The 72,089-nt window shown below is 40.3% G+C and overlaps 1 protein-coding gene across 1 annotated transcript; it reads left to right on the top strand.

The window, feature by feature from the left end:
* Positions 1-20,002: 20,002 nt before the first annotated feature.
* On the top strand, positions 20,003-59,084 carry LOC104359841. Its single transcript, XM_009965672.3, has 10 exons — positions 20,003-20,329; positions 29,322-29,389; positions 31,422-32,067; positions 35,380-35,650; positions 38,549-38,696; positions 39,869-40,049; positions 55,425-56,087; positions 56,991-57,261; positions 57,879-58,026; positions 58,853-59,084. The coding sequence occupies exons 3-10, from the start codon at positions 31,434-31,436 to the stop codon at positions 59,045-59,047; spliced, it is 2,511 nt and encodes an 836-aa protein (XP_009963974.3). The 5' UTR covers positions 20,003-20,329; positions 29,322-29,389; positions 31,422-31,433; the 3' UTR covers positions 59,048-59,084.
* Positions 59,085-72,089: the final 13,005 nt, after the last annotated feature.

Here is a 72,089-nt window from a genome sequence, read left to right as displayed (position 1 = left end):
TGTGTCACTGAGAAACACTGTCCTGGAGGAGCTTAGGTGCCAAAGGAGAGGTGCTCAAGAGCTGTGTTCATCCCCCAGTGACTCAAAAATCCCCAGAACAGACAGGAGAGAGGTGAGGACACTAGTAACCACAACAGTCTGCAGCTAATGAGTTGATGCTTTACAGCTCCTGGAGGGTGACTCTGATTTGGCTCAGGTGTGGAGGACTGGACCTTGAATTTAAAAAGAGATTCAAAATAAAGGAGGGAGGCAGATGTGTTTGATGAGCTGCAAAACAAGGAGGCAAAAAGAAAAAAAAAAAAAGCTTGCCTTTGCTGAGGTGGGTGTCTTGGGTGGCTGCTAGATGGCACTAGCACACACTCATGTTGCAGAGGTGATGCACATCTGTGCAGGCAGATTTCTCCTGGCAGCCTCTGAAAGCGCAATGAGAGGGTGGCTGCACGTATCCTGGGACAGCCTTCCCCCCCCACTGCTACTTTTGTGACTGGATTTTACAGGTGACAAAATGACTTTCCATTCACGTAAACAGGAGCCTATATTCCAGTGCTTTTAAACTTTAACTTTTTTTTTAAAAAACTTTAACTTTTGTGATTCTTTGAAGGATTTTGTGCAAATTTAATTGACGCTGTGATGCTGCATAGAGTCTGCACAGCATAAAATCCTGCATGGGCAAGACTGAGCTTAAACACGAGAACAGCCCTTCTGTGCTCAGCTTTGAGTATTGATGCAACTATTTTTTAAATGCTCATAGGGAGGAGACAATCTTTTGAGACTTACTGTGTAAATGGAGAGAGAAAACACATAAAAACTGTCCTGGATGAGCATCAAAGCTCGATAATTACTTTTATTAGTTGTGTTGCACCATTTCTGACTGCATTGACAAACTCAGTAAAAGGCAGCGTGCATTTTAGAGGGGATTAGAATGAAAAGAGCGTGTCTGCTTTTCCCTGTTCATGAGATAGAAGGAGTTCTGTGTACGAGGAGCAGGTGGGAAGCGGAGGCAGAGGGAGGAACCAAAGAAGCGGTAGCGCCAGCGGCACTGGCATAATAATGGAAATGAAGAATAGGAGGAATTAAGAGCGGGGGTGTAGGCAGGGATGGACTTGGGCACGGTCTGGAAGATTCCCTCTTGCCTCTTGCGTTTCCCAGGCGAATGTTCATTCATCTAATCTTCAGTATGGAGTGTGAACATCACTCTTGAAATTTCTGACTGTATCTAAAAGTACCTCCTTCATTCTCGTTCCACATGACTGAAATTTCAGACTGTGCTAATGCACAATAGATACTAACTTCCTTTTAAATCTGCTTCTGAGCACTCGCATCATCTTTACACACTACTTGTGCATATGCACAGTTTACAGATGAAAGGGGAACTCATGATACGCATGGTACCCTTTGGCTCTAATGTTATGTTTACAGAACCATTTGTGCAGTGTTATGTTCGTGGGGTTAACCCAGATATTAGCAGTCTAGTTATTGCAAGGATATATATTTAAAGGAGTGTATGGAGTTACAGTGATAATGAACTTTGGTCTTTTGCAGCTACTGATATGGCAACCACTTTGGAGAGTTATGAGATGGATACCAAGATACCCTTTGAGGAGGTTTTGCCTTTGACATTTCAATCAAAAGCAAGGATTAAAAATGCAACCTCCTGAGACTCCAAATACCATTTAGAAAACTCTTAGGATTAACCAAAGAGTTTGCTTCTCGAGGTAATGCTGTCTCAGCTGTACTTTAATGCCTCTGAATACTTGCTGTCCAGGCGTTTGCCACAGGGCAAATCTGGAGAAGCAGGATACCTTATAGCACTGCCAGACTTGTAGCTCAAGGCTGTCTGCATGTTTTTGGGTCAGGTTTATGGTAGTTGTAAATGACAACCTTGGTAAAGATACTTTAGGGATCAAGGTACTGGTTATCTGATCGTGATAGTACGGATTTCTGTCCTGTTACAGGCTGGGTGCTTTTAACACATAACTGCTTGGGGATTCTTCAGTGAAGTTATTTTGTTGCTCTAATTGTTTGAATATACATCAAAAAGCAATATCAATTCCTTCATCCAAGATGGAATATCTGGTCTGAAATTCTCCAAACCTGAGCAACCAGACAGTGAATACCAACCAAACTCCACCAGAGCTCTTCCTAGGAACAGAAGGAGAGAAATTTAACTTGCTAAATGACTTTCCATGACCTCCTGGTAGCAGCTACTCTACACCTTTTTGTTCATGGTCATTTATTTCAAACTGAGGTTGTACCAGGGCCTGTTACACTCAAGTACTGTTTTCTGCACATTTTCTCTCTTTCATATGCCATCAAAATCAGAGGTTTATATGGAACCAGCACTTAGCAAAGAGTTATCTCCATTCACCTTGTAAGAAGAGACAGGGAACACAGGACAGAGAATTTGGAGACACTGGCAGGAGGTATTTATTTATAAATGTGATCAAAATGTTGGAGGGGGGAAATAAATACAAATTAGAACATGTTTCTCTTTTAAAATGATAGTTAATGAAAGCTTGTAAGTTTGGGTTTTTTTTTTTGCAAAATATTTTTCCAAATATTTTGAGTTTTCTGCATTTTGATATCTTGTTTCCTTCATATTTTCCTTTTTGTCACTTAGTGTAGTAAGGTATTGTCAAAAGTATGTGAGCTTATTTTCCATCCTTTCCCTTTTTCTCTTCTTTTTCCTTTGTTCCTCTCTTAATTTTAATTTTCTTCGGGAAGTTTCTAAAATGTTTAAGAATTCTTTAAAAGCTTTTATGATTTAAGAAAAAGTAGTAAGAGGTAGTAGTAATTTTATAACACTCATTCTGCAACTTTTTGTAGTTCTTATACCTTTTAAAATTAGTTTCTATTTTCCCTAAGGGTTTTTTTGTTTTTTAATGCTTCCAAACTGAGAAAATCCTCAGAATCTATTGGCCTAAAAAGAGAAAAAATAAGAATGAGTCCCCAAAATTAATTTGTCGTATTCACTAAGCAAAAAGAAAAAAAGAGGGATAGACAAAAAATGAAAATTCAACAGCCTTTCTGAAAGAAATCTGAAGACTTTTGTGAAAGTAAATAGGTTTCACAGATGCAGTATTTTCTTTAATTTTTTGTTTTGAATATTTAGTTTGTTTATTTGTATGATCTCTACCACCCTAAGGTTTAATCTATATAAAATATTTTTAGGACTATACTAGTTATAGGTATAATTTAAAATAAATAAGTAATGGTAAAATTTATAATGTTAGATTCCAAGTCAGAAGTTGCTTATAACAGCACAAAATTATACTTCATCTGTACGGCCTCTTACACAATTGTGCCCAATCTAGGTGCACTGAAAGGCTCTGCTGGTATGTTTTAAACTACACAAGTTTATGTTGTGAAATAAATCTTGTCTTAGACATGCTCTGAATGTTCCCATGGTGTGAGCACACAAAATGCTTCTGCATAGCTTAGCTGTTAGGTACATGCCTGGTCTGTTACTGATGTCTGATCTCCATAAACAATTTTGCCTAGCTATGATCTAATCTTAATCTATCTAATTTTACATTGTATTTGATTTTTTTTGCCCATTTTTCTCTTTATCATTTTAACACTCTGTTTCTTATATCATAGTCTTTCTTTGGAATACCTATGGATTAATTGGGGTAGAAACCTGCCATGCATATTGTAGTGACTGTGGCTTTAAATACTATGGGTTTATGCTTAAATGTCACTTTACTTAACCAAATGAGATTACCAATATAATTCTTTCATTGTGCAATACTTTTAAATTAATTCAGGTACTCTGTACATTCATACAGATATTTTATACATAGCAAAAGTAGTATATGATGCTTTTTAAGACAGTCTGTTAGTCCAAAAATATGTGCTAAGACTAAGCAATTGATATACTCTGCCTGGTACTAACAGCAGCACTGCTGACATGTTGTTTTACTGCTTCTTTATTTGTCTTCTTCACATGTCATCTCCCATAGTTTTGCTTCTAAGCTTTTTGGTACAGGCTATTGTTTTTAGATTGCCTGTATTTGGCATAAGGACCCTCCTAGGTGCTCTTGCAGTGGTAGTACAGTAGTAACTAGAGCGTACAGTTATTTGGAAATAATATCTATATTACCTCCCAACACTCATTAGAAATCAGTCAAATGCCTCTCATTCTAGTTACCATTTGTGGAAGTGGACACCTGTAATGCACAACTCAGTGTTCTGGAGAGGGCATTGGTAAAGACACAGTATGTGCTCATACTGGACTCTGTATCTTTGATAAAAAAATCAGTTGTGTTTGTTAAAGTGGTTAGACTGCATCATCATTGTTACCTATTTGTTTGCTTGGTAAAGACAAGAACTTCAAACATTGGAAAAGGGGAAGAAGTTGTTCATGTGAAAAAGTCTGTTGGGAGTATGATTTTGTTCCGTATTTTTACTAACAGTTGTGATGGAGGGTCATCGTAACGCTGTGTTAACTTTTTATCGCTTAGCATCATGAAAAATTGGTTGCTTGAAGTCAGAGCACTTGTTGCACATGAAATTCTTGTGTCTGATGGGTGACATGGTTGGTGAAGAATTTACTGTCCTTCAAAAAGCATGGTGTTTTTTTGACAACATACTAGTTCTACAAACGTCTTTAAGAAGGATTTAAATAGACACAAAGATAATGGGAGAAAGATGGATCATACAGGAGGGAGCATGTGGAACAAGGAAGGAGAGAGAGAGAAAGAGCAGGTCAAGGGAGGTGATCCTTCCTCTCTACTCAGCACTGGTGAGGCCAAACCTGGAGAACTGTGTCCAGTTCTGGGTCCCCCAGCACAAGAGAAACATGGAGCTACTGAACAGTGACCAGCGAAAGGCCACGAAGATGATTAAGGTTCTGGGATCTCCCTCATATGAGGAAAGGCTGAGAGAGCTGGGTCTGTTCAGTCCAGAGGAGAGATGGCTCGAGGGGGTATCTCATCAATGTATATAAATACCTTAAGTATAGCTGCAAAGAAGATACTGGAGATATTCAAAAGCCACCTGGACATAGTCCTGGGAAACCTGCTCTAGGTGACGCTGCTTGAGCGGGGGGGTTGGACATCATGACCTCCAGAGGTCCCTTCTAACCTCAACCATTCTGTGATTCAGGGTAAAGGAGAAGTGCATGAGGGTGGAAGGAGGGTTTGTTGAGGAAGCCTGAGATATGGAGAACACTAGGCAGGGTGCAAGCGAACGGGCGGTCCTGGAGAGAAAGAACATGCAAAGTCAGAAGTGCAGAAAGCATTCTCGGGATTTTCTGATCACCTCAGACCCCCAGTACCAGCAGCAAGCATGCCTGTCCGTGTGCCTATCAGATGGACAGTTCCTGTATCGCAGATGCTGGCCCCTCCTCAGCCCCTCCTTCCCCCAACGTGTATCTCCAAGGAGCAAGGGAGCAATATGTTGGTTCCTAGTGCCCCTAAAGTGGTGAAGTAAGGTCAAACAGTGCTTGACTTTCTGGTTGGAGGGGTTGTGCAGCAGGACACTGAGGAGCCAGCAGTGGCATGTATGTAAGTCATCTGCAGATGAGCAATGCCAGAGTTTAGGAATAGCACTGATAAAGCCTTGTAGATAATCAGAGATGGGACTACGCCTAAAGGAGGAGAGAAAACAGGAGGTACTGCTGCCAGCTGTGTGGCTCCACCCAAGAGTTCCAGCTAAACAGGATATCCGCAAGTCCTTTCTGTGCTGTATGCAAGAAAAGTGTTTGCAGAAGGGATAAGAAAGGAATTGTCACAAAAATACTCAGCAGAACTCATAGGAAGGGCTGTAGGAAGTATGTGTATGTGTGTGTGTATATATATATGTATACAGGTACACACACATACCTACATACGGTATGGCAGATATCAAGAGATCTTAAGCAAAACTGAGCAACAGTGGGCAATGTGGGTGTGCCTGTGTACCGGCATTTTTTGCAAGATGAAGGAGAGCAGAGCATCCAGAACATAATTTTCACTGTGAGAACCATGAGGCAAGATACTGCAGTGATAAGAGCTGCATAGACGTTCTGTAGTGCCCTGTGTATCCTGTCTCTCCTGGACTTCAAAAACAGTAGAGGTGCAGCTACCTGACGGTGGTACCCCATGTTATTCCCTTCCAGTAGGCTGTTAAGAGCAAACTGTTGGTGACAAGCAACACGTACAACCCAGCTCTGATTAGTTCATTCATACTGTGATGGTGTGGTTATCCAAATGGCAAGCAAACTACATGTGTGTGATCAGCATCTTCATTATGGTCTCTGCTTTTGTGTTATGGTCTCTACCCTCATGCCAGGTCAGGTACCTGTTTCACAAAAAACTGTATCACACATGAAATGAGTGGTGAGAGAGGAGTGTACTTCCTGTTCTTCAGCATCTCTTTAAAAGCCTACTTTTTGGTGGGATTGCTCGCTGAACATCTGTTTGTTAAAGCCAGATTATTGACTAGGCCACTGCTGTACTTTTTTACCACCAATAATTTGAAGTTCAGGCATCAAATGATTATAGAAAACCTCTTTTTCACTAATGAAGACTGACATATGATAAGAACAGAGGTTCTTATCATAGCAACCTCTAGCTGCCAATGCTGGAGACAAGTACCATCTTTTCACCTAATAGTGGCTGGGTATAGCTGCATCTCCTTTCATCCTCTGGGAAGTGAAAGCAACTTTCAGAACATGGTAAAGTGTTGGGAAAGTGGCCAAATACCTTTTCTTACTGAAGGAAAGAACTGAGAGCAAGGAAAAAGGCAAATGTTTCCACTGAAACTGCCTTACAGATCATCTTTCTTCCTGCTGTCTTCCAGTACAGCTCTCTCATAGACTGTTGCCAAGATATGTTGAATTTCTACTATCCCTACAGCTAGAGAAGTGGTGAAGCAGCGTGATAAATAGAGAAAACTAGTATGGAGAGAGGAGAATACATGCACAAATGAACCTTTGGTGCACAGTGTTTATATTCAGTCAGTTAATTTTCTTTGATAGACAGGGTCTACTTGGTAGATTTTTTTTTTTTTTTTTTTTTTCCAGTAGATGCATGAAAAATATGTAACTTTATTTTGTGCACGATGATTATCCCAGATGGTCTGGTTGCTTAAGTAGTTTTGGTGTTCCCAGGATAAACATCAGTTGGTGATGGCTGAGATTTGGCGTTTTGATAACTGTATGATGCTTCACTAGTGACGGGCATAACTCTTATCACCAGACTTGACTTGTTTCATGGCTTTTGATGATAATATCAACAATGGGATTGCTGAGAATTGCAAACCTTCCCAGGTGGTATTGCCTGATGCATTTGATGCAAGATTTCTACCTACATGAAAACAGACTCCTTTTCTCTAAGTGTTTATTGGCTTTTTTCCCATATCATGACATACTCTACAGCGAATTGGTAAAGTGCTAAACGTAATAGGTTAAATTTTTGGAAGCCAGTGACAGCAAGGCTTTGCCTTTTTCTTAAATATCTGAATGTTTTTGCTATTTGAAAGACCAGAAGGAAAGATCAAATTACAGAATTATGGATCATATATAAGGATGCTGAAAAAGTGTACCCCTGAGGATATTTAATATTAGGAGTAGTCTGGAGAAGGCACACATTGCTTGCTTACAGCTTCCAGCTCACTGTTCTCTGGGAGACGAGAAAAGCAGATATCAGAAAAAAAATCAAAGGCAGGTGGACTGTGAGACATTTGGTTGACAACTTTTCTGAGGCTATGATAGATGAGAAAAGCCTCGGGACTCCTCGTCATCCTAGAGGATCACTCTAGCTGCAAGAATTATTCAGAAGCTGTCGTAATGGCTTTAGGTAAGGTTTTCCTTAAACTCCAACAGTCTAAAGTATAGCACAGAATTTAGCCCTCTGCTCATAGCCATGATGATATCTCCTGGGATTCAACAGGCTTGCATATGTATGCCTATGATGGAAGAGTTAGGACACAGGGCACGTCAGTCACTTGTGCACACAATTACCCTCACTGGGCAGACAGACAGCTCATTGTGCCTGCCACATCGAGGTTTCTGAGCAAAGCTGGTGTAACTGGGAAGTTTGCATATACCTGACAGTGCATGGGCAGTCCGGAGTTAGTTTGTCTGTGACACTGAAAAAAATCTCTGGAGAGGAAACCTCTTTTTGCAGTAGCATAGCAGCATGACCTTCCTTTGGCACCTGTGTAATCATGCATCTACTGAACATAAGGAGGGTGTATAAAGTGGTGACAACACAACTGACAGTGCTGTTCCCTCAGCAGACTGCATCATTTGTATTGGTGAAAAATCAGGAACTGAATCATTCCTGTTCTCTCTGAACTTTTGCAGTATTCCTTATTTGTAGTTGTTATGTCCCCCATATGATTGGCATAGACTCAATTCAGCATAGTGTCAGTAGACAATACACATTCTTGCCATGGAGTGTATTGCTTCTGGAGAGTGCGGTGCTCTAAGTAGATGATTAATTTCATTTCTATTTGATATAGTCCAATCCAGCTACATATAGCTGATTTGATCCTATCGGTTTTGTAACTAAAGAGCCTGGTTTCTTAAAAGTGATTAGACTTAACAGCTTGTTGTTTGTTTAACCTCTAACTGCCTAAGAGAAAAGGTACATGGAGAAGAAAGGACTTCCCTGGCATAGGTGGTTATCGGTAGTCTGTGGTTAAGACGGTGGAAAAAACTCACTTTTTTTTGTAGGTATCCAAGCACACGGTAGGGTGAGTGTATATCCTGAATGTTGCATGGTTCCTTAATGACTGTAGCTCTGTATCCATACAATGTGTACTACATACAGTAGTCGGTCTGTAAATCCCTGTGTGTTGTCTCGACGTTTATGGAAAGCTAAAGCAACTGAACCTTCCAGTGTTGTTCAGACGCTTTCTATAGATCACCTGTAGTGGTTGTCAGGTGCTGAGTGAAGATGCAAGGTCCTTCTGTTCATTTCCCATGCTCCTTACAATTCTGTATGGACTCGGTGCTGTCATCAGACCAATCATTTTGTGCACAAACAATATTTTAATTCCATCCAGTGAAATGACAATGGGTACTTTCTTGGAATCGTGAATACCTTCATTACGTTGATAGTCCCATCACTGTTATGAGTAGCCTTGGCTTGGTTAATTATGGCATTGTCATTCAGCCTCAATTAACTAACTAATTTGCAGTCTGGGGTCTGGGGGGGAAAGTCCTACATAAATTCTGACTGCTACTATTCTGAAGGAATAGCTCCCGTAGCAATATTTAATTTGCATTTATTAATATTATGAAGATGATTGATGTTTACCATTTGCATAGAAATTGCACAGAATTTGCACAAAGAGCTGGGCAAAAGAGGTGCAAAATACCTGACCCAGTGAATTTGTAATCTAATTTTAGGCAGATCCCACAGTGAATTAGGAGAACAAAGAGGTGAAAGGAATTCAAAGATGCAGCTCAATGTAATAAGACCACATATTAAACAGCTTTGCCATATGCATTTCTTGTTTGTTCCTTCAGTTTACTTTAATAGCATGGAAAATGTGGGGCCATAGGAAAGATCTAACTGAGCAAATAGGACTGTGTTGAACAAGGATATGACAACATCCCATCTACATCCACAAAGTGGAAAGCAGTAAAAATGTAATACAGGAAACAACAAAGTATTTAGGAAACCACAGAGGAGGAGAATGTGCACAGGAGTCAGGGCCTTTTGGTGGTCCACAGCAGCAGTGTAAGATCTTGTCATGTTCATATTTCCTTTGGTGACCTTCACTCATTGTCAAGCCTTGGTGAGGATGGAATTCTTACTGATGTTTTGTGGAGAAGGTGATAATCACAATAGCTGCCTGTAATATTCTTTATCAACAGGCAGGTAGGAATGAATCACAAAGATGCTTGCTCATCTGGATGTTGTTACTGCTTTCGAGTGTTTAAGGATGCCATCTTGCAATATTGGTATCAGTAATTTCCCTTTCTATCTTCAGTGAAATCAGACATGGTTCTTGTGCCATATGTATTTAGCATACTTGCTCAAATTAGTTGCTCCTCGGGCCTTGAATCTTGTACTCTGTAGTGGTATCTCATCACTGTTGTGGTTTTGACTTTGCTAATCACAGACACACACACACACAAAAGACTGTGCCTAGGAACTCTCAGTTTAATTAGACAAGAAAGGAAAAGTGAACGTAGGCAGGCTGATGAGCAGCAGTGTCAGCAATGTGACCCTACTGACTAGTATGATTTGCAGTGTTCTCGCTAAATGAACGTTGCAACCGTTTGAACAGCGTAATCACTCTTCTTTACCATAGAAGCACCATAACAAAGGAAAGTATAAGGAAGATTTTAAAAAGAACAATTAAATCATTGACTCATTTAGATTGGAAAAGACCTTTAAGGTCATTGAGTCCAACCGTTAACATCCCACTGCCAAGTCCACCACTAAACCATGTCCTTAAGAGCCACATCTGCACGTCTTTTAAATACCTCCAGGGATGGTGACACAAGCACTTCCCTGGGCAGCCAGTTCCAATGCATGACAACGCTTTTGGTGAAGAAATTTATCCTCATATCCAATCTAAACATCCCTGGTGCAACTAGAGGCCATTTCCCCTTTTCCTATCACTTGTTCCTTGGGAAAAGAGACCGACACCACCTTTGCTACAACCTCCTTTCAGATAATTGTAGAGAGCAATAAGGTGCCTCCTCAGGCTCCTTGTCTCCAGGATAAACACCCCCAGTTCCGTCAGCTGCTCCTCATAAGACTTGTGATCTAGACCCTTCACAAAGTTTGTTGCCCTCTGTGGACGTGCTCCAGCACCTCAATGTCGTTCTTCTAGAGAGGGGCCCAAAACTGAGCACAGTGTTGGAGCTGTGGCCTCACCAGTGCCGAGCACAGGGGGACAGTCACTTAGTCCTGCTGGCCACGCTATTCCTGACACAAGCCAGGATGCCGTTGGCCTTGGCCACCTGGGCACACTGCTGGCTCACACTCAGCCAGCTGCTGACCAACACCCCCAGGTCCTTTTCCACTGGGCAGCTTTCCAGCCACTCTGCCCCAAGCCTGTAGTGCTGCGTGGGGCTGTTGTGACCCAAGGGCTGGACCCAGCACTCAGCCTTGCTGAACCTCTCACAGTTGCCCCTGGACCACTGATCCAGCCTGTCCAGATCCCTCTGTAGAACCTTCCTACCCTCAAGCAGATCAACACTCCCACCCAACTCAGTGTTATCCAAAAATTTGCTGCAAACTTGCACTGGATCCCTTTGTCTGGATCACTGATAAAGATATTAAAGAGAACTGGCCCCAGTTCTGAGCTCTGGGGAGGACCACTTGTGACCAGCCACTAACAAGACTTAACACCCTTCACCACCACTCTTTGGGCCTGGCCATCCAGCCGTTTTTTTACCCAGCGGAGAGTACACCCATCCAAGCCATGAGCAGCCAATTTCTCCAGGAGGATGCTGTGGGAAAAGGTGGCAAAGGCTTTACTAAAGTCTAGGTAGACCACGTCCACATACTTTCCCACATCCACTAAGCGGGTCACCTTGTCATAGAAGGAGATCAGGTTAGTCAAGCAGGACCTGCCCTTCCTAAACCCATGCTGACTGGGCCTGATCACCTGGTTGTCCTGGACGTGCCGCGTGATGGCACCCAAGATGATCTGCTCCATAACCTTCCCTGGCACGGAGGTCAGGCTGACAGGCCTGTGGTTCCCCGGATCCTCTTTCCAGCCCTTCTTGCAGATGGGTGACATCACATTTGCAAACCTCCAGTCAACTGGGACCTGCCTGGTTAGCCAGGGCTGCTGATAAATGATGGCAAGTGGCTCAGTGAGCACTTCCACCAGCTCCCTCAGTACCCTTCGGTAGATCCCTTCCACCCCATAGACTTGTTTTCATCTAAGCAGTGTATCAGGTCACTCTCCATTTCCCCTTGGATTCTGGTGGCTTCATTCTGCTCCTCATCCCTGTCTTCCAGTTCAGGGGGCTGTATGCCTGAAGAACAACTGTTCTTACTATTAAAGACTGAGTCAAAAAAGACAATTAAGTATATCAGCCATTTTCTCATCCTTTGACATTGTTTTGTCTGCATCAAATAAAGGATGGAGATTCTCCTTAGCCATCCTTTTTTTGCTAATGTATTTATAGAAACATTTCCAAATATCTTTATGGCTAAATGGCTGTGCCAATAATTATAGGGACCTCCCTCAAAACATTAGTGTCAAGATGGAAGAATATATGAAAGTAATTTTTTGAAAATGTAATATGGGAATGATGGACATGGATATAAGGGGGAAGAGATGTCCTTTGACACTGAATAAGAAATGTAGGGAGTAGAAAAGGCTCTGAAAAGAGGATAAGGAGAATGAAGAGATGCATGGAGAAGGACAGTATGACATTTTTGAAAAATTCTTGTGGGTGTACATTTGTCAGGAACAGGAAAGGACTTGGAGGTATACTTGGGTAAAATTTTTGCTGTGTGCATGGACAACAATGGCAATATATAGACACGTTACATAAAAAGAAATCTGCAGGACTTAAACTAGACTGCTTGTGAAAACCATAATGAGGTCTGAGAAAAAGAAGCAGGTTATGAGTCTTTCAAGCAAACAAGATTGTAATGGTGTCCAGGCACATAATTCCCGTGAGGAAAAGACTAGGGCGGTTATAATTTCCACGTTAGTTTTAGCTGGTGTGGTATGTACTTCCATGTCTCCCAGTAGAGTCACAACTGCCCCTGCTCTGATACGTGCATAGTAGACAGCAGTAAAAATTCCTTTTGAGAAAATCTTTAAGAGTTTTTATTTCACTGCACCAAGCTCAACGTGAAATCTAGCGGCAGACCTGAGATTCAGTAATAGTGTAGCTGCCTTTGTTTGTGGATAAAATATCCCAGGATGAGTCACAGAGAAGGAAGACCAAAGCTGGTATTCTGTAAAATCTCCAGCAGAAATTGGAAGAGTGATCATGTAGGGTCACAGACAAATTCTTCAAGAAAAGTTATCTTCTTTACATCATGAACTCTCTATATCTGAGATTACAAGCTTTATTTTTAGCTTGGTGGTTGTCATGATCTTCATGTGATTTCCCTGGATTCCCTATGGGGCTGAAGGTCTTAAGGGTGATGGCACAAACACAGTAACAGAGGATGGTTAGACAGAGTTAATATCAACACATGTTCTGTACAATGAAACAGATCCTCTGAAGGAGAATTGGTTTCTCAAGAGAGTAATCTTCCCGAAAACAAATTTACTTAAGTATGCTGTAGGAAAAGATTTTACAACACTGAGTCATCTGGAAGATGTAGAACAAATAGGGAAAATAAATGGGAACATCACCACACCTTCATCCAAATGTGATCCTAGTCTTCTTTAAAGGGTTTTGGGTAGGGAGGATCCATGGAAGTGTGCACCACCAAGTACAAATTTTATACCAAGCAAGTTATTAAAAACTATAATAAAGGATAAAATTAATAGACATAGAAATAATTGTGATGTATGGAGGAAGAATGGGCATAGTTTATTTATAAGTGAACCATATTTCACAGATTAATAGATCTGGTTGACATACTCTATTTGAACTTCTAAAAATTATGTGACAGAATCTTTCAATAAAGACATTAAATTTCTTTAAGCTGTTATGAGTAAAGTGGTATGGACAACATCTTTCATGCTTCAGGTCTTTCATGTAATATCTCTTACAGGAGGAAGTAGAAAATTTGAGTAGGTGGGAGGGCAGGCAGGAGTGTAATTTGAAAGTTATCCCATTCCCTCCACTCGACCCATATTTCTCAGAATTTCCTTTTGTATTTTCTCTACTGCAAGAACTGAGGGGAGCCCAAGTAAATTACTAGGAGTTAGGTTTACAACAAGCAGATGGACACAGTTCCTCATGCAGCACAGATTTAAATAGTGAAACTCCTTGTGACAGGATGCCAAAAATATAAATGGGTTTGGAAACTGTTTGAAACCATATGCTTTTCTTCTCTTTAGGGCTAGTCAACTCTGTAGGCAACCTCTGGCTCAGGAAATCCGTAAAACACTGATTGCCACAAGGTGGGAGGGAAGTGTCAGCCCTTAGTTGACCTCATTCTTATGTTGTATCCCTTAAGAACCAGTGCTAATCATAGGTAGAGACAGAACAGTGAGTTGCCTTTGACCTTACAAAATGTCAGTTGCATATTCTTAAGGGAAAGCAAATTCAAGGATAATATGAAGATAAAAGAATTGAAGAAAAAAACATAAGTTCTTTGCTTTCTTTCTTTTTTTTCACAAGTTCTGACTTGGGGAGGAACTGTTCAGGTGCTCACTGCAGAAGGATGAAACAGCTTTGCTGAGCACAGATGGACTCTCTGGGTTTCCCAAAGAAAGTGAGATTTAGCAGAGGAAGTTTTTCTTAGGATTTGTAACCTCTGGGCTTTGCCTGTTGAGCAAAACAATAACATGCAAGAGCTCAGTAAAACACTTCTATCTTGTTTATCTTACGCCTTTGGTGTTTGCCTGGAAACACAAATGCTTGTACAACCCCTTAGAGTCTGGGAAATGGTATCCTTAAGTCACAGTAGAATTTTAAGGACATGTACATTTGGGACAGGCTAGTGAACTGCAGGGGGATGACCTACGTTGAACAAGTTTGCCTGAAGACCCAGAACTGAAGGGTGATGCATTGACTAGATTCCTCAAGGATTTGTTTAGCCAAAGACCAAGTGTTTATGACTTCAGCTATCTGTTCAATAAGGGGCCCAAAAGCAGATGTTCAGTTGCACTTTGTTGCAGTTGTCTTTGAGGGACTTATTGAAGGAATAATTAAGGAGGGTCATAAAAGAACCAGAGGAAATCCAAAGAGAACAAGACTGTTTTTTGCCCTCAAGCCTTTGGATGCCCTGTCCCCCAGAATTTGCTTGGTTTGTATTAATTTAGGGCTAAGTTCCTGCAGCTATGTAGAGCCCATCACTCCAGCCCAAGTTTCCTGTTCATTACTAAAGTTACTCTATCCAGCCTTTGAATCTGATTTCCTTCCTTGAAGGCCTGGTTTCCTTTATTCTCCTCTGCATTTCACACAGAGTAGTTATTCAGCTGGTTTCTTTAGGCTCCATACAACTAATTGTGCCAGAGCTATTTGAATAGGTTATTATTAAAGTTATAACAACCCATTATTGTGCTTTGTCTGGGAGGGATGTGAGGCAGCCTTTGTAAACAAATGGTGTATTCCCCATATAATGAGGCCTTCCATGATTCAAGAGTTTCATAACAAGTGTATAACATCAGTGAGAACGTATAAGTTGTACAAAGATTCCCCCTCTCCTTTCTCATAAATCACAGGTTACCGATGTACCTCTTGGCTACGCAAGATTTATTAAATATTCTGGTAAAAAACATCTTCAATTGCAAAGGGAAAGAACCACACAAGGAGAGAAGTCCCAGGTAGAATCTATAAAGGTTGTGTTCAAAGAGGTTCAGAATGAAAAGAAGATGGGGTGATACTGATGAAACAAGTTGGCTCACGGTGGGATGTTTTTACAATGGGAGTGGTCAAAGCAAACTCATGTGAGGGAATAATCTGAGAGAGGGAGAAGTTACACGTGGTAAAAAGGAAGTGATGAGGAAGTATATGATGGAGATCAGGAAAGACCATGCTATAAAAGCAAGTGAAGATTAGAGCTTACAGGAAGAGGGAGCACTGCTTCTCCAGCTGTTTGCTTGTTATGAACTGACCCGAACAGTCTTGCTTTCTGTGCTTTTGGATAATCATCCCTTTCTCTCCAGATACACATCGGACTCCACCAGAGTCCTACTGGTCTGGAGTTATCACTCGTGAGAACCGTGCAGTCCTGTGTTCCTTTGCGTGTTAGGAAGCATGTAGCATAGTTCCGCTGTTACGATAATGCCAACAGAGAAGTTACGGGCATTTGCTGCATCAGATATCTTCAGGGCTGATGATGTTTGTGCCTTATGCTGCTTTATCTTCTTTGAAGTTGGTATTGGCATGTATTTTTTTCCATTTGTTTCTGTTGCAGGCTTTATCTTGCGGCTTGACCTCTTTTCATGCTCCTTGGGCTGTGCCTTCCCCCATGACAAGGGTGTGGGCCGGCCTGTTAACTTGTGCCATAAACACATTCCTTCCTTCAGGGTGGTACTAAGGATGAAGCAAGAGGTTAATAGGAACATCTTCAAATAGCTATGGAGTTTTGTCTGGCGGGATGCTGTGCTGTTGTATCCTATCCTGCTGTACTGGCCCTGCATGCCTCACTTAAGTAAATCTCTCTCCAGTCATTGATGTGGGTGTGCCTGTCACTCCTGCATCAGGAGGGAGTTATAGCTGAGCCCTTCATCTATACGTAAGGATTGCCTGTCTAACTGTAGAGCTTGAACTTGGCCATGTGCTCGTTGCTTTATGCCCTTGTATTGACACAAAGCAGATGATTGTAGCTTTCTTGAGGTCATGGCAGGTTGTTTTCTCTTTGGCTTTCCGTACTATGCATCTCCATGTAGTTCAAAGTCCTTATTGTGTTGAGTGTTGTTGTATCATGAAGTTTCCTGAATGACCAGACATTTGTTTGCTTTTCAAGCCACAAAATTCCATCTCAAAAAAAGAGAGTTCTTGGAACATACAAGACTAATCCACATGGAAAAGAAGTCAAGTTAGCAAGTGAAGGCAATGATGTAGTTAGTCAGCCAGTTTAAGACTGTGTGGGCTGGAAGATTCAGGCATTCAAATAAACACTCTTTTACTTTTCTACTAATCCCTCTCCTCTCCCTCTTTTTTTTTTTTTTTTTTTTTTCTTGACTTCCTTCTCCTGTTAGCTACTAATTGGTGTAATACAATACAGGGTATGTCTCTGATCTGAGATATATACTGAGTAAGAAGAGTGGATAAAACATAGTAACACATAATCTCAAAACTATTTGGTTTTCAACTTGGTGATTCTACTCTCTTTTCTACCTAAAAATATCTTTTAAAATTCAAGATGATTCCTGTAACATTTACTTAGCTGAGGTACTTGCTGTCTCAAAGGTAAAAACGATCTAAAGAGGAACTGCACACTGTCAAAAGGCTGGCCACAGGGTTTTGATCTTTAATGGGAAAAAGTGTGATGCTTTTAGAGCTAAATATCAACTGAATTAAACTTGTGTAAGCAAAATGTCTGCAGGTAAGTTCAACTGCAAAGTGAGTTTAGTACATGTATAAATGAACATATATACTGATAACCATACTCATTTTTTGTGCATGACGGTGCTGATTTTGTAATGTTTCATTTAAAAATACAACTATGTTTGAAAAATAGAGGCCTTTTCAGATTCATAAAGTTTAGTAAAAAAGAAAAACAAAACCCCAAATCCCAAGCAAATAAAAAATACCCACTCCATGTTTTGTCTTTGGCTCCTTTATGTGATAAAATATCTATAGGAATCATAAGAAAAATGAAAAAGTATTGATTTGCCTAGTTAACAGAGTTGCAGAATCATAAACTGAATTTACTACAGAGGGTAGTGCTAAGTCATTCATCATATAACTTTGTTTCATTTTTGAGGGCATTAGTACCATGGTCCTTGTACATCTCAGCTCTTTTTCATGCTGGGGATTCTGAATTCACAAAATTCAAAATCAAACATTTAGTTTGGAAAATCAGACTGTGGATTTCTATTTAATTTAAAAGTTGTTTTCAGTTTTACCAGAACAGAAGAGAATATATTGTTTCAAATATCTTGCTGCTTAGAGCTAAATTTTCACATACGTCTTCTAACTCTTCAGTTACTTGCAACACTAGAGTATCTTGCACTTTCTATAAACATTTAATTTTGTCTTTCATCAGGTACAGTTTCCTTGTTTTCTTTGAAGAGGGAAAGAATATCCATCTCCAGGCAACCGGAGGGATACCTGCATGGACAAATTACCATGAGGCAAGTTGGGGTGTGGATTTACAGCGTGTTACCTACTCCACCCAATGGTTTCTCTTTATGGCACATGTGAGGCCTTTGCCACCCATCCGTTGAGGTGCGAGCTACGTTACACGCAATGGGGGTGAGATTACACGGGCATCCGAGCAGTTGCTGCTCATGTGCTGTAATTTCACAATCTGTGGTATCTCTTAGCAACTCGTTTGTGTGGTATACAGGTACCATAGCAAAAAGTTGTACACAACCAGAAAGGGAGCATAGAAGGGCATTACTTGCAACCCAATAGTCTCGTCTTAGTAAGAGGCAAAGTGTATTTGTATTTGTGTACAGTATAGTGTATTTGTTATTGTGAAACTGCTTTGTGGGGTGAAATGTCCACCAGAAGTATTTTGGGAAGAGACTGTTAGCCAAACAGTATTTTACATTGACTTTGTACTGAAATGTTTTTGGACACATATGTTAGAGACATTGATTTATTCAGTTATTGTAGGAATGTAGTAATTACATGTAAACAAAGTAGTTTAATATTATACTTCATGAATTAATGAGAGATTTAGAGGGACTTCTGCCTCTAAAACAGAGAGTGGTCTTTTATTTTCTTTTCATCTCCTTTTACAAAGTTCTGCATTGGATTTTTTAAAACAAAATAACAGGACTATGAATAGTTTGATGTTATTTTGTATAGATATAAAACTGACCGTATGAAGTGTGGCTAACATATTTAACCTCATTTTAAGAAGCCCCTTGTTTCCTTTTTGTCTCCCCCTCTTCTATCTTTTTTCTTATTTTTCTGTTATTCACTCTTGCTGTCACTCACCTTTTCAGGGGTTCAATTTAATTTTCACTTAAAGTATGTTTAGACCACTTGCCCAATGTTATTTGGTTCATCAAGTAGGAAAGCTGAAATTATATAACATAGTAAAAGAAATCCATTTAAATCTGTACCTATAGTTGTTAGTGGTGAAATATCAGTACCTATGGCTTAATTATTAAACCCTATGCTCTGTGGGTATCTAATTACTGGAACTGTATTTGTAATTTCAGATTTTCTTTCCCTTTTTATTTCTTTGTTCTCATTCTGAAAGATACAGCAAAATCTCAATAAAAATATTTTAATATTTGAGAATACAATTCTTTAAAACATTGGAACTGTAGCTTTCAAGGAGTGGATTTTTAAAAATGTTTATGCACATAAAAATAACTGCCGTTTGCTTCTAAAGTGCTCAAATTGGTTACAAGCCTGCATATATGCTCATGAAAATTCACATTTATTTGCGTGCCGGATTCCTTTGAAAATCTAACTCCTTAGAGCTTCATTCACTTTTGAAAATGGATGTAGGCTCTGAAAACATTATGGCATTTATGAAAATATTAACTTATGCCTTCCCATCAACTTTTATCATGTTGAGCCAAATTGCAGAGACTGCTGACAATGGTTTCTCTATCTGGAGAATGTATTCTTTGGCAAGCGCAGGTTTTCTTTTAGAGAAGTGGAAATATTGGAATGGTATTTTTAGAAGAGCTATGAAGGGAATCCCATTAAGCTTCCAAACTCATCGGATAAGTGCCTTAGAACTGGCAGGAGTGAGTGAAGAACAAAATGTGTCTTTTAATACTCAGAGTTATTTAGAAATGTAAATTAATCACGACAGTGTGAAAAATAGCACTGCCATACCTTTTTATGTGTAATATACAGCCCATTTTCTCAAGGCTCTGGTAGAAGCTAAAGCAGTAATCCTGGGACTGATCTCACAACAAAAGCAGGAGCTGCTGTCTGCTTTTTTATTGTGTTGTGTTGTTTGCACCAGAACGCAAGAGCTGCCTTGCTGGACATGTTTGCTTGAGTGACCACTGTTACCCTGCAGTAAATGAAAGGTAACCTGCTCCTACATGAAAGAAAAGTAGATTAGTGCATTTTTACTGCAGGATTTGAGCATACACACAGGGATTCATCAGAGAGTACCTGGCGCCTACAAACTTACAACCTTTCTTGTCTTTCAGTAACCTGTTCTAATTCCCATAGATTCAGGAAACTATTGCAACTGGCCAAATTGTAAACAAAGCTGGTGACATGTGAAGGAAACTCGGAGAAATCGAAATTTGATTCCCACAAAAAGCCTTGAAAAATCAGCGACAGTCGGCGTTTTCTCCGCTGACTTCAGATGGATTCGGATCAGGCCCCACCTTTCGTCCTTCAGCAACAAAAGCAGACTGCTGCAATCCCGCAGGAGCTCAGAGGTAACGTCTTGAGATGGCACCGGGGCTGCGAACAGCTGAGGCAAAGCATGAAGTCTCAACATCATTTTGCCCTTGCGTGAGCCATGTGTGAGCCGGCGGCTTGCCCCGCGGACGGTGGGGAAGCCCGGCGGCGTGCAGCAGGCTCGGCAGCAGGGACCTCATCCAGACCCAGAGGGGGGCTCCTGTTGTCATTAGCTTGCTCGGATGAGGCTCGCGCCAGGAAGCAGCAGCCACCACCAGACGAATCCAAACTGTGAGTTCCTTTATATTTTTTTCTGTCCTGCAGTTGCCAGAGCTCCTCCCGCTTTAGTAGCTGTTGCAGTGTCTCTTCACTTAACAGCTCTTGAGCAACTGTTGCTTTTTTCTTTCCTTTCATGCCACAACCCATTATTAAGCAACTTTTAAAATACATGCATACATAGGTCCATAATATAAGCATTCTTCAGTTGCTGGCTTGTACATTGAAGAGGTAGAAAGGACACGTGTCTGGAGGTTTCAGACTTGCTATGACCTGAGGAAAATGAAGTTACTTGATTTTCTTTTTTTTCTCTTTCTGTAGAAGATATGTCTCCCCCCTTGTGAGGCTCTGGAATTTTTCCTAGCAAATTCACATTTCTGTTATCCACATGTGTCAGTCTTTTCTGTGGAGAGGGGGTGTGTCCCAAGTGTCACTCCATCAGAGAGATTGCTTGCTGGGCTGCTCAAGCACATGCTTGTCAGGTAAAGGATGTGGCAGAGAAAGGTGCCCAGCACGACGAGGTGGTGCCTATGTGTGCGGGATCCGAACAGGGGCATGGTGTTTGTGGAGCAATGGATATGTCCAGAGTAGGGATACTGAATCCTCCTTCCAGCAGTGAAGTGGGAAGGAAGGAAGCAACAGCAGCTACGCTGTGCTGCTGAGCTGCCATCACATCTCTACAGAATGGCTTAAATCAACCAGCTTTCCCATTCCCAGTGTTGATGCAGCTATAATCTCTCTGCTTCCAAACAGGTTTAAAGGCATATTTAGCTTTTGAAGATTTTCATAGATTGCTGCCAAAAAAAAAAAAAAAAAAAAAAAAAAAAAAGCATTTATGGAACAATTGAGCTGAATCATTTGAGGCATACATCATCTAGTGTGTGTTACATGGAAATTATGTTGGAGGCAATTCCCTTCTCATCTAGTACCACAGTTGTAACTCTTATTCAGTGATACACCCCACATTTTCTGTGTCCACAGTTCCAGTCACACAGAACGAGTTTACTGGTTGCCCTCACTAACCCAGTTCAGCACGTCTCAGAGGTCCTTTGCCTTCTGGACATGTAGCTCCCTCTCCCAATATCATTACTATTGGTTTCCATTGTTTATTATTCTAGAGCTCATTTTCTTTGTGCAATTGTCAACATTGCCTAACAGAAGCCTTTTCAGGAAGAGAATCAAATCCTATGTTTTTTGTCTGTCTGTCTGTCTGTCTGTCTGTCAGAATTTGGAGGTGGTGTTTAATCCTCAGCATGTAAGTCTGTCCTTGGATGATGATCTCTATAGACCACTGAACATGCGCTCATTATGATCATTAATTTCTTTTATAAGTGTGATTTTCATCACGATCATGAAGTGATGGATGCACCCAGCATCCCAAATAAACAATTTCATTTCTTTAGAGTTGTGCAGGCCTACAGTTCCCTTGGCTGCAGCTTAAAGACATTAAAGGCATTCAGATTGTTTGTTTTCTGTTAAATTGAATATCTGCACATGACAAATCCCATTTTGCTCATTTATTTGCTTGTTGCTAAACAGTTCAAAGTCCAGATCAGAATTTAACTTTTTAGCCTGTCAGAGTTGAGATAATGGAGTTCAGCCTTCTGAATACAACTGCAAATATGTGCAACAGCATAGCTGGAAACAGCGTATCTCCTGAACAGTGGGTTGGTGCAATGGCCCAGTAGAACAATCACATGTGCAGCTGTAATATTTCATCCTAAGGCTATTTCACAGGAGTGAAAATAATAATTTGAAAAAACAAAACAAAACAAAACCAAACAAAACCACAATATTTTTCTGACCAGTGTGAATAAATTTTCACCTGCTACTTTCCAGAACGGAAGATGCTTCTTGCTGAAGTATGAAGTGTGCCCTGTTAAGAAGTATGTTCATTTAAGCCCAAAATATGTCCCACTGAGAGGTCACCTCTCAGATCTAATCTGCATTCCAGGAGTGCTTTGCTGAAGGACACATGCTCAAGTTTTTCCTCAGTTGTTTTGTCTCATTTCCCTTTTCCAGTGCATACATTGCCCTGAGACCAGAGAGCAAGGGTATAATATACTTTTACAGACCCTGCTTTCAGGAGGGAGTACACTTTTTTCTGCTTCATTTATTTATCCATACCCCTAGTTCATATATTTCCTCAGTTCTCAGTAGCTTCTTGCTGCAAACTTTGAATTTCATTTGTGTGATTTCCACTACCCAAAGCTTTCCTTTAGTTGCAATTTCAGAGTTTTAATCATCACATGGGTCTGTGCACCAGGATCTAATATACAATGAGCAATGACCCCTCTGTTTTCTATTGGTAATTCATCTCCTGGTGCAATGCTGTCTAGTGCTTCCATGAAAAATCCCTTTGAATTAGTAGTCAGAAGGGACAACGACTTCACTGTGCTATACAACTTCCCTGGCTTGTAAATTCTTCCAAAGTTGTATAATCAATTACATTTTTGCTTCTTTTTTTTTTTTTTTTCATATTGTAACATCTGTATTGCCTTGGTCTGGTTGTCACAGGAGGCATCATGAGCTAGTCTTGCCAGATTGGCTTCCTTCCCAGAGTATATCTACTCTGTGCAAAGCAGCTGTTTGCAGAGATATCCAAGGGAGCCCTGTATGAGCTAGGTCAATATCAGAAGCAGTGGAGTCATGGGGTGGCACTCTGACACAGGATGTGTCTTTCTGATCCGAGTTCCAATTTTGGTAGTACTCTGGATTCTCAGGCATGTCTGAGACAGAACGTGCAAGGTACCATCTACAAGATTAATTCTGGACCACACAACTTCCCTTAGGGCAGTGTTGGAACTGCTACCTAGGTCTAATTCTCAGTTCATTCAGAAGTCTCCCTCTGAGCTTTTCTATCTGTTGAACTTCACTTAGAAGGACTTTTTGGATGAGAGAGTTGGTGTTTGTGTTCAATTTATACAATGTGATGTCATTCTAGGCACCTAAGTTTGTTCTGAATAAGCTGGTGTGAGTATATGGCAAGCAACATTCTGTGCAGAGCTCATCTGTCACATTTGAACAGTAGCACAGCCTGATGTCTAGAGGACTGCACAGTTTCTGCATCATGCCACTGCCTCAGTTGTCTTGCTTTCAGTTCTGGGGTCACCAAGTGGCCTGTTGCACAGCATAGCAATCTCTAGGGCTAGCTCCCAAAATGGAAATGTTTGCTTTTCAGCCCTACTTTCTCACAGCTCTTTTCTTAGTTTTATTTTCCCTTTGATCCCACAGTGAAAATTCTCCTTTCCATGTTTCAGTCCGACATGGAGAACAGTACTTCTTGCTTTCTGAGACACAGCTTCTTACTTGCCCTCCTCAGTTTGTAATCTCTGAGGTCTCGCTGCATGTCTAGCACAAATAGTTTGAGAAAGTGTTATGCTACGGGTTAGATTAATCTGTCATGTTTCCCTCCCCCACCTCCACCCCCCCCAACCCCACCCCCCCCCAAGAAGTGCTAATGGATCAAAAAACTTCAAATACACCAAGTGAGCAATAGTTGATAACTAAATTCTTACACCTGTTTCCAGAGTGTTTAGATGGTTGTTACTCAACAGTATTCAGATAACTCAGCATTTAACCAAATGCATCTGAACTTGATTTTGTTCAAAAATAAATATCTGTTATGGTGACAGTCATCCTCTTCCCTGATTTCTGTTGTTTGTGATGACAGTGAGCTGCTGTCTGCATGTTTCCTGCAAAACAGCTGTTGATGTTTCTTTGATGATATGAAGCATCTTGAGATTTACTGATGAAAAATGTGCTAGTGTCTGGTGCCTGAGTAAAGACCTTTTTTTTTTCAGGTGCATGTTTCTAGTGTCATGGAAGAGCACTATAGTTTGGGATTGCCTCTGGTCTGACTATCTATGCAGAACACAAAATTCTTCAGTTTTGTTTGTTTTGAGAAAGCCATTCAGAATGGAAGTCAAACATGGAGAGAGGAAGTAAGAAAAAGGAATCAAGATGTTCTTGGGATGGTTGTCTATGTATGATTTATTAATTTAATATTTTAAATTTTCTCTTTGTGGCCAGATGTAAATCGATTTTGAATATAGGGGTATATTCTTCTCTGTAGTGTTTTTGCCTGTCTGTTTATTTAAAATGTCAAGAGCTGGTGATAAGGACTGACAGTAGAAAGCCACTAACCTTGGTGTCTATTATCAAGTTGTTAGCATTTTGGGACAATTAGATTGTTAAAACTAAGAGGAAAACGGTATTATGTGGATTTTCTCAGCAGACAAACTTAAAAGCTGTAAAATTTCACAGAAGGCAGATAAAAAAAAATGCAAGAACAAACCATTAAAATTGCAAAAGATATGAAGTGTGGGACAGTGATTCACAGACCGCTTGGGAAGAGAAAAAGGAGAGGAGTTTTCTTTTGTAGCAGGAAAGACATATTTAGCTGGAAGATGTGCTGAGGAGGAAGGGGGCTAATTTTCCAGGAGAAACAATTCCCTGGCTTTGAGGAGAAGCCATGAACAGTAAAGCAATATCAGTTCTATTAGTATGATGGTTCTTCCGCTTTTTTGAAGCAAATTGCTACCTGCTTCTTGTCCTCACCTCTTCCTCTCCCCTTTGTGTAACACTGAGGCTAAAGGGGACGCTGGAGGTGAGGGCAAAAGGTGTCAGTGGAGCTGAAGGGGACTTAGCAGTGAGTCATTTGAAGAGGTGGTGACTGGAATGATACTGGTGCTTGGAAGGCTTGTGGTGCTGGGTGAGGGATTTAGAGGGCCATGAGAAGAGAGGGCTAGAAGGACCATGAATTTTGGGGGAGGGCCGTGTGTGAGGGAGTGTGATTTGGTCTCTGACTTTATGGGTGAGGTATTGTCCAGAGGAGGTCTCTCCTAGTTAGCATTTCTTCCTTACTCTTCCTGCCTCCTTTCCTGGTACCCTTACTGCTGGCTAGGAAAGCAAGAGTATCCAAAAGGGGAGAGAGGATTCAGGGATACTGTATGGCTTTGTTGAATCCTCTGCAGAGGAAAGGATGTTGGGTGGGATCCTTCCCTACCTCCTCTCCAGGAAAAGAGAGGTGAGGAGCTGGTCAGGAGAGAAAAGAGCTGCCAAGGCATAGCCACTTCTGCCCTTTGTCTGAAAGGTGTTCTCATTTCTGACAAAACACTGCTGGGTTTGAGAATAATGACCTAATTCAAGAAAAGCTTGTAGTGGTGTTACAAGAGAGTTGGATGTCTATGCATACAGCCATGCATTTCCAGTGATAGGTGAGTTATCACTAAGCATATCTAGAAAAATTTGAAGAGGAAAATGTGTTTATTTGCTTGTGACTAGCACAGGTCCTTGAAGAGTGAACGTAGGTCAAGTGTGACTTTGATTCTGGGGTCTCTGGAGAGGAGGAGATTGAAAGTTAAGGGTATCACTGACCAGGATGCTGGGGACAAAAGATGTGTGGGCTGCTGTCTGATCCCTTGAGTGATGAGAGAAAGGACTGAGAGATTGAGAAAGATCTTTGGAAATAAAAATGAGACATTGAAGGAAGAGAACATTTCAGCCTTTTATTTTTTTTTTTTTTTTAAGGGAGCTTAATATAGGCAAATTATTCTATTGGACTCAAACACTGCATGCTGGTGAGCCTTGAGACTGTAGTCAAAATGATGCTGTCAGAGTGATGCTCCCAGGTGGAGAATTGATTCAGATAGTTTTGGGACCAGAAGCCATATAGCTGTATGCTTTTTGGAGGTGCCAGCTCACTCCAATCTATCCCAGTCGTTGATAGTTTGGTGAGTTCTTTAACCTGTTCATTGTGTAGTGTAATGGATTTACTGGTAGGAAATCCTGAGTCTAAAGGGATTGTGAAAAGTCCCATAGTTAAACAGAGATGCCTTGTTGTGCTTTCTATCTCTGTAGACCATCTCTAACAGTGCTTTACTTACTGAGCTATAATTTTTGCGAAATTCTTCAAGATCTGAGCCATTTATAAAAGGCCGTATTTTTGTTTATTGTAGGGAAACAAGTGTCCTAAGTCAGATGGATCACACCTTACAGGCTACATAGGCTGTACATTCTCCCCTATTATATTTTCAGGAGAAAGTTCTGCCAGCTTCAGAAAAGTACAACTTAATATAAATTTGTTTTCCAGTCCCTGTTGCCTCCCTTTTTAATTATGGTTATGAGGAAGTGCTTTAGATTCAATGGGGCAACAAATTAAGAGATTCTTCTATCTCTTTGAAGGTGTATACACACCTGGTATCTGTGGTTTAGTACAGGCTAAGGAGAGGCTCTGGGGCCTTGTTTATGCAGTAGAATTCCCTTCTTGTGCTATTGGTGGTTACTGGATATGGCAAGGAGAGGAATCTTGCATAAACAAACCTCTTTCAACCTCTTTGTTCAAAGCAGATATATTTACACTACATTTTCTCAGCTGGGGCTTAAGCACATATGAACAATTCAGTGCTGGCTGTGTTAAGAGCCATGGGAACTTTTAGAAAAGTCCCCAGTGTAGGTGAGGGAATTTCCTGTTCGCTATCCATATGATATCTTCAACACATGCAGTGTTATTCTGGAATATCCCAGTCTTCAAAACTGAACAAAATAGCTGCATTCTTTTAAAATCAGTATTCTTCTTATAGTTATGATATAAATGATTTATTATAGTTCTTGAGAATTTTTATTCAAATACAGTAATTGTGCAGTTGGGTCAGGAACTGTTACCTCTACCTTTCTTCCTCTCATGGCTTAACAATGGAAAAACATGAAAGACAAATTTGGACTTTCTTTAATACTAGTGTTCAGAGATTCACCTTTTTCATATAAATTGATCCTGTATTGATTTTCTTGATTTTTTTTCCAATCGCAGGGCAGGTTTTTCCATGTTTAGTAGCAGGCTTTCTCCTGCAAGTGTCCAGAGGTGTGGTCTAGGTGTGTTCAAATCTAGCTTAGTCATCCATCTGTCACCTTGTCATTAGCATGGCGTCTGTATTTAATTGGGCTTCCTTCCTTCATCAGAAATCAGTTTTTATATACCATGAAAACTGCAGCCCATTATTAAAAGTTAGCTCTAAGTTAGATTCTTGGTTCTTATTTATACAAGAAGCAGTGAAAATAGTATCTCAAATACTCTTCCAGATGAGTGCTATGCACGAAGAACACATTAGGTGGGAGTCCAGTACACTGCCACAAAGCCTTCTATTTCTTAAGCTTTGGTTCATAAGCAACGTGTTTAAGAGGGTTTTTTCGTTTGGTTTTTTTTTTTTTTTTTTTTTTTTCAATCTGTTGAGTGGCTTGATAGGTCATAATCATCAACAACTTTCACTGGCTGCATCTTTGCCTCCCAGAAAATGTTGCTGAGTTATTGTGGTTAGTATTTCAATTGTGCTTAGGAACAGCACTGACATCAGCACTCCATCTGTGTATAGCAAAGGTTGGTCCCACCCTGAAAATGTTTGCATTTTGAAGGGAAAATGAGAGAAAATATTATCCTAGTTTTAGAAATGGAGACATGAAACTCTGTGATTGGGGGCCTGGGGCTCCTGGTGGACACCAAGCTGACCATGAGCTCTTGCAGGAAAGGCATCCAACATCTTGAGCTGCATTAAAAAAAAGCATCACCAGCAGGTCAAGGCAAGTGGTCCTTCCTCTCTGCTCATCCCTGGTGTACACATCTGGAGTGCTGCATCCAGTGCTGGGCTCCCCAGTGCAAGAAGGACATAGGCATATTGGAGTGACTCCAGTAAAGTGCCACAAAGGTGACTGAGGGATTGCAGCATCTAATGTATGAAGTGAGGCTGAGAGAGCTGGAACTGTTTAGCCCAGAGAAGAAAAGGCCGGTGGGGATCTTACCAACATGTATAAATACCTGATTTTTGATGGGAAGGGTAAAGAAAGAGGTAGCCTCTTCTCAGTGGCAGCAAGTGACAGGACAAGGGGCAGTGAGCACAAGTTAAAATACAAGAAATTCCATTTAAATGTCAAGAAAAACCTCGTTTAGCGTAAGTGTCACCAAACATTGAAGTAGTTTGCCCAGAGAGATTGTGGAGTCTCCAGCACTGGAGGAAGTCAAAACCCAAGTGGACACTGTCCTGAGCAACTCGCCGTAGCTGACTGCTTTGAGCAAGGGGTTGGACTACATGGTCTCCAGGGGTCCCTTCTTCAAGGCTTCTGTCATTTTGCACCCACCGGCTTGCCCCAGCAGTCACAGGAGTTTTTTGTAGTGATCCGAGCACAGGATCTGATCTGACCCAGCTGAACTTGGCACACGACCAGAGGGGCCTGCTCCCCACATCCCTGATGGCAAGATAGTAAGCTGGTCTAAAGACTTGCTCTGTTTAACACCCATGCTCCGAGGCTTCCGTCCCCTGTCCCCAGGCCATGCTTGTAGCTGGGATCACCCGTGTGCGATGGCATCCCAGCTGCATTCCTGCTTGCCTGGGTGCAGGGCCATGCGAGTGGCCCAGCAGTCGCTATCACAGCTCTTGCTGCCAGCGGATTTCCCATGGGGGAGTAGATAATCAGGCACATGTGTGGCGCTATTTGCTAATGTGGCAAAACAGCGTTTTCAGCCCTGCGCCTATTAGAATCATCACTGGCTTCACCTGGAGACAATGAAGCCCATGCATGGATATGCAGTAGGCAAGTAGGCTAGGCCACAAAAATTCAGATTGTCCCAGTGCATCAAGCCTTGTCCTTCTGCCTTGGTGGCAGCAATGCTATAGTCACTGGAAATTATGTTCAAGAAATTTCTCTATAGTTGCTACTTCTGATGACTCTTTTGATCATAAAATAGTAGATTTGGGCAGCTGAGATGTTTATGAATGTTCGATATTAAGAAAGGGTAGGTTCAGTTTGAGGAAAATTGGTTTGAATCTAACCAGGCGATCAGATAGTCATGAATAATAAAAAGTCACGTGTGAAACATATATTCAGCAAAGTTAGGTGTCCAGTAAAACTAGTTTCAACATTGTTTGCACTACCTAATCTCTGAAATTATAATGTGTGAGTCACAGCCCTTAGATGATCTTAACCTTTACTAGAGGATACCCTGCTTTGTGTTCAGCAGCATAAACAACTGAGCAAGGACCTGTGCAGACCTGGTGAATACATCAGGACCTTTTTGACTGTACCGTAAGTAATGCATTTTTTTTCTATGGAAAAATTGTCAAACATTATATGCAGGACAACAGTTTCTGAATAATCAGTTGAGAAATTAGTGTGTTCATATTCAAGTTGCAATTTAAAGATTGTTGTATTGTTTTATTACGGATTTGGTTTTTTAAATTAAAAAAAAAAAAGAGACGAGTCCTCTGTGAAATGGGCATGTTTGTACAGCATTGGTCTCTTTAGGAACACTGCACCTCTAAATGTTTTGGAGCTAAATGAAGTAAATGGATGATAATAACAAATGTAAAGCATTAAATTAAATGGAATTGGGGACTTAAACATTGCTTTGTAAGGCTTCTAGAGAGTTTTGAAAAAAAAGAAACTGTGGATAGAGGATAGAAGAATTAGAGCGATGGTGGAGCAAGTCACAAATCAAAGAGCTCAAATTTAAATATCTTGTAGATACAAAAGTGAACTGTCTGAAAGTGGTTTGTCATGGGGCTCGGGCCCTTCCTAACAGTAGTAGTATTGCTATGATCATGATATTCAAAGGGTGTGAATTAAGGAATATTTATAGCATATATTATTAAATCAGAGATCAGCCTTCTGATTTCACTGAATTCTGGAGAATGAAGATGCTGGAAAGTGGAGAACACACATGCAGGGTCATGGTGGGAGCTGATAAGGATTCAAGTGATTTCACAAGGCATGAGAGTCTGAATACCATTTCTCATTGCAAGTCAGAAACCTAAGATATTTTTCTGCTTTGAGAATCCTTACATTTTCCTCTAGAGAGTACTTTATTTCATAAAAGACTCTGTAGGTAAAGTGACCATATACCACAGGATGATGTTATGGATTTCCAGATATTCCACATCTTTACTTCCTTCTGTCTGTTGACAAAAATTGTTGACTAAGTGTGGTACAGTATTAATTTCTAGAGTTAAAAGTATTGCCACAGATGTGGAAGAGATGGTTTCCATGCTGCTCTGGAAAAGGCTTTCCAGTTCTATCAGTATCTTTTAGTAACTTTGTTCCTCCAGAATTTACTCATTCATCTTCACATTTTGCCATTGCAACCTTCTCTGCCAAAATCACCCTTTGCTATCTCTCTGATGATAAACACCATGATTGTTCTAGTGTTTCCTTTATTTTTTAAATTTTTATCTTTAGATTATTTGGTTCAGCCACTGGGCTGGACATGCCTTTGCATGTGGCAGACACACTTGTTTCTATTTACTGTTCTGTGTACATACTCTTTTTCCCTGTCTTAATAAGCAACACTTTATTTCCAGGGTCTTGATAACTTCCTAAGCTCAAAGCATATTTCTCTCTTTTGTTAGTTATATGGAAGTGTGGTGTTTTTTTGTTTGTTTTTTTTTGTTTGCTTGTTTGTTTTTGTTTGGTTGGTTTGTTTGTTTGTTTGTTTTGTTTGGTTGGTTTTGTTTTTTTTTTTTTTTTTTTTTTTAAATGGTGCTCAATTGTTCAAGATCTATGGAATCACTGTAAGTGTTCATCACTTCCTTATTAACAAGTGCATTTACTTTCCCTCTGGTGCCTGCCTATATATCTACATGCAGCCCATTCAGATATGTATATTTTAATTCTCACAATGGAGGAATATTGTGCCTTTCTTCTGCTTCGATTTTTCATCTTGCTAAATTTAACTGCCCAGCCTTGACTGTCTCCCTTACTTCTGCTCTACAGACCTGTACTTTTGACTTAGAGGTTTTTATCACTTAAAGTCACATTAAAAACAGAACACTGGAAACAAAGCAGTTTCAAAGGAACTCTAGCCTGACCTTAATGAGGGCGTCTTTGGTATTACTTCATCCCTCTTTGACTTTAATTTTTATTCTTTCATAATTTCCTCAGTAGGTTGAGTAATTTTCCAGAGTCTGCCTCCTTGAAATAGAAAGCTGGTATCCCTGAATTCAAATGGATTGGAATCACTGGTACCAAGACAGTGCTGTACAGTGAATGGATTGATTTATTGCTAAGCGCAAGGTAAAATGATTTGTAAGCCAAATGTCATTTTTCTTTTTTTCTTTTACAGAGTTATAGAAACATGAAGATGTTGTTTTTCCTGTGTCTTTTAATTGTTGGACTTCATTCCAACAGTTATTGCTATGAGCCTAATCGCCAAGGTGTAAGAAACCAAAATCAAAGAGGCCAAGAAAACCTAAACATGCCACAGCAGACTGTAGGGAACAGTGTTTGTCGGTTTGCCTGTTGTTTCTACAAAGAAGTTTCTTCTCGTAAAAACAGTGGGAATATTTTCTTCTCTCCTTTGAGCATCTCTACTGCCTTTGCAATGATGACCCTGGGTGCCAGATCAGACACTTTGGCACAGATTCTTAGGGTCCTTAGCTTTAATCCACGTGAGATTTCTGAAAATGAAATACATGAAGGTTATCGTCAGCTCATGCAAATGGTAAACAGAAAGAATGAGGGGTTACAGCTGAATATGGGAAATGTCCTGTTTGTACTTGACCAACTGAAGCCACAAGATAAATTTCTAAGTAATCTCAGAAACTTCTATGAAGGAGAAGTTTATCCTATGAACTTCAAGAGGGCTGATCAAGCCCAGGTAAAGATCAATGAATATGTAGCAGGAAGAACCAATGGGAAAATCAAGGACCTCATAAGTAACCTTGATCCACTTACTGAAATTCTCCTTATTAGCTATATTTATTTTAACGGTAAGATATGCATATTCTTCTATTTCATACATTATTTCCTCAGGTCAGTCTTGGACTTCATTACCTTTTTTTGCAATGCAGTTTTGCAGATAGATTCATATCTTGTTTTCCTTTTGGTCCTCACTTGCACTTAACTGTAAGCAAAGCTATTGGAAACTGTTCTTCTTGATACTGATGATAATTCCTAGTAAAATTTATGGCAAATTTCCCTCTATCTTTTAATATATACATTTCCTTCCTGCTGAAGAGTAAGTAAAACAAACTTTGAGGAAGGCATCTCTATTCAGTAAAGCATCTAGTCCTATACAATCTAGTGGGATTTAAGCACTTCCTTAAATGCTTTATTAGCTAGGAACTAATTTGAAAGACACTTCAGCTGTTTTCTTTTGTTTAGCAAGTTCAGAGTTGAAGAACACTGTTAAAGTGAAGCTTTGCATCTTACTTAAAATTTGTTTACTTGATAGTTTTGCTGTTACTGCGTATGTTCGTGTATCCAAAGCTAACCTTGTAAGAGTAGTTTTAGTTTCACACCCATGTTCTTTTTTTTTTTTTTTTTTTTTTTTACTAACTATGCCTTTACCGATAGTATGGCTTCCCAGAGAAGATAATCTTCCCAGAGCTTTTCAGACTGCTGATCTAATAAGAAGAGGAGCAGGGCTGTAAGGCTCAATCAGTGGTCCAATAACGGATATTGCATCTTCTTTCAGACCTTCTATCTTTTACTTATTTTATCGTATGCAGAAAATAAAGCAATTGTACTCAGAAAAAGAATATTTTGTAATTTATCAGATAAAAATATCATGAAGCCTTTTAATTGAAACAGAGATGACTTATTAGAAATGCTATTTTTTTAAAAAGAAATGCTGTTCTTTTAAAACTGTTAAGCTGGATACTTCCACTCTCCTCCCCAATATGAGGCGACACCCAAAAGTAATTTAAAGCCATATTTTTGTTTTGTTTTGCTTTTCATGTGACTCTGCTCCTTTTGTTAATCTCTGAAGATTTGGCCACAGTTAAATTGAGCTATTTGGAATACAGATGATTGCTGTTTCTTAATTCTCTTGAACACATGCTTGTTTGTCTCAAATACTGTTTTCAAGGTAGGCTTTTATTGATCAACAAGCATGTTTTTCAAAATAGGCAAAAAAGTGGTTGATTTTTCTTTTACTGAAAGGTGTTTGAAGAAGGAGCAATAAATTTAGTAGCACAATAAGGACAAAAACCTGAGAAACCTTGTATTAAATATAACTTTGTATTACAGATAACTTTTTCATGTTCTAATAATAAGTTTTGTTTAAAATTAGATATTCGTTCTTATTACTGAAATGATTTCTCAGCTCCTGCAAAGATGGTGGAGATTCAGTTTTAGCTCTTCAATTTTAAAGAAAATAGATTAAAGAAGAGCATTAATAGCAATAATAAGTATTTTTATCTTGAAATTGAGAGTAGGTTAATGCTAATTGATCTAGAGGCTAGGATTAATCTGGAGAATCTCTAAAGGTACCTCTCTAATCAGCCTATACTTCTAAGCTCTTGACCACTCTGTGCATTACAACCTTCCTTGCACAGTACTGGTGGCTCTCCTCCCACCTTTTTGCAGTGTAGCGTAATGTAGAAGTCCTTCCCTAAGGACAAAAGTCTGGAAATATTTTCCTGGCTCTCAGCCAGCAGACATGCCATTCCACTACCGTACACCAGTCACTTATCGTGCCCTAGCTGAGCTGGTCACCACAAAGTATCATACTTTGAGGTTCATTTTTCCACTTGAACACTGTGAAGCATTTGAGAAAGGTGTCATCCCTAGAAGGTAGCCTCCTAAGAGAGAAGAGAGAGCATGGGAGTAAGAGTTCCTCTGAAACAGGAGGGAAGGATTAGTGAATATCATCTCTGTCTAATCTGTGTGCTAAATCCTAACACCATACTCAGTTTTTAATCAAGCAAAGATCTTTCTGAAATTGGTGGGTGTTTTCCCTGAGTTGAGCACTAGATAAAAGTTGAGTGTTTCAGGACTTGTGTCATTCTTGTTTCTGTGATTCATTCTGTCTTTTTTTTTTTTTTTTTTTTCCTTAAGCATATCAAGGCAGATGTCCTACCTATTATATATCTGATGATAGAAGAAGTTACTGTTACCGAAGAAACATAAAAGTAGCAACTTTTCCCATCTTCAGAGTATTGGCAGTTGTCAATTTTCATTTTCAGAGCCCAAGACATGCACTAACTAAGCCTCATTTCACTCTTTTCAAATACTAAATGAGTGCTGGTTTTGTCTGTTTTACAGATGACGAAAACAGCAGATGATAATTATTTCATTTGTACCAAGCTGCCTAGTAATCATTGTTCAAATAGAAATCAGAAGTCAAAAGGAGTAGTTTCATGGTTTTCTTGAAGGCATTTATTTAACTTAGCATCGTGACTCTACTTTTGCCCACTAAATTTGATAAAAAATTAGTTTTGTTCTAGAAGGCAAAATTTACTACAGAGTAACACCTCTTTCTTTAAAAAACAAAACAAAACAACAGCCCCCTACCCCCCACCCTGCTCCACAACTTTTCCCCCTTTAAAAAAATCTTCTCAGCCTCTGAAATGGATGAGATGGATATCTGGAATTTGGCTTAGAAATTCCTCTATGCTGAGGATAAGAATCTTTCAGAGTTTCAATGTAGACAATTTGTTTCACTATGACTGAGCAAGGAGCCTTTGGAAATTTAATACTGTGAGCATGACAGTACAAAAGGTTTCTGTTACTGTTGTTTTTGTTTTTTGTTTTTTGTTTTTTTAAACCATCAGCCTGGTAGAATTAAGTTCTTCATTAATTTATTTGTCATCAACTGAAGAGGCATATAAAACCCTTCTTTCTGCAAGTAACCTGAATCCCTTCATTTCTCTGGAAAATTCATCCCTCACGTCACCCTTCACAAACCTGTTTCAGTGTGGGAATACAGAAAGGAGAGAATCTTTCTTATTCTGAGCTCTCATTTAAAGGCTGCATCATAGGAGGGCTTTATAGGCTCCTTAAAACTGTTGTCAGGGGGGAAAAGTGTACACGAGAACACCTGATATCTCATCTAAATGAAGGATATTGCAGCCTGCTGTAAGATCTGAGGGAGTTTTTTACATCACACTTTATCTACTGTGTGTTGCTATTGAATTATTCTGAATATTCAGTAGGATTAAGTGCTCATTGCAAACTGGTTTGTCTGAAGTTGATCCAGCTGTACCAGTTCCTGTCATCTATGAATGTGTCCATTGGTGATATGTCCTGTGGTTTCGTGTCCTCAAAATATCCTGTAACTCTGTTTCTTATATTTCAAGCTGAATGGGAAAAACCTTTTGATCCAAAATACACTAAAAAGAACAAATTCTTTGTGGATGGGAACAAGGCTGTTGAAGTCCCAATGATGTTTGGAATGGGCCAGTTCAAGCATGGCTATGATGAACAGCTGTCTTCCACTGTGGTGCAAATGGATTATAAAGGAGGTGCTTCGGCATTTTTTATTCTGCCTGATCAAGGAAGAATGAGGAAGCTGGAGAAAAGATTGTCTTGTGAACGTATGTCAAGGTGGAGGACGGTAGTCTCAAAAAGGTAAAATTTTGCAGTTCTTGGTTCAGATGGTAGGCAAGGAGACACATCTGTTTCAATCTGCTGGTCTAAGACACAGAATAAAGATACTATTTTTAGTTCTGTTTTAAACTACAGAATAGTTCCCACTGACTAAAGTTGAAATCTGGCTCTCTGTTGCCCTTGTGTTTTCACATTTAGTACTACTGCACGAAGTGAAAAACTTCACAGCTTTAGGACTTCTGTCATTTCCACATTTTGTTTTCCATCTTCAACTCTCCAGAGGCCCCAGTTTTCTGTCTTAAGACCTCTTCTCACTTTTTTTTTTTTTTTGGGGGGGGGGTGTGGTGGTGTGGTGTTGTGTGGAGGTCTTCTGCCTTCTCCTATTTACAAGTAAATTCCTACCACTTTCCTTCAGCCTTTTTTCTTGTCTCTTCCTTCCTTTCTGTCTATTACAGTTACCAATAATTGCACCTCTAATGCTGAAATAGCAACTTTCATTTGGCAACTGTGAGGACAAAGCTCAATTATAAGGGTACAGAGCAGCTGCCACATTGCAGAGCCACTGTAATGCTAAAGCTCTCTGAAGGCTTAGGAAGGCAAAACTGGAATAAGCTACACTTGTTTCAAGGTAACTTTGAGACTAGAAGGCAGAAAGGTTATATGCTTTCTAAAAGCAACTTCAGATTCCTTCTGTTCAGTGTCATGGATAATAGTAGCCTTTGATGGGACAAAATATGTGTACAAGCATATGCACAACATGTTTACAGAATCAAGCCCTTGTGCTCATTTGTGAATCTGATGTGTCATGTCAGAGACCTTCACCCATGCACAGTTGAAAATTGTATTTTAGATGATAAATTCTCAAGACAAAAATGACATCGTAATACAGAAAAACAAAACCAGTGTCATGCTCTTAACTCCGAGTCACTGTTAAATCTTATCAGAATAACCTAGAATTTTTTGTTTTCATTAAAAAAGGACAGAAAAAAGTATGTAATTCTCTGTGCACCTTCAGAGTTTTGAAATTTATAGGAGCAGCTATGTGGTTTGTGACTAAAATCACAATAGGACAAATAAGATGGTGAATCAAGATACTTATGAATAATTTTTGTCAAAGAAACACAATTGCCTTTAAAATCAGCAAGAAAGACACTAAATAAAATTGAGGGGATTTAGATTTCCTCTCTCCATCCTCTCCCCCTTTTCCAAACTGGGATAATCTACCTAAAAGCCATTTATAGGAGATGTAAATCTTGTAATATAAAAAGGCATCGCTGTCAAAGATGAGCTTGTTTCATGCAGCTCCCTGGTTTTCATCATGAAATTTCTCTCCTGCAAACTAATGACACAAACTTCTCCTTTTCCCTCTAGTTTTCCAAGCAACTGATTGCCTTTGCTATTATTTGGAGTCTCTGGGAGGTCTGAATAAATGGGTTTGATGTAGGGTATGGAATGATTTAAGGACTGTGGGCAAGATAATGTTTCTTTGACGTTGACACAAGTTGCAGAAACATTGTGAGAAACATTTTTCATTACTATTAGCTGCTGAACAGGGGATAGTGCCAATGTATTGCCAGTACAGGCAGCTGAGATCTATTTAATGCATGAACTGTGGAGAAAACTTCACTTTCTATTCTGGAAAGTGTATCCCAGTGCTTCCAGCCTGGTAGCATTGCTGCCGTGTGCCTACGGCTTTCCCTTTCCTGCATGTTGAAAGCAAGTGGGGGCTTGTGAGTGAGTGTCTTTATGTAATAGCAAGGCAGATGATTCAATGGTAGTTGCATCCTCACTTGAAACAGCAATCAGCACAGTCAGAAATTAAGCAGAAGTAAAAGATCAGCAACCTGTTATCAATCCACTAGCACTCTCATTTTTGGGTACCAGCCAGACTTGGCATTAGATACTGTGCTATGCTGGAGGTATGGGCCCTTTACTTCCCACTTGTCTACTGGATGACTTGCTCTTTGGCCAGCTTCATTAAGTGTTCCACATCTCTCTGACCTGGACCCCTGGAGAGCTGTCCTCGTTCCTCACCAGAAAATAATACCTGCTGTCAGCATCATCACTAACCCCTGCCTCATTATGCTGCTTCTAGCTGTAAATGTTGGTTTTAACCTTTGAAAAGGAATTGTTAGATCATTACTGAAAGAGAAATGAATAAAATAAACAGAAATATGGAGCTTTGATTAATTTATGGAAAGCAGTAAACTAGTCACGTTCAAAAAAAAAAAAAATCAGACATTGGACTTGGCATAAAAAAAAAAATATCTATTGACTAACTATATTCTGTCAATGTGCTTTCTGTTTTTTATTTTGCCTTTCATATTACCACCACCACATAGTGTACCGCTCCTTTGGTATATCTTTTTGTTTTCTCTGTCCTGATTTATGTGATAAATGCAGAAGGCCAACAATTTTTTTTTTTTTTTTCAAAAGTAACCAGTGAACTTGGATATGTTGGATTTTTTGTGCCCAGCTTGAAACACCCAAAAGAAACACTTTTTCACAAGGTGAATCCTCTGCATCCTCCGCAATGGGGCATGATGAAGGTGCTTCCAGCAGAACGCACAAATTATCACTAACTTCTGAAAATGTCAGATGGACATTCTTAGGAGGGCACAGCTGTGTTGTGCTGAATCATGACTGGGTCAATCTCACTGTTCATGTGTTCACTTACTGTAGACTGTGAGCCAGCAATGTACAGTCCTCTCCTCTCAACCATCCTTCCAAACTGTTATAAACTCTCTTTTCTTCTCCCCAAATTAATGTCACTATACATCTCCCATGTAGACTAGAGAGAGCCTGCAAGCAAAATATCTTTGGGGAAAAAGCAAAATGAGTTCATCTCTCATGAGTCTGTGTTATACCATGATACCTGATCAAAAGTTTCACCATATTCTTGAACTTCTTTTCTGGCAGCTCAGCAAATTTGTATCTTCCAAAATTCACTCTTTATGGGACATATGACCTAAAAGATATATTATATAAAATGGGCATCATGGATGTATTCACCGACAAGGCTGACCTGTCTGGGATCACTGGGCAGCCCCAGCACAGAATTTCCCAGGTAAGTCATACTGCTTTTTGTTTTATGGGCCCATGGTTACTGATACTTACATCACTTTCTTTACAACTATTCATGATGCAAAACTCATATAAAGAGGATTTGCTTCACAGGAAAAGGCAGCTGTTGGCATACAGAGTATTTCACCCGTGTTACTTGCACTGTCAGTGCAATTGAGTTTAAGCAGGTTGTAAGTCTGTAATTTTTTAATCTAGGAGGCTTTTTTGATTTGCATGGGGGAACCTTATAAAAGAGACATGACCAAATCATTGTCTATTCACACCTTGCAGCGTGTTGTTACAGTCATTATGTTGCTGCTTCTGTTTGTGTCTACCTACTTTAGCCTGCCTCTGGGCAAGTAGGGAGTTGTAGGATGTATCACTGCTTATCTTTTATGGAGGGGAGAGGAGGAGAGAGCAAAAACACTGCTTGCTTTAAAACAGTTTAGAGGAAAGGAAAATGCAGTTATTGAAAACATTTGGCTTCAAGCCTATGAGCAATGATTGTCATTAGTGCCAGGCACAGGCAAAAGCTACAGATAAGTCATATTTCAATAAAGCTAGAGTTCATAGCTGACAATCAGTGCAAATTTCATTGTCTAATATGAGCAAAACAACTGCCTTCATGACTTCAGGTGGAATTAGAGTCTGTAACCATCTTGATTTTGCAAGGTAAACCTTACATGTTTCTCTGCTCTAGACCTTCATTTCTGGCCCTTCTCTTTTGCTCCCATTTTTCCCAAGATATTAAGGAATATGGGAAACATGATTTCAGGATGCTCTTCAGTGTGCTAATCTGCATGTTAATTCTTCAACTATATGAACTTTTAATAGACAGGTAAATGTAATCTTGCTCTCTTAACCTTTCATCTGGCTCCACAGATCTGCACGAGTGGGAGTAGGGAATAAGAAAAGAAACAAAACAAATGTTTTCACTAGTAGGGACATGCCCCTCTACCAGGGATGAACTTTTCCTCTCTGGGGCTCGGAAAGCTATGCTGCATGTAGCTTGCTTTTTTTTTTTCCAATTTTGCTGTCTTTGTTCAGTGGACTCACACCTGTCTGTCTGATGCTCGTTTCTTACCATTAACTTCTTCAGGCCCTTTTAGCTCAAGTTCTTATTTAGGTGGCTAGTTTTGTAGCCCCTTGACTTGTAACATGTCTGTTTCTTCACAGGCTATTCATAAGGCTGTGGTAAAGGTGGATGAGACTGGCACCGAAGCAGCAGCTGCCACAGGCATGGAAATAGTGCCTATGTCCGTTCCGGCTACAATTACATTCAACAGGCCCTTCCTCATGGTCATAACTATGGAGAACAACATACTCTTCATGGGAAAAATTGTGAACCCTCTGAAAAAAGATTAAGTTGATGTATATATTGGGTATATGGTGATCACCACCGTTAAATCAAGTGTTTGACCTGATGAGTATGGCATGGCTACAGAGGGCTCTCCACCTGTTCACTGATGCTATTCACTGTTTTTTGTAGATGAGACTCTTCATCAATTTAAGTTGTCGTAGTTGCATGTTTGTTTGGGCCTTGTTTTGTTGTTGTTTTTTTTTTTTTTTTTTTTAAAAAAAAAAAAAAAGAAGGTTGCATTCAGGCAGAACTGTCATTAGATCTGGGACAAAATAGGCCTGTGTGATACTGACAGCAGAGATACATCTTCTAGCATGGAAGATGAGGAGTATGTGGGTGGAGAGGGCTATGTAAGCCTGCTTCTTCCCTCATGACTGCATTCTCACCTTTTTTTTTGCATTGACTGACAAATGGGTACAAGTTATGGTACTTCACTACTTGTGCCCATTTTCCTACCAACATGAAGTTTATACCTAGCATAGATCTTATCATGCATAATGCTTACTACCTTGCATAGTACCATTGTTGTCCAGTGAGTCTTTATACCCTTGCCTTTCAGCTGTTGTCTCAGCGAGGCTGCTACAAAGGGATCACAAAGAAGGTGTGTTTTTCCCCTGCCGATATATACTGGCCTGCCCACTGGTTCTGTGAGAGTTTACAGTCCAGACTCATTCCAGGGCAAATGTTAGAGGGTCTAATAATTGGGTTTAAGAAAAGAAGAGGTAGGTCAGATTTCTGCAGTTCAGTGCCCTGGGAGCTGATCTTTGTGAATCTGACATACAGCTCAGAGCAGCCAGAAGACTACTTCTAGCTTATGACTGCACCTAAACCAGCTTTTAGGAGCTCCCAAGCAGCAGGAAACACAAGCCATCTCCCCCGGTGCCAGCGCCTGTACCATTATTGTCTGGCCCTGGGAGATTACTCATGGTAGTAAGCACCATTCCAGTATTGTTTGTAGGATCAAGCACCTATACCCCATCAGCGACACTTACTGTGTCTCTTGACATAACCCCTTCTGTTCCCAGACTGTCCAGTAGTACAACATTGGTACTCTTTCTCATCCGCTTCATGGTTAGTATAGCCACATTATTATAAAGATCTGTATTCACTATTAAGATACACAATACTGAAAGCCACATTCATAATGCACGTGCTTATTTATTTTTTCTTGTTTACTTTTCTATCTATTTTTTCTTCAATTTTTCACAACAGCTGTCATTATTTTATTTCTTTGCTCATGTTCATGGTATATATCCGATCTCTGGTTGCAGGAGGGGTAAATTATTGACTAAAACGGGTTAGTCTGTTAATAGGTATTAAGCATTAACACCAGTCTTTGTACAGCCTTGAAATATGCAGACAAATGTACTATGGTAGAAGAACAACGATGAATAAACAGGACATTAAAAAGTTTATAATTTTGCTATTTTATTTCTGCAATTCAGAGTTAAGATTAAGTATTGTTCAAGCAGGTTTTTTTGTCCAGTGTCAACAGTTAATATACTGCTCATATACATTAGATCAGCATGGTAATGCCAATAATGAGCTTCAGAAAGCACTCTGCCTTTGGCCTGAACAGTAAACTCCTGTTCAGCATGTAATAGGTTATCTCTGTTAGGAGGGGAACTTTTTGGGAAGGTTGAACATTTCTTTGATGTAGCGACATTTATTTCAAAGGCTATAGACAATGTGCTGCTTCTACTCTATCAACTGTGTAGCTTCATGTGTGTGTCTTATCTTTCTTCTAAAAAGCTCCCTCTTGACTCCCACTAATAGCTATTTACTAGTCATGGCATGTGTTTGAGCTGTGGTTCCTGTTATTCCATAAACAAAATACGGGTAATCTAGATCATACTTTTTTTAATAGATTATGACAGGAAAACAAGAGAAGTGCTTAGAAGGTATCAGCTTTTTGTAGAGGAACCCACTTCCAAATTATAATCACAGTGAAGAAAAACTCATCTGCATGGCATCAAAATCAGGTAAAAATGAAGAATAAATTTAGTATTATTTCCTAAACTGAAAAATAGATACACTCAATTTGTTTTCATTTGTCGATGACTACATCACAGGGCCCATAGCAAGCCTTGACAGAGGGTACTTTTTTCCAGGTTTTTACAGATCTTTTTAATTTATATTGACCTAGAAGCACTGAAGATCTTGCTAGTCAGTTTTCTGACATAACCAGAAACCAGATCTTGCAGCTTGCTTTTCTGTAAAAATGTATTGCATTGCATTTGGATGTAAATCAAAAAAACCCCTAACTTAAAATGAAAAATAATATTGGCGTATTTACACAGAAAAGTAGATTAGAATTATGAGGAAAAACTTCAGAAAATGGAAGTCCAGACTCCCCGCCAAAAAGAAAAACTCTATGATATTAAATTTAAAACTGTAATAAGAAAGGACAAGGAGAAATTTGAGAAAAAAAAAAAAACAAACAAACTTGCAGAATTCATATCATATAATAATATATTCTTTCTCAAAGACATGAGAAACCTGCCAGAGATTTTGACAGGCAGTAGATGTTCAAAGTGTAAAAGTGTGCAAAAGGGATGCTGGCAAAACCGAAAAGCTCAATCCATTGCACATGTACTTCCTTTGCAGTGGTTGAGCCTGAGTAACTATTTCAAGTTGAATTAAATATAAAAGAGATTTCAAAAAAAACCAAACAAACAAACCTAACAAAAACAAAACAAACAAAAAAAACCAAAACAAAACAAAACAAAAAACAAACCAAAAAAAAAAAAAGCAAGTAACAAAAAAATTTGCCAGGACTGTTTAGTATGCATGCAAGAGCTCTTAGCTCTTATCTGTCTCAAGAAGAAAAATGTTAAGTTTTCCACTGTGATGCATCAGTTAGACTGGTCTCTGTACCAGACTAATAAGAAGTGACATAAGTTTTTAGAAGAAGTTGCAAGTGAGCATGCAGTGGATTGCAGAACGGTTAGTTCAACTTTGGTACTTGGAAACTCTAGGATTTGTAGTTGTGTGGATAAGTACAACAAATTATGAAAGAGCTTACTTGACTTTCATAGAATCATAGAATCATTTAGGTTGGAAAAGACCTTTAAGATCTTCAGGTCCAACCATGAACCTCGCACTGCCAAGTCCACCACTAAACCATGTCCCTAAGTGTCACATTTACACGTCTTTTAAATACCTCCAGGGATGGCAACTCAAGCACTTCCCCTGGCAGCCAGTTCCAGTGCTTGACAATCCTTTCACTGGAGAAATCTACTTGTCCCATCACTTGTTACTCGGGAGAAGAGACCAACACACACCTTGCTACAACCTCCTTTCAGATAATTGTAGAGAGCAATAAGGTGCCTCCTCAGGCTCCTTGTCTCCAGGCTAAACAACGCCAGTTCCCTCAGCTGCTCCTCAGAAGACTTGTGCTCTAGACCCCTCACCAGGTTCACTGCCCTTCTGTAGACGTGCTCCAGCACCTCAATGTCCTTCTTGTAGTGAGGGGCCCAAAACTGAGCACAGTGTTGGAGTTGTGGCCTCACCAGTGCCGAGCACAGGGGGACAGTCACTTAGTCCTGCTGGCCACGCTATTCCTGACACAAGCCAGGATGCCGTTGGCCTTGGCCACCTGGGCACACTGCTGGCTCACACTCAGCCAGCTGCTGACCAACACCCCCAGGTCCTTTTCCACTGGGCAGCTTTCCAGCCACTCTGCCCCAAGCCTGTAGTGCTGCGTGGGGCTGTTGTGACCCAAGGGCTGGACCCAGCACTCAGCCTTGCTGAACCTCTCACAGTTGCCCCTGGACCACTGATCCAGCCTGTCCAGATCCCTCTGTAGACCCTTCCTACCCTAAAGCAGATCAACACTCGCTCCCAACTCAGTGTTATCCAAAAATTTGCTGCAAACTTGCACTGGATCCCTTTGTCTGGATCACTGATAAAGATATTAAAGAGAACTGGCCCCAGTTCTGAGCTCTGGGGAGGACCACTTGTGACCAGCCACCAACAAGACTTAACACCCTTCACCACCACTCTTTGGGCCTGGCCATCCAGCCGTTTTTTTACCCAGCGGAGAGTACACCCATCCAAGCCATGAGCAGCCAATTTCTCCAGGAGGATGCTGTGGGAAAAGGTGGCAAAGGCTTTACTAAAGTCTAGGTAGACCACGTCCACATACTTTCCCACATCCACTAAGCGGGTCACCTTGTCATAGAAGGAGATCAGGTTAGTCAAGCAGGACCTGCCCTTCCTAAACCCATGCTGACTGGGCCTGATCACCTGGTTGTCCTGGACGTGCCGCGTGATGGCACCCAAGATGATCTGCTCCATAACCTTCCCTGGCACGGAGGTCAGGCTGACAGGCCTGTGGTTCCCCGGATCCTCTTTCCAGCCCTTCTTGCAGATGGGTGACATCACATTTGCAAACCTCCAGTCAACTGGGACCTGCCTGGCTAGCCAGGGCTGCTGATAAATGATGGCAAGTGGCTCAGTGAGCACTTCCAGCAGCTCCCTCGGTACCCTTCGGTAGATCCCTTCCACCCCATAGACTTGTTTTCATCTAAGCAGTGTATCAGGTCACTCTCCATTTCCCCTTGGATTCTGGTGGCTTCATTCTGCTCCCCATCCTTGTCTTCCAGTTCAGGGGGCTGTGTAGCCAGAGAACAACTGTTTTTACTTTTAAAGACTGATTCAAAGAAGGCAATTAAGTACCTCATCCTTTTCCTCATTCTTTGTCACTGTTTGTTTCCCCCTGCATCAAATAAAGGATGGAGATTCTCCTTAGCCCTCTTTTTGTTGTTGATGTATTTATTGAAACATTTTCTATTTTCTTTCTTGGAAGTAGCCAGAATACTTTACCAAAGGATTCTTTGAAAGAGTTGGTGCGTGCGTGGTGTACAGTGATTTGATTGATATATGTTGCATAGTTCAGAAAAAAAGATAAGATTCCTCAACGAAGGATTTCAAAACAAGCCTAAGCTAGTAGGGAGGGACCCTTTATAGGCAATAATTTCAGGCATGTGTTATTCAGAGAAGTCAGAGATCATGTGGGACTTGAGTGAATTGTGAGTTGACACATTTTGCTGATGGTCCCACCTTGTTCATGGGTAAGAATCTCACACTATACAGTGACTGGCTGATAAAATGGCAGAGGAAAATCACCGCCAATAAATACAAAACGAAGCATGCAAGGAAAGAATCTGATGTGTTATACATGGCTTGGTGGTCTCTTAAGTTAGACATTGCCATTCAGGATAGAGATTTTGTCCACTGATAGGCCACTGAATATGTAATCTACATACTCAGTGCTGGTGAAAAAGGAAACCAAGCAGTGGGAGACAGAAATAAAGGAAGAGAGAGAAAGGAAACATTAGTGTGCCCCTGTGGATGGTGTGCCCACACTGTGTACAGTAAGTGCAGCACTGGATGCTGAACTCGATGAACCTTTAGTCTAAGCTAAGGGCGGCCTTTTTAAATGGCTTACAGGATGCCATCTGTACATATACTCGGTATCTATGGGCTCAACTCAGAGCCAAAGCCTGAGTGTTTCTCTCCGTTTGTTATGCCCAAGGGTGTCTAAGACAACAGTATGGGGCTGGCAGTTAAGAACATTTTTATTTCCTCAATTAACAGTAACACATCTATCCGCCCAGTGGTTCAGTAGAAAATAACTAAAAATTGAAGGTGAGTTATATGACTCAGTAGTTCAAAAGCATTCCTTATAAAAAAAGAAGTGCTTTTTAAATCACTTATTTGAATGATTGAAGTAGGTGAATCTACATTTGTATGCTCAATTGCAGTTTTGGTCCTTCTATGATCATTGATCATACTATTTATAATCATATGAATGCCTTGTTATTTACCAGTGTACCTTCACAAATACTCTTACTAAATCTATCATATGCCTTATTTACTGTTTCTGGGTTTTGTTCTTTTATTTCTCTATCAAATATATATATATATATATATATATATAAAGTGGCAATATCTCATTATTAGTCTGTTTTTTTCATCAGATTCTTATCAAACTTTCATGTTTAATTTATTTTTTTTTTAATGTGAATTAACTCTCAGTATACCAGTTCTAAACTATTTTTCTTCTACATCTATGACCTTACAGTGTATGACAAATCTCTTTTTAGTGCATGAAAAAAGGCAAATGAGAATAAAACTTTGAGTGGTAAAGTAATTACTTCCTCACTGCTCAGGTCCCCTATAACTGAGGCAGAATATTTTTCCATCCTGACTTGAATAAATAATTGCTTGATCTAAACTTTATTTTAAACACTTACTTTCTTTCCAGTCAGTCTTTTTCTACAGTAGCCTTTAGGTAATGTCCATAGTCCCATATTGGTATTGTCTTCACATCCAATAAATGACATTTCCCTCCCAAGAGAAATTTCAAGATTTTGAATTTTCTGAAGTTGTGACAAAAATTTCAAATCTCAACAGTTTTTCTGGAAATGATTTTGATTTTTTTTTTCCATTTTATTGGTAAATGGCAGAAAATTTTATCACTTGATAATATCTCATAAAATAAAATTTAGTGTGGAACATTTTCACCGTTTCTCTTTGAAAATGTTGACAAAGCCAGCTCATTCCTGAAAATGTTCTGATTTCTCTGACTCTGCTTTTTTACATGGAAATTGTTCCCTCAGACAATTTCCAAGGAGTTTTTCTGAGAAATAATTTTTAAGGGGGACTATAAGGACTGCAAGAAGAAACTGATTACTTGCACAATCTAGGAAAGTTTCTCATATGCAGAAAAAAGTTGAAGTGAACATTTGTTGAAGTAGTTTGTAAGTAATACAATGCTAAAGTTATAGCTCAGTAATAAGCTTATCAAAGATGAAGTAAGGATCCCCAGCTTAAAGTATTTATGGACTTCCTAGCTGTGGCCATGCGCTGAGTGCCCCTAGAGCAGTAGTAGAAATAACTGGGTTTACAGTAAACTATGGAGGGAAATGTGTTTAGAATGTGCTGCTAAAAAAATGGCTACTTTGGAGACAATGAATTCTCTTGGGCTTAGTCCTGGCTTGCAGGATTCTGTTTCTGTTGGGGAGATCCTAGTCATTGTACTTCACAAATTACCTCAGGAGGGATCTCAATAGTTCAGAGATCTCCAAAGTGCAGGGGATGCTAAGTGCCATCTGTGCTGTAATATTTGGGTGTTGGGTTTGGAGTTACAGTAATTATGACTGTGGAGGCGAATTAGAAAAACAAACGTGTTTGTTAAGAGATTAGTTCAATCATCATCAGTATGAGAGCTGGAGCATTCACAAAGGCTGGAGACCAGTTCAAACAGGTTCTCATAATCCCCACCCACCTAAGTTCTACTGAAGGCATTAATTTAAAAACATTGCATCATCAAGGAAAAAAAAAATACTCTCACTGTCTGATCAATGAACCTGAGAGCAGGACATTGTCACCTAGAAGTTCTTGTGACCTGATTAACCTTTTTGCTCTCTACGGCTGAGCCTCATTCTTGCTGACCCCAGCCCTATGAAAGCCATAACGCTCTGCTGCTCTATGGAAGAAGACACCTGGGTATTCTGTGAAAATCAGTCTGGGATTTCACTGGTGCCCAAAGGTTGACTTTTGATGAAGGATCTTGCTGTAACCCCTTTGGGAATGCCTTCCTCCATGATTCTTCAGCAGGCTCTATTGGCCATTGATCTCCAAGTTGATGGAAGGAGCAGGAGGTAGAGGCATGGTGCCAAGGAGATGAGTGGTCCGCAAATGACTGTGGGTGATGTGAAGAAAAGCAGGAAAAGAATGTCAGAGTAGATATTAGTATGTAGGAGCCAACACTAGACAGGGTGTTGACTAGCTTGGGGTAGGGAAGTTTTGATATGTACTGAAATAGTCACAATTTCAACAGTTTTTTGTTGAAACTAACAAATTTGACATGCTTGTGTAGTGGCTAATTACATGGAAAAATGCCCTGTTTTACTCGTCTGTGTATTGATCTAGAGTAGGATTTTTAAAAGCTATGCAGTGTTGGCCTATATTTTCTTCCAACATAGTTAAAAGCAACGGCCAGAACAAAGCTTCATCTAACCTATATCGATTCAAAATAAAATTGAAACCTGCCTCCCTTCTGTGTTTGTTCCCTGGTGGACTGTCGTGTTTGTACCCTCATTTTCAACAGAGCTGTTCTATATGAGTAGAGAGCCTGACAAGGAGTAATAAACAATGTAAATTGCCTCTGTGGCTTGCAAGACCACTTTCTGGGTCCTTTCTTTGAGCATTAGCCAAAATCCATATTGTGTGCTTGGGCAGCCGAACTTCTGAGTCACAGAATAATGTCATTATTGTTTACTTCAATCCACTTTGATCAGCCTTACTTGATCAGCTGTGTGATTAAAGGTAGGCACTTGATTCAGTATCACTCAGGAGTACAGAGGAGGTAAAGGAAGCAATTCAGATGAGATGGTCCCAGATAGCAGGGTCAGTGGACCAAGTGGGAAGGTGAAAAAGAACTTTTTAATGAAGGCTTTCAAAATAATTTTAGTTGCTTAAGTCCTGAATTACTCACTGGGATGGTTCTTGTTAACTATATTTTCATGTTGTATAGACACACATTTATTACAATTTTAAGTACTGTATTGCTGTTGGAAACCCATAATTAATTGATTAATTTCTTTCTTTCTTTAACGCAAGAACATTATTAGGAAAGAAGGATGGGCCAGTAGTTACACGGCATTGGGCTGGGACTTGGGAGTTTCTGCTTCCCTTCCCAGCTCAGTCATAGGTTCCCTTTGTACAAATTTAGCTTCCTGTCTGCTTATAACTATCCACTGAGGATGATCATCCTTCCTTTCTTTGTTTAAACAGTCAGAGCGGGATTCAGGTGTCTTACCATAGGTAAGTAGTATGATTTTAAAAGCATGACACTGGACTGGCAGTAGATGAAAAGGCACAGGTAAAAAAATCCCTGCTCGCATGGTGCTTGGGTCAAACTGGAAAGTGGAAAAAGGCTTTTTATTGAGCACAATGATCCTGTCCTTCTCTATTTTCTTGCACAAGATTCTTAGGTTGTAGGCACTGGCAACAGATATTTGCATTTTCTAGTCATGAAAGAAAAAATTCTGGTAAAATAGTTGGCTTGAGAAGTGTTATGTGGTACATGCAGATTTTTAATACTTGGAATTTATGTGTGTTTAATCACCTCTCCCCATGCTGTAACGTACCGAGGTAGCTAGCACCTCTTGAATTCAAGTACTAAGCACACCAGAAGACACTTTCTGTAAAGTCCGGAGAACATTTTATGGAAGATTGTAACTGAGGAACACTTCCAATTTCGCTTTGAAACTGTATAAAGCTGCACCCTACAGACCACAGATTTTCAAATTGTGTATCGCCAAGGGAGATCACATAGTATCAAACTGATAAAAAATGATCTTGTTTTCATTAAACTCAATAAAGAACCGAAACGATGCTTAAGGCCATTGAAAGTTACTTTTTATTTTCACTTCATCTTATCTCAATGAGGAAGTTAGATGTGTCATTTTTATCTTACAGATGAAAAAACTGAACAGTGTTAGTGATGTTCCTAAGGTCTGAGCAGAGATATCAAACCCAGTGTTTCTCTCATCAGTCGGTCCATCCCATCCTGAAGCCATTCCATTATCCTGAACAGTATTTGGGCAATAGAAAATAATCTTGCAGACCTCTGTAGTCAATACATTGCAACATGGTTATTCTGCCAACTATTTTGGGGGTTAGAAGGAAAAGAAAACAGAATGCATACTACTCTTTCATAAGTCCTCTGTTGAAAATCATTCACATATGAAGATCTCTGAAAGTTATTTTGTTACTAGTATTAGTATTACAGAAACACTCAAGTCTGAAAAGAAACTCCATGGTGAAGTTGTTACATGCAGAAATAATGAAAAACAGACCTTCTTTTGAAAGATTATGGGGTCTAAACAAAGGTTTCTAATGTTAGAGCAACCTGCTCACTCTCCTGCCCCTTTTTCAAGAGGGCTCAAGGCTGCGATAGGTCCTGTGTCATATCTGTCAACCTGCACACTTCTGAAGCAGCAGCAGGAGGTTTAGTTGTTATTAGTGCACCACACATGTAACACACCTGCTACATTTTAGTGGGAAATGTGATTTTCCAACTGAAAAATGGTGATGAGTGTCAACTCTTGGTCATTACCATTGGTATAATTTTTTTTTTTTTTAATTTTATTCCCTGCTTTCTACTTAGTTCATACATACTATTAGTGATGATAATTTAAATGAAAAACAGTTCTGTGAGCAGAAATTCCCCCTCCTAATGAATGATTTCTTCACTATATACAGTCTGTATTTCATCTCTCATTTCACATTCCCTTTCTAAACTAATACATTTTGCCTTCCTGGTGGGACAGTGGTGAGGATTCTCCAAAAAGTATTTAAAGCATGGCATGACCACTGTGTGAAGATTGAGCTTTTTTTCTTCATTGTATACCTCATCCAGACTAGAAGAACCACAGTTCACCAGATATGCCTACCTCTTCAATCTTTATGATTTTCCCGGCACTCTGACTGCCCGATCCTTCCCAAAAACTATTAAATAATGTGAAACTATCAGGGGGAAAGGAGAGGGAGACAACGTCCATTTCCTTCCTAATTCCACACACTGTTTCCTTCACATTGCTGTCAATATACCTGTGGTCTATGTACTTTACACTTACAAATCTTTGTGTTACTTATGACATAATAGATCTATAAGGTTAAAGATTTTTTTAATGTTTGAAGTAACCTGTGACTCTGAGCTGTATTTCTAGAACATCTATTATTGCTGCTAAGTTGAGACAAAAACTTTAATTTCCTAACCTGATGTGTAGAAGCATAACAAAAACACTGGACAAGTTGAATGGTTCTGTTGTCATCAAATATACCAGCCATTGGTTAATTAAGATCTCTTTAAATTTGCTTCAGAGTGTTTTCTTCAAAACAAACCAGACTGGCAGGAAGGTGTTTGCAAAATGTTGGTAAATTCATGAAATATTATATGGGTCTATTTCTTCTAAAGAAGTCAAAATATGAGTTGGGGGTGTGATGTAGATACTGACCTACATGAAGTACACAGCAGTAACACAGACTTGGGTAATGTAGGCTTTGTCGTGGTTTTAATTATCAGAAGAAATAAGCCACATCTCTGGTTATGTCAGTATTCTGGATTTTATTCCTATTAAAAATAGGTAGTAGAGAAGCAAGATCTAGTTCAGTAGATGAATGATCAGTATGAAACTGGTTAACGTGGCTTCATGACATAGTTTTAGAGTTGAAATTGTGGTCAGTAGAGAGGTGGGAACGTAAATGGCTCGTGGCAGTCTGTGGTACACCTGGCACGTGTGCATCTGTTCATCATTTTAGTTTAAAGCTGGTGGAGCACCTTATAGCTGCTGCTATAATGAAATGCTAGGGAAATGCCTTGTTGAAGTGTAGCTTAACACTGTTAAAACCAAACCAGTAATTACAAGGCCTCACAAATGAAAAAGAAAACAAGAGGCTTGTAACCATTTTGTAACACAGTTTGTACTTGACCACCATGACCTGTCATTCACCTAGGCTTTGATGAGTAAAATAATCACTGTGTTTGTGACCTTTTATAGCCAGAATTAGAAGGAACAACCAAAAAGGAAAGGGGAAAAAGAAACACAGAGGAAAACAAAGGGGATTGTCAAGACAAAGTTTATCTATGTTCTGTCTCCATGTTTACCTAGGTTTGTAATGACAAAATTACGCACGTGAGTAAACAAGTACAAAAAGAAAGAGTTGCCACAAACGGAGAAATGTATTTCATGCTACCTCTGAGTCATGGTCTTTGTTGTTAGATGGAAAAACTCAGTCAGCTTGATCCACTAGCATTTTGTTCCTATTAGAAAAAGTTAATAGAAACAAGCAGTACGTTTTTCATTCCAGCAATTCAAACTTGTGCGAGAGGGACAAGGAGAAGACATAGGTGCACACGTGCCATATGTGCATGTGTGGGACTAGACAAAAGAGCTTGCTACTTGGATTCCCACCACCTGCCCAAGCCAGTAACTCAGATGGACACAGAACTGAGACATATGAAGGGACCACATCAGTCAGAGCAGGAAACCCATCAGGGAAACGTGTCTATCACGTATCCTCTCAATGGCATGCAATTACAGTCCGATGGAGAAAGTACAGGCGACTAGTTCAGAGTCCATATTCAGGCTGAGGATCGGGAGGAAGATTTGCTTCTGGTCAGACTTTGGAAGAGCACTGAGCTGCTGTGATGTGTGGCTGTCAGCTCCATGTGTGCTTCAGCATGGCACAGAAAGTCTGACTTCTGGCACCAGGAGGTTTTTCCCGTGGTTCCAGGCACAGTCTCCTCGTTTCCAGTAGGGTCCCAGTTACACAATGTTTGTGCTAAGCTCCTCCACATGGTCGGAGGCAACAGACAGAAAGTCACAGCTACTGTCCAAATGGATGAGGATTGTCAGCTCCATTGGCTGAATTGCAGAGATAATCCTTGGAAAACCTATTTCATCAATATTTGCTGTTTCCTCCTTTTTTTTTTTAGTTGACTCTCATTTTTATCAGGTCTGTTTAATATTTAACAGTGGAAATTAAGCAGAAGATAATGTAGCAGTATAAGTAACAGTGTGGAGAACAGCATGGTCATCTGAATGCAGCAAAGCTTCTGATTTTGTAAGTACTTATTTTCCTTAGAGACTTGTAAACGATGCTTTCTGCGGTTGGTGAAATTTTCATGTTAGGTTAATTTCATTTGTCTGCTTGTGTCTTGGCTGTGTGAAGATGTTGCAGTGAAATATTAATCAAGCAAACATCCAAGGGACCCGGAGGACCTGCTGTTCTGGGGGAATACGCTTAGCCTGAAATTAGAATAAAATAACCTTTGAAGTCATGGGGACTTAGTAAGTAGTTGTTAAAACAGCATAATGATGAAATCACCTTTTAGGTTGGAAACAGCTTCCAGAGTGACTCAAAATTAGCATAATCCCACTAGTGACTGAACAACCAGGTCCAATTCATAAATTCTTCTGGTGACTTAATGTATAAAATAACCATTGAATTGCTAAGGCTAGGCTCTTTAATTAGGATTGGCATGAGTGTAGGGGGTGGGTGGAAGGCCACAATTTAAATTTAATTACCCCTTTTATTCCCATAGGCAAACTAATCTGTGGTTTGGCACAGAATTATCTTCTGAATTTCCAATTTGCATATTAAAAATGCATCCCAGATTTAATAAAACCTTTCCAGTTTCTTCAGCTTTGAAGTAGTAACAGAAAAAAATTTGTGGCTGAAATTTTCTAAATTCAAAATGTTGAAATTAATGTGATTAACACTTCTAAAGGGAGAAGTATGTGGGAAATACTTGATGACAATATTCAGTGTTTTTCAACTTCTGGTAGAAGTACTTTAATATTTCTCTAGAGAGCTGTGTTACTAAGAGAAATTTTTAAAATGATCTGTTATAATAGGAGCTAACAACAGAGCCATGCCTAATATATATTTGCTGAAGAAAAACCATACTCTTTGCTTCAGAAATTCTTTGAAATTTAGGCTGAGCTCTGCTTGGACACAGGAAGTAATCACGAACTGAGAAAAATTATCCCTTTTTTCACTTAAGTGTGCAATATCTCAAATAACTAGAGAAAAACATTCTATGAAATGCTAAGCAGCAAGCACTTTTGAAACACCCCCTGTACTACATGATTGCTTATTTGTTTGCAGCACATAATGGGGGTTTTTGGCTGGAAGGAAGAGGGAGAGTTCTGCTTAAAAGAGATGCAGATAGTTGAACCATCTTCCCGTCTAGGGCCATACTCCATCTTTTGGTTTAAGAAAATGAAAATCTAGTGTTATCACTTCTTACTGCAGGTCACTGTCTGCTTTCAGACATACCCAGAATACTCAGATCCTAGTAAATATGAGAACACACAGCTAGTGTAGATGTTTTTTATAAAAATAAACCATACCAATAAAAAAATAAAGTGACTGGTTAATCACCAACAATCATGGAACTTGGGCTGCCCTCAAAAACTCTATCTAAATCTTGCTTAGATAGTAGACACAGCCATCTTTCATATCTGGGAATGAATATGGGACCAGGAGAACTTCACCTTAGCAGGACATGGAAAAATGCCTTCCTGGAGAAGAAGGATACAAACAGGCTGTGTTGGCTGGAAACTAGAAGAGGAGACGTAACAGTTGAAAAGTTCTATAAATGTTTTCATATAGAAGCTGCGAGGGCAAAAAGCTTATTTTCATAGATAGCTTGTCACGTTTCTGAAAAGAGCTTATATGAGCTGCCTCCCCAAAATAGCAGGGAACTGAATTCAGTAAACTAGAGACTTATTCCAGCTCCTACGGAGGGCAGGAGGCTCATGTGAAGTACATCATGTCAGCACTAGGAGAACAAACACAATGAAGAATCTTGTAATCTCCAAGAGGATTAATCTGATTGTCCTTTGATTTCCAAATGGGATCTGTGCTCCTCTTTTTCTTTTGGACCCAGGTCCTTGTTTCTCTAGAGGTAGCCACACTTCCCACGCAGGTTAACCCATGATGAGGAGCAAACCTCCATTTTAAAAGTCACAAACATTTGTTGCGGCCCCCCAAAAGTAGGGTCCCTTCATTCCAAACACGCAGCTCATTATTTGGTGCAAACCTGCTGCTTCCCACATATCCTTACACCCATTCTGAGTACCCTGCTGCCACGGCACTGGATGCTCCAGACTTTTGCCTTAGAATTTTACCTTGAAGTTTATGTAGATGACTTTCATCCATCACTTATCAGCTGTGGCCAATGACTGGCTATATGACTAAGTAACCCTGAAGTAAACAGGGGTGTGAATTTAACAAGCACCAGATGGTCCATGATAGCTGTCTGTCCATATGCAGCTGCCCTGATGAAAATGAGGGAATATACCCCACTTCCAGTGAGAAGTGAGCTGCCTCCCATTTCCTCACATTTACCAGAATGCATTTTAGGCAGGTAGTGTGGAGAATTTGATGTCTTTGAAACCCACGCCCTGTCTTACTTCATGGTAACTTTTTTGTTTAGATGTATCCTAAAGGAAACAATGATCAAGGGAAGATAATGTCATTGTTAATAGAGGTTATTATGGGCTTTGGCTCTATATTTTCATTGCCAAAGAAGAGGAGAATTGCCTTTTCAGGGCACTTAAAATGAAATATTATGGTTTTATTATGCCTGAAATGTTAATTTATAATTTGGTTCAGTTTATTAATGACATTTGACATTATGCCCACAGGCACTTTAAATATCCTATGTACATTAGATATTTACAGTTTCACTATATAATATTTATGCTAGCAAACTATTCATTATTTCTCTACTGCCAAGCTCATCATTACCATCTGCTCATCTAATGACTGTTTATTTTGTGACAGAATATTTTGAAAAGAAGATGAAGTATCTCCTGTGCCTGTGTTTACTCCTTACTCTTCTTTGTGCCGTAACCCATTGCCACCATGGAGACGTTTGCCATGAAGTCAATAATACTAATCTGCAAGATGGAACAGAAAATATATTAATGCATAACTGTGACAAGCAAGGCTCCAACTCTGCAGATTTTGTATTTAGATTCTACAAGCAGGCTATATCAAAAGAAGCTGATAAAAATGTTTTCTTTTCTCCCATGAGCATCTCCACTGCCTTTGCCATGCTGGCTCTTGGTGCTAAGTCAACCACCCTGACTCAGATTTTTGAAGGACTGGGCTTTGATGGTCTGACCGAGTCTCGCATACATGATATACATGAAAGTTTTCACAAAGTTTTAGCAGTACTGAAGTGTACTGATGTTAACATCACATTAAATATAGGGAATGTCCTTTTTACAGGTATTGGGTATGAACCACAGGAGACATTTTTACAAAATACCAAACAATTTTATGATGCAGAATTTTTTTCTAGTGATTTCCATAAACCAGAAGAAGCTAAAAAGAAAATCAATAAATATGTAGAGGAGAAAACCAAGGGGAAAATTCCTGAATTAATTGGCTATTTTGCTCCAAATAGTGTATTGGTTCTTGTTAACTACATTTATTTTAAAGGTAAGATATTTACCATAATTTTCCAATAGATGATTTTGACGCAAAACAGAAATTGTAGGAACTCTTGATGATTTAATAGCGCAATGACTATTTAAGAAAGAGCTAAACTGTGCAAGGCCTTCAAAGTAAAGTTTCTATCTGGCCCAAAACAGTGTATCTGATTGTTGAGAAATACTGATTGCTTGATTTTGGCCCAGTTTGTCTGAAAGAGATGGAAAGACAAGTCCCACCGTGGTGGACTGCCTCATAGATGGGGACCAACTGCATGAAGTCTGGCTGGTCTGAGGCCATAATGACCAAAGGTGTTTCCAAGATCTATATGTTGACTGTATGTGCCGGTCACATTTAGCAGACTGACACCCTTGCAGTTCCAGGGTCCCCAGTATTATGGTAGATCTACTAGGTATGCTGCATGAAAACTTGGGACATAGAATTTTGAGGGCCTGTGCTTATGGAGCCCTGCTTGGACATTAGGATCCTTTATTCTGCTGATGAATTCCTTACCAGGCTGAGTGCAGTCAGCTTGCACCAGGTTCAGCTTAACAGGAAAGGTGTAACAAGATCCCGTGTCTGAATGTTTAGGTGGTTGAATTTAAATGACATAAAAGGTATAAGTGATGGGAACATAAGACTACAATAGAAACAAGTCTCTCTCAATTGGTCCTCATCAACCTTTGGTTGTTTTTCAGCAAGACAGGACATACTCACACTAACTATGCTGAACTTACTGCACAGCTAAATGCTTTATTGTGTGTTACGCGGGAGGTTGAGGTAAATTAGTGATCCTCTTCTCTCATAAACAGCCCTCCAGCATCCTAGGATTTAAGTTGGTCTGATTTATATCAGCCATTTTTTATGATCCTCATATGTTTGAGTGCAACATCTTCTCTTTTCTCCCATTAGCTGCCTGGGAAAAGTTTTTTGATCCTTTGCGTACATACGAACATGACTTTTTGGTGAACGCAAATACAACTGTTAGAGTCAAGATGATGCAGCGTGACAGTGACTATGACAGTTACTATGACCAGGATCTCTCTTGTGAGGTGGTAGAGCTGCCTTACCAGGGCACTGCACGAGCGTTGCTCATTCTACCTGATGATGGAAAGATGAAGCAAGTGGAAGATGCTCTCTCCAAGGAAACTGTTTGCAAATGGGATAACAAACTTGAAACCAGGTAACTCTAGGTAGATGGATTGCTACATTTGAGGGCACATAACTATTTTAAAAAGAAATCATTAATTTCAGATTGCCTTCTCCTGCATATAGTATCCCGATTTCATACAGTGGTGTTTTAAACAATTACCAAGACAACTCAGAGCAGAGCATAATTGATTAGTACCTGCAGGCTTTCTGATCTGATGGAGGGGACACAGCATTGTAAAAACTGCCTCAAGACTTGCTTGGCTACCTTTTGGCTACCATACCTCTTCTTTCATGTTGCTAATTCACTGTCCTCCTTTTCCCTTCTTTTACCCTTTCCACAGCTGGTCTGCTTACTCTGCATAACCCTCTAGCCACAAAACTCTGTTAGCTGTGTATGTGGCACTGGGATGAAAGACGGGCAATGAAGAAATGAGTTTCTTTTTCCAAAATCAAAGAAAGAATGTAGGCACAAGAAGATGACACATCTCCCTGGATGCCAAAATTTCTTAGGGAATACAGGTGCTACCATCAAACAAATTAGCAATCAAAAGAATGCTTTCAGGTGTCACTGAATTGCATGCTATCCAGCCTGCTGGCTGAAACCAGGCTGCAATGCTTCACTGCTGTTTCATTTTCTTTGTTCGACAGGAGATTAAACCTGCAGTTGCCAAAGTTTTCTATTAGTGGCTCTTACGATGTTAAAAACCTGTTTGAGGAAATGGGCATTACCAAAGTGTTCTCTAATAGTGCTGATCTGTCTGGAATTAGTGGCAGCCATGATCTTCAGGTTTCACAAGTAAGTGAAGAGACAGAGCTGGTGATGGGGTGGTGGTTGGTTGCTCTGATCAATTATATCTGGAGTTTTTAAAGACTTGCTTTCCCTCCTTGTCCTACTGAAGTTATAAATAAAACTCATAATGACACGTAGGGGCTTGCTTAGTAATTGTTCTTTTCTACAGAGGGTCTGCTGTCCCACCTTTGTATTATTTTAATATTGCTATTAAAAGGCTGGATATTTTGTATATGGAAAGTTTGACAAGATTTTAAATGACCTATTGGTGCTGGAATATGATTGTTTACATAAGATTGTGTCAAGTAAATTATAAATGAGGAGTATACTATGACATTTGTGATGATTAGTACCTACTTTTTTTTAATATTCTCAAAGTTTCCGGGAAACCCAGTTTTCAGTAGCAGAATTTCAAGGAGTCAGTTTAACCTATGATTTAATGTGACAAAGATGCCAAATACTGCCCCTGTATTAGCATCTAAATAGCAGTCTTCCATTAACTTTGGAATAATGGTGAAATTGTTGCTAGTGGAAGCTCAAACCATCTGAGAAAATCAACCAGCTAGTGCATGGACTGTTATTATCCTCCTCAGCACTGATGAGGCTGTATTTGCAGTGTGTCTATTTTCATTATTGGCCCTCCCCATTCAGTCCTGACCTGGAAAACACTCCTGTTACAGGTTGTTTAAGATTTTACCATACAAGCAAGTTTGGTCCACTGGATTTTATCACTCCTCTCTTCTCCTAAATATTCCATAAGAAGAGGGTTTTTCTTCACCTCCTGCTTGCTGTCCCATATATAAACCACAACATTTGCTCCTTTTCCCTGCAGGCAATTCACAAGGCCCTGCTGGAAGTTGATGAGGCTGGAACCGAGGCTGCAGGAGCCACAGCCATAATCCTTACCAGAGTTCTCCGTCCTTCTGTTACCATCAAATTCAACAGGCCCTTCATTATCTTGATTTCTGACAAAAAAACAAGCACCACACTTTTCATGGGGAAAATTGTCAATCCTACTGAGAAGTAATTGTTGAGTTGTTGGGCATACTGGTATTTGGCATAAATTATAATGGCTACAGTGTTCTCACATGTCAGCTAGTTAGTGCTACTAACTACTCTCTGATTAAGGGATATTCAGAAGCAAATGAAGAATTTCCATATCAAATTAGTAGGCAAAAAAATTGTAAAAAATCCCAACAACCGGAAATTTTTAAAAGTAACTTTTTCCCCAGTTGAGTAATTCAAATTACTAATACATTTTCCAGGTTTTCCTTGGAAGACAATTTTTGGTAAAGTTTGCTGTTATTTTTACAAGTGAATTCTCTCTGCTAAGCAGTTTTGTCCAGACTGTTTTCAGTTCTGGGTTATGCACCGAAAGCTTTATTCCATCAGGTAACAAGTCCCTTGCAATCCTATTATGTCTTCTTCAGGGCTTGCTGATGATCACTGTTCACCTGAGCTGGTCCCTACAGAGTCCTTTCTTTCTTACATAGCCCTTTGCTGCCTAGGCCATTGTTGTTTACCCTCAACCAACCTATTCTTTCTCACATGTTCCAACTCTTTGCCTAGGATGTCTTAAAAAAATATTGACAAAAAAAGAGAAAATCACTGATTCAGTATACTCATTCTGCTGTAGCACTCACTGTAAACATCTTTTTGTAGTCCACAGAGTCAACAAAAACTTTGAGGGATGGTGACATTGGGCAGAAACTGCCAAAGAATTGTCCTGCAACAAAGTGATCCATGAATTATTGCTATGGCTGATGAATAAAATAAACATTGCCATTTAAATCCGTCACTTAAGGACTGACTCCAGTCTCTTGCTATCATTCTATAAATCTTTTAAAATCAACAAAACTTTCTGTCACTTATTAACATAGCAGGGTGTCTGTCAAATATATTTTAAAGGCTGTTAAATGAGTCCAACTTTTCTCATAGGGAAAGGCAATTCTTTGCATTCTTTTCTTATGTCCTTACTGGGGTAAAACCTGTTTTCAAGAAATACATAAACACTCTTTTGCTGGTGTGGGTCTGCAGATCACGGACTCGTGCTGCAGTGGAGCACTGGGGCCCAGTTCCTAGCCTTGCTGAACTCTACAGCAAACCCTTTATTGCACAGTTGCTGCCTCAAGGAGAGGCTGATTCTGCTTTGACAGCTGCTCTCTCACTGCACCGCTTTGACTCGTGCCATTGCATATTGACATGGGATAATTTTTTTGCAAGTGGAGTTTAGTCCCTGTCCCTGGGAAGATGATGCTCCTGAATGTACGTCGCTCATTTCTACAGTGGTCCTGGCAATGTGTTGTGAGCACTGTGGAAGCAATGCAAGTCCCAAATCAGCGAAGCAGCTCCCTTCCTCTGGCATCTCTCTGACCTGTTCTCCCAGGCTTGGTCCACCCTGCACGTAGGTATTTTATTGAGACCTGTCAGTGCTTGTAGCATGGCTTTGGTGTACAGGTCAGGGGGAATGTTATGCTTCTGCCTCAGGGGGACTGGTAGACTGCTGTCTTGTGTGAGTATCTTTGCTCCGAGTAGTAAGAACTCAGTGGAAGCCCTGAGCTATTGCTTCTGCTAGAACAAGATACCATCACTCAGTGGACTGGGAGATACTGCATCTCTGTGCAGAGCACAGCGGCTTTTACAGGGTTTAGATCAATGATAACTTGCTGTGGTGTGAGGCAGCCTCTTCTGTGGTGGCTGTACAAACTCAACAAGCGCTGGGAGCAGCTCCAGTGAGATCCCACCCTGATAAATCTGTGCACCGGTACTGATTAGAAGGTAGTATGGTGAGATTTTTATCAGAGTGGGGTGGCAGAAAAACAGGTTCTCGGTCTATTGCTAAAGGGAAAGAAGTTAGGAAAAATCTCACGGTTGCTAGGACAGAGCAGAGGCTTTGGGAAATAACACATGGAGCAACTTCCTGCCCCATCTACCTCCCAGGCCTTTGCTTTTGAGAGTGAAGGTAAGGAACTGCAGGAGGAGAGCTGAATTGGCAGTTTTCACACTGGATTGTGAGGAGCAACTGCTCCTGGAAAAAGTATCAAACAGGGCACCCGTGAATACTGGCTGTGTTTAGGAGGTATCTACCAAGATGTGGGATTTTCACCACAGCTGTTCTCCAATCGAGGAACTTCACGCTCCAGACCAGCAAGTTGGCCTGAGCTGTGGCAGGGACCTGGAGTGGGAAAAGGGATTTTCCCAAATCTCTCTGGAAGGGGAAGATGTGGGGAGGACAAGAAGCAAATTAATCTTGTGCCATACACACATGGAAGGCACAAAAATGCCTATAGTTCACAGTACGGAGATCCATAGAGCCTAGGGACTCAACATACCTGGCTGATGCTACTCTCAGCATAGTCCTGATGATATTCTTTAGAAACTTGACAATTCTGCAAAGTTTTTGTGGAGGGAGGGAGCATTTTGTCCGAATTCCAAGAAAATCTAATTGTGTTGGCCTGCCTTGCATCATTTGTCCTTGTTGCTTTTGTCTGTCTTAACAAGTGATAGGGAATGTTCCTCTTCATGCTATCTAGTTGTATTAATGGTAGAGAAGAAAGGGAAGAATTCTGATAGACATAAGCTAAAATTTTCCTTTAGGGACAGTGTATTCATTCTATCTGTGGTAAACACATGTATTTTATTATGTTTTTCATTCATCTGTAGGTGATTTGATTAACACCCTTCAATCTTCTGCTACACAAAACCAGACCTGATTAGGACAGCTTAACATGCATTCTCTCAGTCTATGGGACACTTGGATCCAAACTAAGCCCTGAAAGAGAACTAGAGCTTCTTTATACCCTACTAAGTGTCGTTCACCTTCCTGCAGTGACAATCAGCAGAAGGGGATAATATAGCTTACAGTGGAATATGTGACCCTCTATCATAAACATCCAAGATAAATGACCTGCTGTGTCCGTTAGCTCCGACCTGACTTTATTACAGGAAGGTCTGAGGAAAAGGACTTACCTAAAGAGAGTATCTCAGCTGAGAACCCCTGTGAGGGGTGATGGACCTGTGTCTCTGAAAGGCAGCCTATCTGTGCCCCAGCAGGCCTGAGTGCCAGACTTCTCCTGGCAGCCTCTGAGCCATGTGGGAGACAGTAAATTTGTTCTATCTGACCTTGTTTATGGTCCACTGGGACTCTGTTTGTTGATGGGATAGCTTCTGTCAGTAAAGCTCTGTTTGTTTTGCCCCATGGCAGAGTCCATGTAGTATGCTGTGACAAACCATGAGACAGTGGGATTTCAGGGCTAATATGATATGTGTCCAATGCATTTTACCTTTCACCAGTAAGGAAAGGAGCTGACTCACATCCTAAAGGCACAAAACAATCAGATGATCACAGAAACACCAGTTGCTCACATAAACCCTGATTTTTAGATGCTACCAATACTTTGGACATTGCTTTCTTATTCCCAGCAATGCAATTTGAGCCTCAACCCTGGTATGTGGAGAACTTGCCCTTGAATGGGCACACCAGCCCTCTCCCCACAGCTGTCATCTATTCAGCCCTTGATTGTTACTACTATTTCAAGGAAATTGGAATTTACCCCAAATTAAGCCAACATTTCTCTAATTGTTTCAGTAGATTCAGTACAACAAAAGCAGCAGGCTTTTTCCCTGTACTCACAGTTATTTCAAGCAGAGTATCACTAAGCTCTTAAGAACCAGATAATTTTGATAGTTCCTGGGCACTGTGGTTTTTGACTGTGGATTCTGAGACCCAGGAGTACCTGTATGGCAGCTACAATGCAGTCTCAGTGCCTCACAACCTAGCTCATCTTTGACATGAAGAGGCAGAGGATATATTCTGTAAGCAGCCTGGAGAAGTCTCACAACTGTTAGCCCTTGCTCTTGTGAGGGACTTCAACTTTCCAGATGTCTGCTGGAAATACAATACAGCAGAGAGGAAACAGTCCAGGAGGTTCTTGGAGTGTGTGGAAGGTAAGATAACTTCCTAATACAGCTGGTGAGTGAGTCAACAAGGGAAGGCATCCCACTGGACCTCTTGCTCGTGAACAGAGAAGGACTTGGGGGTGATGTGATGGTTGGAGGCCATCTTGGGTATAGAGGTCATGAAATGATAGAGTTTTTGATTCTTGGAGAAGGAAGGGGGTCAGCAGAACTGCTACCTTGGACTTCTGGAGGGCAGACTTTGGCCTGTTTAGGAGACTGGTTGACAAGAGTCCCTTGGGAGGCAGACCTGAAAGGTGAAGGAGTCCAGGAAGGCTGGACATTCTTCAAGAAGGAAATCTTAAAGACACAGGAGCCGGACATCCCCATGTGCTGAAAGACGAGCTGACGAGGGAAAAAAAAAAAAAAAACCAACAAACCAAAACAACAGTGTGGCTGAAGTGTGAGCTTTGGCTGGAATTCGGGAAAAAAAGGAGAGTTTATGAACTTTGGAAGAAGGGACAGGCAACCCATTGGGACTACAAGGATGTTTTGAGGTTATGCAGGGAGAAAATTAGAAGAGCCAAATCCCAACTAAAATTTAATCTGGCTACTGCTATAAAAGACAATTAAAAATGTTTCTATAAATACATCAGCAACAAAAAGAGGGCTAAGGAGAATCTCCATCCTTTATTTGATGCAGGGGGAAACAAACAGTGACAAAGAATGAGGAAAAGGATGAGGTACTTAATTGCCTTCTTTGAATCAGTCTTTAAAAGTAAAAACAGTTGTTCTCTGGCTACACAGCCCCCTGAACTGGAAGACAAGGATGGGGAGCAGAATGAAGCCACCAGAATCCAAGGGGAAATGGAGAGTGACCTGATACACTGCTTAGATGAAAACAAGTCCATGGGGTGGAAGGGATCTACCGAAGGGTACTGAGGGAGCTGGTGGAAGTGCTCACTGAGCCACTTGCCATCATTTATCATCAGCCCTGGCTAACCAGGCAGGTCCCAGTTGACTGGAGGTTTGCAAATGTGATGTCACCCATCTGCAAGAAGGGCTGGAAAGAGGATCCGGGGAACCACAGGCCTGTCAGCCTGACCTCCGTGCCAGGGAAGGTTATGGAGCAGATCATCTTGGGTGCCATCACGCGGCACGTCCAGGACAACCAGGTGATCAGGCCCAGTCAGCATGGGTTTAGGAAGGGCAGGTCCTGCTTGACTAACCTGATCTCCTTCTATGACAAGGTGACCCGCTTAATGGATGTGGGAAAGTATGTGGACGTGGTCTACCTAGACTTTAGTAAAGCCTTTGCCACCTTTTCCCACAGCATCCTCCTGGAGAAATTGGCTGCTCATGGCTTGGATGGGTGTACTCTCCACTGGGTAAAAAAAACGGCTGGATGGCCAGGCCCAAAGAGTGGTGGTGAAGGGTGTTAAGTCTTGTTGGTGGCTGGTCACAAGTGGTCCTCCCCAGAGCTCAGAACTGGGGCCAGTCCTCCTTAATATCTTTATCAGTGATCCAGACAAAGGGATCCAGTGCAAGTTTGCAGCAAATTTTTGGATAAAACTGAGCTGGGTGGGAGTGTTGATCTGCTTGAGGGTAGGAAGGTTCTACAGAGGGATCTGGACAGGCTGGATCAGTGGTCCAGGGGCAACTGTGAGAGGTTCAGCAAGGCTGAGTGCTGGGTCCAGCCCTTGGGTCACAACAGCCCCACGCAGCACTACGGGCTTGGGGCAGAGTGGCTGGAAAGCTGCCCAGTGGAAAAGGACCTGGGGGTGTTGGTCAGCAGCTGGCTGAGTGTGAGCCAGCAGTGTGCCCAGGTGGCCAAGGCCAACGGCATCCTGGCTTGTGTCAGGAATAGCGTGGCCAGCAGGACTAAGTGACTGTCCCCCTGTGCTCGGCACTGGTGAGGCCACAACTCCAACACTGTGCTCAGTTTTGGGCCCCTCACTACAAGAAAGACACTGAGGTGCTGGAGCACGTCCACAGAAGGGCAGTGAACCTGGTGAGGGGTCTAGATCACAAGTCTTCTGAGGAGCAGCTGAGGGAACTGGGGGTGTTTAGCCTGGAGACAAGGAGCCTGAGGAGGCACCTTATTGCTCTCTACAATTATCTGAAAGGAGGTTGTAGCAAGGTGTGTGTTGGTCTCTTCTCCTGAGTAACAAGTGATGGGACAAGTAGATTTCTCCAGTGAAAGGATTGTCAAGCACTGGAACTGGCTGCCAGGGGAAGTGCTTGAGTTGCCATCCCTGGAGGTATTTAAAAGACGTGTAAATGTGACACTTAGGGACATGTTTTAGTGGTGGACTTGGCAGTGGGATGTTAACAGTTGGACTCAATGATCTTAAAGGTCTTTTCTGATCTAAATGACTCAATGATTCTATGACATGTGTCTAGGCAGCTTTTGGAGGTATAAAAATATCCCTTATGACAGTGTTGCTCCCTAATCCAGCAGTCAAGTCTTGTCTAGAAAGCACAGAAGCACTAATGTTTCCCATCAGAAAAAGGTGTAAGATAAACACAAGCTTTGTAAAATGCAAATGTTTCACTGAAAACTCTATTTATTCACTGCAGTGATAGCTAGAGAGAGTGAAAATTCACAAGAGGGAAAGGAGCATGAAGACCGCTATGGAGTATGTATCTCTGAGTCCTGTGACACATCCTCCAAATCTTATTCATCCTCTCCACATTCCCTGTTGGGTAGTGCACGTCTGCCCTTACCTACATGGGGCTGCTTTAATTAGATTCAAATTGAACACTTATATGGTATCATCTATTCCCTGTAAACTGTTAGCCAGAAAAGACTGCTGGAAATATCCTTTATTAAGTTCCCCATCCCAGGTATAAGAGAGAATGTGTTTTTAAATAACTTGATAATTGTGCTTTCCTCACATTAACAGTTCTAAATAAAACTATAATTCATTCATTTAATGTAGATGTCTTTAAGTATGATTAATAGCCTGGTTACACCAACTCAGTTCAGCACTGATATTGTTGCAAATTACTTTCCTGGCTTTTTGCAAAACAGAATTTCCACAATAAATGCAGTTTTTCAGCTCAGTCCTACCCCTGGAGGTGATTTTTTTACAACTGAATTAGTCTGATTTATACAAATGAGTCTTTATTTCTCCCATTTTTGATTGCATTCAGTTTATCTTCCATAAGTCATCTTGTAACAAAGTACTTATGATTTATTATTTACTAAACAAGAACATATCTTTTGTGGTTGGAAAACTTCTGTTAACAGCAATGTGATGCTCATATGGAAAGTCTGAAGACAACTTTGTCTGACTTGTGCAGATATCTTATTAAGGAAAAGTTGTTATATTGTTTACTATGTCTCATGTAGGAAGCGCAGACCATATGGAAGATGCTTTGCTGAAGGAAAATGTTTGAAAGGAAAAAACAACATAGAATAAGATGATTCACTAAGTGTTGTAGTCATCCTAAGAACTTAGGTTGCAGCCAGGAAAGAATCTCAGGGCAAGAGAAAAATATCTGTTCACAGAGGAGATAAAAGATGTAATGAAAAGTGGGTACTAAAATGCATATGAATGCAAGAGAGGGCATACGCCTAGACCTCATTTAGGTGTGCTATTCACACAGATGCAGATTCTTTAGCCCTCGAAAAAGCCATACCATACCTTGCATATTCAGGGGTCAGATACTGGAATGTACAACTGAATTTATTTTCTGTTCCTGTACTTTCTATCTTTCAAGTCTGAGCTCTATCCCTCTGGTAAATCTTATGGGTGAAATTTTATGACCTTCTGGGCCTCAGTTGCCCCAGCCAGAGATGACTACCTCTTGCCCAGGCCTGTCCTTGTGCTGTGTGTCATAGTCTTGACGTATTCACAGTTGTGTTAAGGGTGACTGAGAAGAGGCATTAGATAGAGGCAGATATGCTCCAGCATTTCTAGACACTTCTAGGTTGGCAGGGTGGGAAAGATGGTGCGGCAATCATGACAGAAAGCCTGTGTAGGCACAGCCTAGATACCATAGCATCCTGTGGGGGCATGTTAATGTAAACCATTGATGGAAGTGGGATTGTGTTGACCTGCCACAATGTGAGCTGCAGAGGCTAAGGGCCACCACACAGTCTCTTCTTTTGCCTCCATTGAAAGAGGGAAGAGAATTGTGGTATTAAACCACCTTGGTGACCTGTCAGAATCCTCAAAATCACAAAAGCTTACAGTGTCAAAGACTTGTTTAAGAAAAGGAATATGAGCAATAGAATCATATAATAAATTTAATTTTATTGAATATATTCATTCAGCTAGCTGATCTGACTTCTACTTCTTTACTGTGGCCAACAATATTAATCTATTAAATAATAAAAATGATAACACTTTGCAAAGCTTAGCCCTAATACTTTCTATCTGGATTTGGGAGAAAAAACTCCAAGTGTAATTCCAAAATATCTACATAAGGGATTTCCTTAGTGTTTGTTTAAGGCCGTGTCTACAACAGAAAGATAAATAATGTAAAAGGCATCGACTTAAATTAAAATAGTAATGCCAAGAGGTTTCTCTGTGTAGACAGCTTCATTCCAAAATGAGAACTTTTATTGTCTGGTGAACTTGTCACTCTCAAAGTTGTTTGCATAAGAAGGGTTCTTTTAAACCAAAAGAAAAAGGTCTGTAGGGCATATTCTGCTAGTAAAATGTTATCATTTCAGTATACCAGTTACGAGTAGTAAGATCGGTGCAAGAAGCCAAGCTTTTAGTGTGTGTCTGCTACACTACTTTCTGCAGGTAGAACTGTAAGTATGGAGCCTCGAGTTCTGGGGATTATAGGAAAAGGAGCCCTATGCCACCATCTTCTGGTAAAATCAAGGAATGGACATGATAAATTCTGTCTCATTTTGAAGCCAGAAAGAATGATAGCTTTCTGGTTTGCTGTTATTATGTCAGTGGGGATTTTGATTTTCTTGTTAAATTTTAGCTGCAGGATTGATGAAATACTCTATTTGAACTGACTGCTGTCACTCAGGAGTAAGGATTCGGTGTTATGATAGATAGTTCTTATACAGATGAGCTCAGTAGTGGGGCAGGAGGCAAATTAAATATTAGAAATTATTGGGAAAGAAAAAAGAGCTAATCGTATAGGAACATTGTGCTACTGTCTAAATCTCTGAATCATCCCCATGTGGATTAGAGCATGTAATTCTGGTCCTGTAAAAACAGAAAGCATAAATGAGAACTGGGAAATCTTTAGAAAATGGTGGTAAGGTTAATAAAAGGTCTGGAAAAACTGTTTGAAGTGACAGATCTTCAGCCTGGAAAAGAGACAACGTAGAGGGCATAAAGAATGCAAAAATTGTTTGTGGAACAGATTGGGTGAATGGAGAAAATGTTCACTATTACCACGTGTAATGCCAGAGCTACAGACCATCACATGAAACATGTAGAAGGCAAGTTCAAAGCCAATAAGAAGAGGTAGTTCTGCACGCAGTGGACTGTGTATGTGGAGTGGGACATTGCAGGGTAATCCTGCAGTCCCAAAGATGTACCAAGCCAGTACTTGTTCCTCGCGTGATCCTGACACAGAGAAATTCCAGATGATCAATAAGGCTTTTTTTTTTTTAAAGACATGTCTTCATTCACAATACAGCCTATAAACCATAAGCTTGCTGGGTAGGTATTAGGTATTTGGGCTTTCCATTTTATGTTGTGACTGTTATATACTTCATACGAGTAACAACTGGTAAGGAACCCTTCTTTCTGGGAGCCTGGACTGACAGTGGAGCTAGGGAGGGCAGGACCTGGATGCAAAGGTGGGGCCTCTGGTTGGGGGCAGATGGACAGTGAGAAAGGGTCTGGGAACAGGAACTTACAGGAGAGAGTAAGGGGCTTCCTCCCCCTCAAGTGCATCCTTCAGTGGAGTGTAGATGCTTTTTTCTGACACAAGGAAGAAAGGATTGAGTTTTGTGTTTAACAAGCTGTGAAGACGATGGAAGGTGAAGGAACTTTTACTTGTTCCTCATGAGTCTCCTCCTGGTGTTCCCTTGCACGACAGACCTGGGCTGGGAGCACTTTCTGGGGAGAGTGTTCAGCCCAGTCCAAGGAGACCCAATAAAAGTCCTTGAGCTCTCAACCATCTTTTGCGCTGCCAAACTCAGGCTTTTCTTATTGAGGGAAGATGTGAGCTAATATGATAGGAAAGGTCAGAAAGTACCCGTGTTTAGCCAGCTGCAGTGGACAGACTCCCAGTTATGGGCTGCAGAAAGCAATTTGTTGCGTCCGTCTTCCATTACACAGGCAGTGGCCTGAGATAAATCTAACATATAAACTGGTGTCTTCTGTCTTGGAAAGATATTTCTGCATGAGTGAGATGAATGCTTAGTGCTATCTATCCATAACTGTAGCTTTTGTACTAAATGTAAATTAGGGAAACGTAGGTCACCTGCATTCCTTTGGTAAACAAACCATTTTCAGTCCAAAGCATACAAAGAACAACAGGTCAAAGATTCATAATTTCATCATGTTCCAGTACTGTAATTCAATTTCTGCACTTGGAAAACCCTTTCCAGAGTGCTTCTGCAGGAGTCTAGTTGAAGGCTCAAAGTCTCTCACTTAGAATCAGACAATAATTTCAGCTTGAAGGACTGATGGTCTGCTCTGCTCCAGGTCAATTACATATAGAGATACAAGCTGTTTGATTTACCAAGGTGGATTCTAGATCATGATGCTTCCCAGTCACTATTACTTCATCTAAGCAAATTCCTTTTATATCCCATGTTTTTACATAGACTTTCTGGATTTACTGACTGAATATTCGCTCAACCAATTTTATCACAGTTCTTCAGTAGTTTTTATCAGGGAACTAGAGTAAATCTTAGATTCAGAGCTGTTATACTTTTAGAAATTGATTTTTAAAGTTCTGTCCTCCAGTGATACCAATTACTGATTGACACAGAACCTCACTGAAATATATGGTGATCTGGAAGATCCAGTCTGGTTATAAAATATTACAAAACAGTTCTAGCATTTACCAAACCTACTCTTCATCCGTCTAAATCACTCCACCAGTGAGTGGGCTGGGGGGGGGGACACAAGAGGTTGAGAGGGGACACAGCTGGGACAGCTGACCCCAAAGTGATATTCCATACCATATGGTGTCATGTTCACCATATGGGGGTGGGGAAGAAGGCAACAGCAAGGGACATTCAGAGTGGTGACATTTGTCTTCCCAAGTAAGTGTTACATGTGATGGAGCCTGGCTTTCCTGGGGATGGCTGAGCCCCCGCCTGCCCATGGGAAGGGGGGAATGAATTCCTTGTTTTGCTTTGCTTGTGTGCGTGGCTTTTGCTTTACCTATTAAACTGTCTTTATCTCAACCATGAGTTTGTTCACTTTTATCCTTCTGATTCTCCTTCTCATCCCCCCAGGGGGGGAGCGAGCGAGCAGCTGGTTGGGGCTTAGTTGCCCGCTGGGGTTAAACCATGGCAGTCCTTTAGGAGAATTGTCAACATAACCAGTTAGTGTCATGCTAGGAAACTGTATATGAAGTTGTCAGTATTTCAGTATTAAAACCCCAAAGTTTAACATTGCTGAGAAAATATGCTTCATTTTTCCAGCACATTGAATTTTTTGATTAGTGGGGGATTTTCTTTTTTTTTTTTTTTCATGCTTTTCTTCTAATATCTTGGCAAGGTAGAAAATGATATAACAAAAGGAAATAAAATATAAAGCTATAAAAACAAGAAACCCCAGAAAACAGAAAAGAATAAGAGTTGGCTGTCTTGGACATTAAGGAAGAAATTATGTGCATTATCTTTTATATATCTAGTTTTCTGGCATGGTGGACCTGGAAAAATCTGGATGAATTAGCTACTTGCTGGGCAACATGGCATCACTGAATTGTTATCCCTTGATGTAGTCAGGCTGCAAATCATAGTCCCATGATGCTCTCCAAGCTATAGACCACAATAAATGTGTTTTTGCTATTGTAAGCAACATAAACATTTCCTGCTTTCTGTAGTTTTAGATAGCATCAGAAGGTAGCTTGAAAGAGATCCAGCTTCCAGATCTCTGAGGCTGATAAGTATACCTTTGGTTAGAAAGTAAAGGAAATAGCAAAGAATAACAAGCAAAGTAGAAAGAACTTTTATTCGCAACAGAGGTTATGTATATCTATATTTTTCTTTAAAGTTAAGATATGCTACATCATTTCATCTCCACTGTGTGGTTCTGGTAACAGACTGAGACTGATGGTACAAAATTGTCTGTTATATCCCAAAGAAGGACATTAGCAGAGTGTTGTGGTTGTAAGGCCAAATGTTCGGTCTTTAGAAAATAAAATGGCTCTAATAATGGGATTAAGCATGGCATGTTTTGCCAGGAATTTAATGACACAGCTGTAGAGACACAGAAATCCTAGTCTCTTGTCTCACCTCTGGGACTGGATATATTCTAATGACTCCTGTGTTTCTGTCCTGTATGAACACATGCCCTCTCTTCCCTCTTCATTGTCTTCTCCAGGCACTTACCCACCGGCTCTCATCCCCACCTTCCCTTCCTCTGCTCTGTAAGATGGTTGCTTAATCCTCAGAGCTGCAACCATTTCTTCCCTGAAGCTTTGGTTATTGCAGGAGAATATTCCCAGCAGGACCTGCATCATTCCTCTCAGCTGTGGTGTCTCCCCAGTGTCTTTCCCCTTGATGGAAAACTAGATATGAATAAGCATCAGCAACCGCATAGCAGAGTTTAAAGATTTTCCTTGAACTGGATACCAGTGACATTCAGTAACATGTAATCTTACAGGGAACATCTTTGCTTTGGTGCTCCAAGGATAAATGCAATGGTGAGAGGAGTGAATCCAAGGGGATGGATATATGATGGATTGTCTTTCTTGATTGCCTCTCAGAGTTCCCTTACAGGTCCTGAATTTGGACTACAAGTTAAAAATCTTAACATTATGGCAGTGCCAGAAAGAGCTAAGACCATCTGTATTGGTATCTGTGTCCTTGTATGCATCATCACTTAAAAAAGAATCATCCTTCAGACCATCCCTCCGTTTATCTCCTTCCTCAGTCACTGCTAATAGACAAGCTGATCTCTATTAATGAAATTTAGGATTACTGGTAGGAATTTACAGAGCTTGCTAGACTTGAAATACTTAAGGTCTTTTTTTTTTTTCCATCCTGTAAATCTTATTCACTGTTT

The sequence above is a fragment of the Tyto alba genome, unplaced genomic scaffold (assembly GCF_018691265.1).
Source record: "Tyto alba isolate M040663 unplaced genomic scaffold, T.alba_DEE_v4.0 Super-Scaffold_18, whole genome shotgun sequence".
In the NCBI taxonomy this organism is placed as follows: domain Eukaryota; kingdom Metazoa; phylum Chordata; class Aves; order Strigiformes; family Tytonidae; genus Tyto; species Tyto alba.
The sequence above is the reverse complement of the archived record's forward strand: the minus strand, read 5'-3'. Positions and strand labels throughout refer to the sequence as shown.

Bases quoted from the DNA above. Each gene is read 5' to 3' on its own strand.
- LOC104359841 (XM_009965672.3), top strand. From the start codon at position 31,434: ATGAAGATGTTGTTTTTCCTGTGTCTTTTAATTGTTGGACTTCATTCC. The intron at 35,651-38,548 runs GTAAAATTTTGC...CTTTTCTGGCAG, and splicing joins AGGACGGTAGTCTCAAAAAG to CTCAGCAAATTTGTATCTTC. The intron at 57,262-57,878 runs GTAACTCTAGGT...TTTGTTCGACAG, and splicing joins GATAACAAACTTGAAACCAG to GAGATTAAACCTGCAGTTGC.